Source organism: Lygodium microphyllum, chromosome 4 (assembly GCF_053477565.2).
Source record: "Lygodium microphyllum isolate KBCC chromosome 4, Lygodium_microphyllum_v1.1.10, whole genome shotgun sequence".
Taxonomy (NCBI): domain Eukaryota; kingdom Viridiplantae; phylum Streptophyta; class Polypodiopsida; order Schizaeales; family Lygodiaceae; genus Lygodium; species Lygodium microphyllum.
Window position 1 is genome coordinate 71,230,731 of NC_141138.1, and position 58,397 is coordinate 71,289,127.

General features: G+C 40.9%; 1 protein-coding gene across 5 annotated transcripts; it reads left to right on the forward strand.

Moving 5' to 3' along the window:
* Nucleotides 1-11,549: 11,549 nt before the first annotated feature.
* On the forward strand, nt 11,550-41,927 carry LOC148037164 (GDSL esterase/lipase At4g10955-like). 5 transcript variants are annotated; one of them, XM_087676090.1, is made up of 3 exons: nt 11,550-11,780; nt 12,123-12,536; nt 41,283-41,927. In XM_087676090.1, the coding sequence occupies exons 1-3, from the start codon at nt 11,686-11,688 to the stop codon at nt 41,458-41,460; spliced, it is 687 nt and encodes a 228-aa protein (XP_087532216.1). In that variant the 5' UTR covers nt 11,550-11,685; the 3' UTR covers nt 41,461-41,927. The 5 variants fall into 5 exon arrangements, with proteins under 5 accessions (XP_087532216.1, XP_087532219.1, XP_087532217.1 ...); XM_087676093.1 differs by lacking the exon at nt 41,283-41,927 and adding an exon at nt 25,954-26,135; XM_087676091.1 differs by lacking the exon at nt 41,283-41,927 and adding an exon at nt 23,560-23,705.
* The last annotated feature ends 16,470 nt before the right edge of the window (nt 41,928-58,397 follow it).

Sequence of the window (58,397 nt, forward strand, 5' to 3'; positions counted from 1 at the left end):
ATGAGCACATCCTCAAGTGAGGATAAAACATTACATCTTCATAATCGAGATGCATGGCTACGACGAAAAATTAAATGCATGTGTGATCGTTGTCGAGGGTGTATTTTTCGAGCACGTCGAATTGCAATGTCACACCTCAGCTTGTATGGAGAATGGGACCGAGAAAAATCACCGGTATTCATTGTTTTTTTTTTACCACTAAGATTGCATGTCTATGTTACGGGAATTATATATCAACGTACATGAAACTCCTTTTTGTGGTTGAGCAAGATGCGGTGCCACATCCTCAGATGCTCCCTCCCGGGCATCGAGAGGCTGCAAAACGTCAATGCGAGGAGGCAGAGTCTTCAAGAAGAGTAGAGAATGACGACCATGATAGTAGCCCTCATGAAATGCCCCATCAAGTCGTAGAGGATGAGATTTTGGACAACATGGTACACCATCTATTTTCACAACTGGTTCAGGGAGAAGGTTACTCTATGAAGCTAGATGATCCACTATATGTAGCATCATCTACTCCGTTGTATGAAGGTTGTACGTACTCCATTCTTCATGCGTCCCTCGAGATACTTAAGTTGCAAACAACTTATGGATGGAGTAATGTCAGTTTGGATGCGTTATTGAAGTAGGTATCAATTCAGTTTGGCTTATAAATCATAATATTAATTGTTCTATTTTGAAATCAGACAGAAATATATGTTGGTGGTTTTTTAACTCATTTTTAAAAATATATGTAGGTTATTATCACAAATGCTTCCAAAAGGAAACAAAGTGCCAACTAAGAGAGAGCAAGCAAGACATTACTTGACATCTCTGGAAGGCCTCGATTATGTCAAGATCCATGCATGTGTCAATGATTGTGTCTTATTTCGTGGGATTCATGAGTTCGCACGAGAGTGTCCTGTTTGTGGCGAATCAAGATACGAAGTGGAGATGAAGTCAATGGATGTGCCTCGTAAGGTTTTGCGACATTTTCCGATTGTTCCACGTATAAAACTTATGTTCAAGTGTAATCTACTGGAAAGCTCATGTCATGGTATGCTAGTTATCGTTCAAGTGATGGAAAATGGAGGATCCCTGCAGACACACCGGCATGGCAACATATAGATAATTTGTGGCCCGTTTTCAAAGAAGAGCCAAGAAATTTGAGATTTGGTTTAGGTATGGATGGAATCAATCCATTTGGCATCAAAAGCACATCATACAGTGTATGGCCAGTGGTATTGGTGAACTATAATATTCCTCCATCCATGGCAATTAAAAAGGGACATGTGATGTTGTCTCTTCTGATTCCTGGAAAGCACAAGGTAAAAAACATGGACATTTACTTAGAGCCTTTGATTGAAGAGTTAGAAATGTTATGAGAAGGTATTGAGGTGCAAGATACAAGTGCATCTACATCCTCTAGAGATTTCACATTGAAGGCCATGTTGTTGTGGACCATGCACGACTTTCCAGGATACGGAGATTTTTCAGGTACATGTATATAACTCTATATTTGAAATTCAAGACTTGAATCAATTGCATTTTATTAATTCACTTGTTTTTTCAGGTTTAACCACGTCAAGATATCATGCATGTCCTATTTGCGGTCCCTCTCTAGTTTCCTCTAGGCCGGTACGTTTAAAGAAAGTTATCTACGACAATCATCATCGATTTCTTCCTATTGACCATCCCAAATATGTTCTCCCTACTAATGGAATGACTCCACAATCTCTAACCATTCGAGATTGGAAGGAGAGATGGATTAATGCCGACAGCCACCCTCCACTCGGCATGAGTCGGTAAGAAGTGCATTTCTCTCGATTGACTTTAAAGTATTTAGCATGATGAATTGTTTACATAATATATTGTTTGTTTGTTAGATTCTCTATATTTTTTTGTCTTCCGTACAGGACTGAACTCAAGATCAATCACCTGTTGGACCCCATGCACATATTCAAAAATGTTGTATCTACATTATGGGATCACTTGATAGGGGCTCGTGATTCAGTTAATGTAAGGGAGGATTTACGTAACATTGGTCGCATGAGACGAGCCTGGCCATGCATTGGACCCAGAGGAAAGATTGAGCTACCCCATGCACCTTGGATGTTGTCAAAGAACGATGAAAAAATAGTGAAGGAACAAATATATAGCTTTCGAACACCCACAGGATGTATGAGATGTCTCAAGGGAGCCTTCATAAAGAAAAAGAAAAGAGGTTTGGAGCAAATATCTAGTTTGAAGTCCCACGATTGGCACAAAATGATTCAAGTAAGGGTATCTCTAACCATGAATATAGTAATTAGTGGAGCAACTATGTGTAAACTTTGGGGTATGATGACTTTTTTCTCAACTAATCATTTGATCTATGAATATTGTTTACATTCAGTTCGTACTTCCTACTAGCATATCCCATTGTGTATCCAAAGATGTACGTGATATCATTTACAAGATGGGAGAGCTTGTGAGATGTGTATACATTGTATTTTTTCATTATATATCTTTGAATTTCTACACAAAAATAAACAATTCTCAAATACATCTTGACAGATACGTGAGCTCGAAGGAAATTGATCCAAACACATTGCAAGATGCTCGAGTATTATCTGTTGAGGTGGTTTGTTTGGTGGAGGAAACTTTTCCTCGATCCATTTTGACTACTCAATTACATTTACTCGTACATTTGATTGATGAGATCGCACTTTGTGGGGCAATTCATGTAAGGTGGATGTTTTTTCTTGAGCGCTTCATGAAAACCTTGAAAGATTTTGTGAGGCAAAAAGCACGTCATGAGGGAAGCATGGCTGAGGGTTGGTTAGTGTAATCATCCCTTAGTGTAATCATCCCTTGTTTATATCTCTGAATATCTTGCTGAAGTGGATCCCTCTCAGCCATGACTATGGAAAGATGATGAAGACTTGAGGATGACCTCTATAGTACCTCAAGGAAAAGGAATGAGTAAAGTGCTAACAAAAGAAGAACTTCGTAAGTTAAATAGTTTTTGTGTGCTCAATAGTGATGTAATGAGCAAATGGGTGACACTATATAATGAAGCAAGGGCAAGAAGAAAAAGCGAAAGACAAGAATTTCACACTAGATATGGACGTAATGTCTCATTTCCAGATCATCTAAATGCGCTCCCACGTCATATTGATATAGATTGGTTACATGAGGAAATGGAGAGAATGGAAAAAGAGGAGGAAATTAATATATCTCAAGAAGAGTGGGAATACGCACGAGGTTGCTTATCAAAGGTGAGACATACTATCAATTAATTTGTTTCTATAAGTTTTATTTTATATAAATAATTGACATGTTTGATCTTTTATCTTTTACTACTAGTGCACATTATTCAATGCACTTTGGTGTGAGGGTAAACATCTTCGAACTCAACGTATAGATGAAAAGAGAAATACCTAAGATTGTGGTGTCCTTGCTCACTTTGAGGATGCCAATGGTATCATGGAAGGTTATTGTGGCTTGATCCAAGATATTCTGAAGCTTGACTTCAGACGATTCTTTATATATGTACTGGATGTGAAGTGGTTTAAAGAAGTGGTAACAAATGGTGAGCATTGCACAATCAGACGTCATCCAAGTGGTTTGTAATCATTGACTCTACAAAATTTCACCCAAACAAGAATGACACATTAGTACTACCTCAACAATGCGAGCAGGTATATATGCAAAGGCTAATTTTTTTATATGTATACATGTGATATATATACACAAAATAATAAGTACTTAAGTTTTTTGCTTTTGTTTTTCAAATACAGGTTGTGTATCATCCAATGGTAAACAATAATCGATGGTGGTATGTCATCCCTATATCTAATCGTTCAAAACCAATATATGGTAATATTACCAACATGGAGATAGCAGATGGCAATCCAACAATTAATGATGATGTGCATGATGACACCATAATGGATGATATGTTTGATATAGTACAAGATGAACCTCGCGAGGATGTTCAAGGAAACACAGAAGAATACAATAATGTGATTGTCGATGATATCGATGAAGTTATTGAGCAATATAGCAACACATCTGATAGTGGGATAGACTTATTTGTTTCATTACCTCTTGGTAACATAGACCTAGAAGTAGATAGTTTAGCAAGGGTTGATCTCATTGAAGATGAGATGGATCATTTACTGTAACATACTTAATTTGCTTATTGATTCAATGTGTATTCCTAATTCTATGTTTTTTATCATGCGCACACGTGCATACTCAAGAATCAATAGTCAAATTTAAAGCTAAATTGAATTTTCCATAATAAAAAGGAAGTGTCTTTTATCATCTTCAAGTACGTAGAGAAATTACGATATACATATTGCAGTGCTTGCTACTAATTGTAAGGTTTCTGTCGCTTGCCGCTAATTACTTATATCAGGCTTGTCAACTGGAGGAACTGCCATTCATTAGAGAGCAATGAAAAAGTAATTATTAACTCTATTTTTTTAATTCAATGATTCAATGTGTATTCTTAATTCTATGGTTTTTATCATGTGCACATGTGCATGCTCAAGAATCAATTTCAGGTGGTTAAATAATTATTAACTTTGGTTTTTTAATTATGTGAATTGCTAATTTTAGGTGGTTAAATAATTGTACGTCTGCTGGCGCATCTATATTAGCGTCTATTTGCGCGGATATATAGACGCAAAATTTGTGTCTATTTACACGCACGTTTACACGCACTTATAGACGCGCTCGACTTTGTACGTCTATCCCTCGTTTCTGTTGTAGTGGTTGTGAGTATGGAAGTCTTCTAGGAAATCTACAATGCACAACATCGTGACCAAACCTATCGCAATTAGCACAAGGTCATGACCTGGGGTCTTGACACTCGGCTGGCAAGTGGTTTCCACCACATACACACATTGGACATGTAGGTGCGTTGGTCATCTTAGCATCTCCTCCTATATCTTGACTATTTCCATTTTCATATCAGCCAACTCTTGGTTGGTGTCCGTGGCCTTTTCCTTATCTTAGGTACTTGTGCCTGATCACTCTCTGGATGTTGAAGCTCTCTCTGAACTTCTAGAGTTGGTCTCTTCTTGGTTCGAGTTCTTGGAGCTCCTCTCCTTCAACTAATCGTCTACTCGAATGGTTTCTTTGAGCACCCTAGCTAGCATGTCTTGCTGCAAGCTCGAGTTGCCTGCTAAGGCTCTATAAACATCCTCATTTCGTATTCCATTGATGAATACCATCGACACTGCTCTCTCGGTCGATCAATCACCCATTGGGATTCTTGAAGAGACTCCTCACGTGAGTCACATAGTCGTGGATGTTCTCTTGTTCTTTCTGCTTGACATTCATAAGTATTAGCAGGTTGTCAGAGTATCCAAGCTCGAAAAATATCTTAATGAAGAGATTTTTAAGGCCATTGAAGTTTGCTCACTCTGCGACATCTAGACTTGTGTACCAACCCTTGTCGCCTAAGCAAAGCTTGAATGCTTGAGAGCGTTGAGTCAAGTTGGTGCGACTATTGACCTTGTAGACCTGCTCAAACTACTCTATGAAGCTGTATGGATCATAATGGGGCTGGTACTTATTGAGCTACTTAGCAATTGGTATCTTAGACTGGCTCTTGAAGCCTTGGTTTACCCCTAACCCTACTAGTAATGACATTGCTAATGCTGTAGCACTCTGCTCTACTGTTGTGTTGTCTAGAGATCGCCTCATTATAAGCTCACTTAGCGTCAAGTCTCCTTCTAACACTCTCATGGTCAATTCGATTCCTACCTGCTAGGTTCAACACTCACCGTATCTCTCGCATCTCTGTGTTCTACCTCAGGCTCCTAGTGTGGTGGTCTCGATTGTATTCCACTATGCCTTGTAGTGTTTTGTGGGCTAGCTTCCTTTCCTCCTCTAGGTCAGCTATGATGGCTTTTGCCGTTCTACCATACGGTGCTCATACCGAATGTGAGAATCATAGCTGTTTACCAACTGCTGGATCGCTTCTGGGAAAACTCCTAAGTCGAGTTCCTCATTCTACTTGCGGTCTGAGCTTTCTTATGATATGGTTGCATTCTCATGCTCCACCAAGCTGTCGATAAGGTTAAGCAGGTTGGGTAGATCCACCTCTCTGTCGCGCTGCTCGCTTGGTCCTACGCTGGGCTCCGATTGCCCGTCTATGTCTTAGGACCTTCTCCTATTGGTGGGTTTCTTCAAGTTCTTTTATCTGAGTGAGTTCCTTCATTATTGTATACAATCCTCAAATTACCTCCACTCAGTGTGGGTGTGTGTGTGTATGTGTTCTTTTCCATGCAGTTGTGCTCAATCAGTATTTTGGTTGTTCTTAGGTGTACTTCAAGTGCTGGAAATCAAGGTGAGTGCGAAGAACAAGTGTCTAAGTGGCTTATGCACTCTCCTTTCATCTTAGGCCTGATAGGCTTCTTCAATCAAATTCTCACCATCTTGATAGCTTTTAGGGTTTCTTACTGCGTCATCTTACTTGTTTTAGGTTCATTTCGGGGTCTATGACTCCACTGGCTGCCATTAAGGCGCTGACTCTCTCAACAATCTACTCAAGCTGCGAAGCGGCTGCGTCTTGCGAATTCACCTATTCCTTGCACCAGAATCGAGTTCTCAGTGTCAGGATGGCTCACAAAGGTTTGTGCAGTTGAAATCTAGTTGGGTCTAGTGCAAATTTCCAAAAAATTTACAAAAATCTAACTCGTCCCGATTGTAGGGGCTGAGTGGTGGATTCGAATGGGGCCGAGGACCGAATAGGAACAGTGGTTGAATTTGCGACTTGAACTGCCGAATGGATGTGGCTGAGTGGAAATGACTGAGTTGGTTTGGGCCAAATCAAGTTGGCCGAGTGCCGAATCCAAACTGGGTCGAATGGGATATTCGGACAGGCCGAGGCACGAGGGCCGAGGGTTGAATTTAACGGTGTTGACTGAGTTGTCCATTCGGACGGGCCGAATTGGCCAAATGCAAGAGAGCCGAGGGTCAATTTTGGGACTCGACCCAGAACCATGCCACTCGGACGGGCCGAGTTGCGCGCGATGACGGCAGCGCCGAGGATGATTTTGTTAGATCCAATGATCCAAGCAATCACAAGGCACACAAACTTCTAGATCACAATAAGGAAATAGAAGGAAGGGTTTGATATACCTGATGCATGCAAAGAACTCCCCAATCACAAACTTGAATCGAATCACCAATGGAAGCTCTCTCTCTCTCTCTCTCTCTCTCTCTCTCTGAATGCTAGGGTAAAAAATGAGCTCTTCTATGGTCTCCTAATCATTAAACCCCTTCTCGGGCAAGGACTTACTATCCCCAATCACTCGCTGAAATTAATAATTTCAAACACTCTTTTTTTCCCATTTACCACAATTTGTGCCTTGTTTTTCCCTATTTTATAGCAGTAAACCCTACGCTTTTCCAATCCAATTTCTTAATCCTAACCTACACTAAATGCAACAAGAATCGAAAGCAAATAACTGAAATGATTGCCCATTCTTTTCCAATCATCAAACAACCAAAATACTTTTATTGAAGATTAAAAAACCCAAATTTTCTACCTATCTCAAGCTCTGATTCGGGAATGAATCCCTTACTTCGATGCTTGATATGAGGCATGCAAGTGCTCAAGCTTGAATTCGTTGGTCTCGCCAACAAAACCAAAATGTGGAGGGAGCTCACACTCAACCGTTGAGACCCACATACCACTTATTGTTTCAAGTGTTTCAAGAGAGCTCTAATGGCTATCTATCACCTAGCCGATGTGTTATCGAACCTACAAGTGTAGTGAGCTTACCTTGATGCCAAAATGAGTTGCCTCCTCCCTTGCACACACTGGTAGCTCCACGATCCTAGATGCTAGCTCAAGCATCCTCAAGCCTCCTCCATCGAGCTCCATCCACCATAGCCACGCGCGCGAGAGAAAAGAGAAGAGAAGATAAGAGAAGAGGAGATGGTGAAGAGCTTCACCCTCTTGATCCCTCACTCCCACATACTCACTCCCTCACACTCTCATACTCCCTCTCTCAAGAGCACGCACACAAGCAAGGTGAAGAGAAGAAGAGAAGAAGAGAGGACTCTTGTTAGCCACATACCAAAGAATGAGCTTGCATTCACTTTTTGAACTTTGTATACAAGCCCTAAAATCCCATGGGCACCCATCCCTTTTTACATGACCGACCATTGTGGCAAGGTCCTTTTTCCTATTTCCCTCTTCTTGCCTCATGCCTTAAGCCTACACCCATCTATTCTTTTACAAATGGCACAGGAGGGAGCACCGTGTTCTTTTACAAGAGTTTTTAGAGTTTTTTGAGGCACCTTCCATTTAAAATTGTGCTTTTTGTCTCAGCTTAGCTTTAGGGGCCGCCTCTACGCCTTTGCTCTTTTTCTGTCCTTTTTTCGCTCTTTGCTTTATATTTCTGCCATCTCGAATTGTGCGCCTTTGCTCTTTCTCTGTCCTTTTTCCACTCTTTGCTTCGTATTTCTGCCATCTCCAATTGAGGTTAACATTGACTTAGGGTAATTACTCTAGTGATGAGTGTTAGGTGAAGATTCCTAAGATAGCATCCAATTGCATGGTCTCATCTAATTTTGATCAAGTGATTGAGTGATCATGACATGGTTTGATTGGATAAACCTAGTGCAGTTAAGTGTTTATATCTGGTTAAAGGTACATGGTCAAATTATATTTTGCGTATGTGATTTAGAAAACCTAGCACCTGCTAGTTGGTCAAGAGGTGTGAATTTATTCTACTTATACTGATGTGTATCCCGACACACCTATTGACTATGTAGGGATCATTGTTAGATTGAATAGAAAGGAGGTGTGTTTTATTTCAAAGAAATTCATAGGTAATGATATTTTTAAATAGACCAACACATGTGGTATAGAGGGTTTATATATAGTGAAGCCCCTAAGCAACATCTACAACACACATTTACTTTTATTAGTCCTTACGAATCAACTATATTGCTAGTTTTACATGTAGCATGTGCAAACTCTCCATACCTTTTGATGTACTTAGTTCTCTAAAATGCTATTGCTAAGAAGTTATGTAATTTATTGGCCCTCAATTATGGATCTCCTTGCATGCCCCTTGTAACTCTTAGTAAAGCGATGAACACTCCTTCATCAACCTCGCATTAGTTGATCATAAAGGCATTTTGTTGTTGATATAATTTTTATTATGTATTACCATAGCCTTTGTGTAACACACATACACACACTTGTGTGTGTGTGTAAGAACCATCCCATGCGCATGTCAATCAACTTATTTTAGTAATTAACTAATATTTGATTTATAGTTCACATGTAGATAAAAATAAAAGATGGACCATGTCAAGAGAGAAGTTTGTAGCACACCAATACTTTTATATCATGCTAGCTTTACTTCAATGAGTTTACAAATAGTCTATTTTGAAGGGCACTATCAGTTGATTACAAAGAAGTTCTTAATCAAACAGAAAATAAGGTGAGGATATGTGTTATACAGACTCATCAACTTGACTAAGTTTGCACAAGTCTCGACTTGTATCTGCCATGACTCTATCGCCGAGTTACATAAATTATGTGCTACAAGTTTTAAATGAGTGTAGAGAGCATATTTAGCCTTTTTTTATAATAGGAAATTTGGAAAAAAATCTATAGCATGCTTGATTTCTTACTATATGTTTGATTCTATTTTTCAGCACAACCAATGGGCAGAGAGAGAGAGAGAGAGAGAGAGAGAGAGCAGGTGTGTGTGTATGTGTGTGTGTGTCTGTGTGAGTGAGTGAGTGAGTGATTGAGTGTTTGTGTAGCATCCACTTGCACAAACCATTTGGGCGATAAGCATTAAGTGAATGCAAATACCATCTTTAGTAATTTATTTGTAGAGTGTGAGTTAGACAAACGATTCTAGAACATGGCTTCTTTCTTATTACATGTTTGATTCTATTTCTAAGCACGTGTGTGCGCGCGCACACACACACACACACACACGCACACACACACACATTCAATGAAATAGAATGTTATAAATTTATTGAATTGAATAGTGTATTGTACATAAGAAATTTAAGATTCGGACCAAAGCACATAGTCAAATAGAGCAAAGGATGGTTTATGAAGTTTAGTTGAGTCACTCATGACTTTTCTAAATTGTGCAATGTGGATGATAGCTCGCTTTTCCATGATTATATTTGAGTATGATTTTACACACAACTCAATGTGGCCTATAAACTATGATTTGTATGATGCATAAATAGCCTTAGACTTCATACTCATGAAAGTCCTATGCAAGTTTGTCTACTACCTATTATAGACAAAGTGGGATACCTTTGGAGTTTACTACACTTTTAAAGTCTAGCAAGTAAAGGTAGCCACAAGGGACTATTGAGATTGTAAGTGATATATCCAAATGGGGTGGTCTATGGATCCTACACTTCACAACTTTGCTAATTGTGACAAGGGCTCATTTTAAGAGAGCAACGATTTTTGAAAAAGTTTAAAGCATGTTGTGGACAGGAACCATGAGCCACATCCCAGATGTATATTAGTTGGTGTATTTGCATAAATTCCTTTTTGTCCAAGTTAAAGTCACTGGGGTAAGAGCCCCACCACACACAAGTACATATACTTGAAGTGGTGAGATTGTTAACAAACAAGTTGACGGGCCACTTGATTTAGAATACTTGACTGTATTTAAGGATTCAATGTGTTAAAGGAGGAGAGAGAAGATTTGTTTGTAGGGAGAGAATGGCCACATTGCCCATGTAAACATTGCTTTTGGTGGTGAATCTAGTAGCCACCATTTTTTATGGTACTTGGTTTACCATATGAAGTTCATTTTTGCCAATGATGAGGTTAGGTATAATCAAGATTTTCTTGCCACACGAGCTATTTTTTGAGCTTTGTTAACTCTCCAGGTTGATTGACATGTGCCTGTTCTAGCTCTAAGGGGGCCAACTAATGAGAAAAAGATGTTTTGTATTTATTTATCTTTTTTTTTGGGGGGAGGGTGTTTCTAATTGTACATTCGTTACTTTTGTGATTTGAATATATGATCATATGAAGGACATCGAGAGGAATTGACTGAGTCTAAGTCTATATATTGAATTTTTAATTATTAGAATCTCTTACTCAATTTAAAATATGTAATTTCTTTTCTTTTACTTTTTTTTGGGGGGGTAGGGGTAAACCTCATATTATAAACAAAAGTGCATAATTCCAAAGATCTTTCATCTTGAACTCACTATGTAGAGCCTCCTTTGTTTTAGAAATCTTCTCTTCACGATCCCTAGAAAGAGGAGATGATCCATGGACCACCTACACCTACTCCAATGAGCTAGTAATGTTACACTCTTTAGTAGATCAATGAGTAACAGCTAATCAAAATTCTCAGCATCTTCCCTTCTTTTATTACCCTTACAAGTTTCACGATTGACCCTTGTCCCCTACTGCCTCTTCACAAGCCTGGTTACTTTACTGCGTGGACATAGTGACAGCTAATGTGAAGACAAACATTGTGACAGGCTACGGCCGTCGTTACGACCAGCTCGATAGATAAGTCACAAAAAGAAAGCATTGGTTCAGTTGAAGGTTGACGCGAGCGCGTTCATCACCCTCTGCAGTGAGTCTGCACAAAACGCCTCTATTCTCTCTCTCTCTCTCTCTCTCTCTCTCTCTCTCTCTGTGTGTATGTACACCATCCTTTGGCACTGAAGCATTTCAGAGAAATGCCGCAGGGGGATTCGAGCACCGGAAAGAATCAACAACTGTTCGAGCAGCTTGCGTTGGGGGCCTACGACTATCGCTCTCCTGGGCCGATATGGTGAGCACTAGATCTAAGCATCAGCAATAATGCTCTATTTACTCTCTCTCTCTCTCTCTCTCTCTCTCTCTCTCTCTCTCTCTCAAACACAGGCCGCGAAGGAGGCCAGTACTCTGACTGTGACTAGCAGATCTTTGTGAATTGTAGAGCTCAGGACACGCGCTAGTTATCTAATTACTCTCTCTCTCTCTCTGTAGCTTAATTCTTATGACTGCGTAGTTGATCTCAGATCTTGATTATCTGCTCTCTCTCTCTCTCTCTCTCTCTCTCTCTCTCTCTCTCTCTCTGTGTGTGTGTGTGTCTCTCTGGGGCTTGAATATCCATGGCTGCTTTCCTTTGCAGGACCGAGCCAACGCACAGGAGGGCAATAATGGCGTCGCTGGTGAAGGGGGTGTACAGAATGGAGAATGACAGGCTGGCAGGTCTGTGGGAATACAAGCAGATTAATGAGCTGGAAGATGGATATGGAGGGGAATCAGGGGGACGGTGGTGGTCGTGCAGGCGGGCGGAGGACCTGGACACGATGAAGAGGAAGACGCTGGTGTGGTGGGAGACGTTCCATTACGAGATGGTGAGGCCTATCGCGGAGCAGGACGGGAAGCTGTTCGGGGCGGTGTACTGGAGCCACCTGCATCCCAACCGCAGCCACATGGGAGCTCCACAGTTGGTGGTGGCCTTCCGCGGCACCCTCGTCTGCAGAGAAGACTTCATCGCCGACGTCCACATTCTCTTCCACCATTTGAGAGCCAACAGCAGGTACTTGCTTAGTAGAGGACGGGCTAGGATATATAACTTGGGGTTTGGCCTTGTCGTCTCTGGCGGGTAATCGGGAGGGGCCAGTAAGATTTATTGGCAGCAGTTAGAAAATTTTTAAGGAAAATATTAAAAACCAAACAACAAAATATTGAACCCTGGTCATCAAGGATTGAATCCCAGACGTGTTGTATATACCACACATATCGATCATTACAACAAAACACAATTGCATGCTTTAAATTGCTTTTTAGATATTTTTATTTACAATTATATAAAAACTTAAAACTTAGCCCCCCTATTTCCGCTGAGTGATGCATTTGCACTCATTCACTCACTCAACACAGCACAGAAAGGTAACACGATATATGACATTAATGTATACTCTTGTGTTATTCAATCAAAGAAACGGTACATCATAGGCACATCCTAGGACTACACCCTCGTGATGCCGCACATAAGAGGATTCACCACCGGGTATAGGGAATCACACATAGAGTGGAAACCAAGCAGGGCTTAGAGTCACTACTACTCCCCTCTATACGTATTTCTGGTAGCAACACTATGATATAACTACAAAGCCCTTACACTCACCGCTAGTTACTGTATTGATGTCCTTAGCAATCTAAGGGTAGAGGTTATTTGACTCATTCGAGGTCTTAACTTAGCTTCTGCTAACAAGGTGGCTAATGTCTATTGGTCTAGGATTGTGAGACATTCATAGGGTCTTAATGGACAAGGTTTATGCCTCCTGCTACCCATTATGGGACTGATGTCTTATGTGGATGCTTTTGGCTTCGGCTACGTTAGCCTCGTAGATGTTCGGGCTTGAATCAACTTGCATTTGAGAATTTTGTGGAGCAATTTACATTTGGTTGGCTTATCACTTATGCAGCTTGGATGCTATTTGGACCTTAATGCCCGGATTATGGATCTTGGATTTACTTGGATACAGATACATGTTTTGAGGAGTGCTTGCTCCATTCTCTTGGCAGTTGGTTATTGAGATTTCATTGCTCATTGATGCTTGGTTCTTTGCGGGTTACTCCTTGATCACTAGACTTCATGACACTGCATGGGTTTAGCAGTTATGGCTTTGTTGCTCCTGTGTTGCCTAGCTTCTATGCTAGTTGGGTTGCTTTTGCCCATACAAGTCAGAGAGCAATTGCTCTTGATGCTTACCCGGCTATGCACTTTGTCTACTTTCATGTACTTTATAGAGCCACTTATTTGGATGTTGTTGTAGAGATACTTGGACTTCTCTTGGAGCTTGACCATTGCAGGGTCTTATGCCACTTACTAGTCTTACATTGACTTGGATGCTACTATGTGGTTTGATGTAATACAGAGTCATGTTTGCCATTATGGTTATGGGCTGATTTCATGGCTGAATACCATATGGTCTTATGATAAATTTCTTATGCTTTACTGTACTATGGCTGGTTATGTCATGCAGTTGGCTACGACTCTTCTTCATGTGGGAGCTTTTGCATCCTTGGTTGATACCTTTATGTCCTCTCATCTGTTGAGGTTTCATGAGCCTTTGTAGCATGCTTCTACCACTAATGTACTTGCAGTTGATCGTCTTTATGAGTAGGTTCCCTCCATTGGGACAACCCTCGACTACTTGAGCTCTGTGGATGCTATGGATAGCCCTATTCATGATGACTTTGATTCCTTGTCGTCTTCTATAGGTTCTTCTACTTCAAATGTTGTTTGCTTCCCATTGTGGTAAGCTTGGGCATGTTCAAAGAAAATGCTTTAGATGGATTAGAGAGTAGTAGAGATAGAGACAGACTCAACATGAGCGGAGAGTCAGAGATACAGCAGATGTAGTAGGTGTTACCACTCTTACTAGTAGTGAGGTACATGCAGTTACCCATGATGATGCAGTTGAGCATTCACTCCTGTCATCTTGTTTCCCTATAGCCTACTTGCTCAGTGATCATGGTGCGCAGATCGGTCGCAGATAGCTCACATAGTGAATCCCTGAAGGTCCCCAAGAACAATGAACTCTACCTTTTTGCACAAAAAACCATGTAAAAGCATGCACGTCAAGAGGTAAGAGACAAATTGGGTTCAATCTCCCCCATACCTTGTGTGAGTGCTTCACAAGGCATGTATTTTATGTATATTTCAATCTTCATGCTCAATAATAGCCCAATTTACAAAAATATGACAAGCTTTTAGCTTTTGAGTTTGCTTTCTACAAAAATAGGAAAATAAAGCTAATGGACGGTGCCCATAGAGTCTGGCACGCCCAATCTCAATGTCCAAATAGAAATAACATATCCGTGCGCATAAGCGTATACAAAATAATAATCAATAATCAATGTCTCTATAGACATAACAAAATATAGGCGTGGCGCCTATCAAAATATAGTCCAAAGGTCGAATACCCGCTAGACTCCAATGCTTTCCTCCGCCACTGCTGCTATCTCTACACATCAACTGAAGCATTCACAATCGTTAGTAAAATAATACAATTAAACCGACAAAAGTGAATACCTAGCAGTCTTCAGCTACAAAAATAAATCAACTGGTTAGAAATAAATCCTAACCTTAATTTATTACGAGTGCGCACTCTAAACTCATAAACGTTTATTAATTTAATATGCATTTTGCGGAATCACCCGCTATGGAATCACCCACGTACGCACTAAATTAATGAAACGCCCGAAAAGGACAGGCGTCCCCATCAACTTCTCGCACAAAGAATCCTCTTTGTGTATGAGCCCCGGTCATCTAAGTTTACGGAATCCACCGTAAAACCTCACGGAATCCACCGTGGCACGAAATCCACCGTGGAATATGCCTCCTGGCATCATACCCCCGGGGTGGGATAGCAATTGACCTCAATTGCTATTAGCTCAATGTGGAGCTAATAGAGTGGGGAAAGCATTTAAGTCTCTAGCGTGCATCCATTGTGCTTCCTCTACAGGATGGTTCTTAAATTTTACTAGATCTCTAGAATACCTTCGGCCAGTTCTAGTGGTCATGTAGTCAGTGTCTATGATGGCTTCTGGTTCAAGTATTTCAGTTTCTTCCTCTAATAAAGGTGGGTTTTCATAAACAGGGTGGATAGGAAATTGGCCTCTAAATGGTCTCAATAAACTAATATGAAATGTATTATGAATTTTCCAATGAGATGGCAATTCTAACTTGAAGGCATTGTCATTAATCTTATGAATAATTCTAAATGGTCCATAGAATCTAGGAGCTAATTTGACAACTGGATGTCTATCTACACTTTGCAGTCTACGCTTTTCTATTCTAAGCCAAACATAATCATCAACTTTGAAATTCATGGCTTGTCTTTTCTTGTTGGCTTGTTTGGTATATGATTGTTGGGCTTTAGCAATCATATCCTTAACCTCATCAAAAATACTGTTATGCATAATAGCAATATCATCAGCACTCTGAATTCTATTAGACAAAGATGCAACAGGTGTAGATAATCTATATCCATAAATGACTTCAAAAGGTGCTTTCTTTGTAGATGTGTGCGGTGTATTGTTATATGCAAACTGTAATAAATGTAAATGAGTATCCCATGTCTGAGGTTTAGAGATAGTATATGCACGTAAAAGATCTAGAATGGTGCTATTTGTGGCTTCTATTTGTCCATTTGTTTCTGGATGAAATGCAAATGAGAAATCAATCTTTGTGCCTAGATTTGCAAACAGTGTAATCCAAAAATTATTACAAAATCTAGAATCACGATCTGAAATAATCACTTTTGGCAATCCATGGTTAGTAAAAACAGTTTTCAAAAATAACTGTGCTGCTTGTGATGCTGTTAAAGTTTTCTTACATGCAATGAAATATGCTTGCTTACTAAATCTATCTACAATTGTCAAAATCATGTCGTGGTTAGATTTAGTATTTGGTAAACCAGTAATGAAATCCATAGAATATGTTCCCAAGGTTTAGATGGAATAGACAAAGGCATTAGTAATCCATACTGTTTACCATGATGTCTCTTTATTCTTTGACAAATCAAACATTCAGAAACGAAATTAGATACATCTGCATCCATATGCGACCAATAAAAATCTTCAGTTAACATGCGTAATGTAGATATGATACCTCTATGACCTTGATATGGGGGACAATGAATTTCATTCAAAACAAAAGATCAGAATGGAATAGTAACACACAGTCTCTTTTCAAAAAACATAAATCCATCATTATATGATAATGAATCAACAGGAATGAAATTATTTTGAACTAATTTTTGCCAATCAGAATGAAAAGTAATATCCTGGTGATATGTGTCTTTCATAGCAATCAAAGAATCAAAAGATATGATAGAAATATTATGAATTGCAGGTCTTCTACTCAATGCATCAGCAACTACATTTTCTTTTCCAGGTTGGTATTGAATGATAGGATGAAAACTTTGAATGAAGGAAGCCCATTTGACGTGACGGTCAGAAATTTGGGGTTGGCTAAGTAGATGTCTAATGCTTTGCTGGTCGGTCTTTATCATGAATTCTGAACCCATTAAATAATGCTTCCACTGTTTTAATGCTTGTACAACTGCTAAGAGTTCCTTGTCATAAGTGGAATATTTGAGCTCAGAGGGTTTCAGCTTAGAACTAGAATATGCTATTGGATGGTTGTCTTGCATTAGTACGGCTCCTATTCCTGATCCGCTAGCATCGGTCACAACTAGAAAGAATGGTCTGTTAAAGTCAGGTAATTGTAGTACAGGGGCATTGGTTAATGCACGTTTCAGTAAATCAAAGGATTTCTGTTGATTTTCAGTCCATTGATAAACAATTCCTTTCTTAAGAAGTTTGGTCAATGGTAAAGCAAGTAATGAAAAATTACGTACAAACTTCCTATAGAAACTAGCAAGACCAAGGAATGAGCGTAATTCATGTACATTTTTAGGAACAGGCCAATGCAATATTGCATCAATTTTCTTAGGATCAACTTTAATTCCTTCTTTTGATACAATATGACCCAAATATTCTATTTCTGTCTTAAAGAATTCACTCTTTTCAGGATTTGCAAACAATTGATTTTCTTTCAGTAATTGAAAAACTAATGATAAATGCTCATAATGCTCTTTTTCACTTTGACTGAACACCAAAATATCATCAAAGAAAACAATCACACAATATTGATATTTTAGAAAGATACGGTTCATCATTCTACTGAAAGTAGCAGGTGCATTAGTTAATCCGAATGGCATGACTAAGAATTCATAATGGCCAAACTGTGTTCTGAATGCAGTCTTAAATATGTCGGATCTATCTAGCCTCACCTGATGATATCCAGACTTAAGGTCAATTTTACTAAATATAGAAGATCCTTGCAGTTTGTCCATAAGGTCATCAACTCTAGGTATAGGATACCTATTCTTTACAGTGATCTTATTTAATGCTCGGTAGTCAATACACATATGATAGGTATTATTCTTTTTCTTGACTAAGAGTACAGGTGTACCGAATGGGGAACTCCTAGGTCGAATTAAGCCTCTATTTAGTAATTCTTCAACTTGACTCTGGATTTCTTTTTGCTCTATTTGATTGTGCCTATATGGTGCTTTGCAAGGTGGTTGTGTGCCAGGTATTAGATCAATCTTATGGTCTTCTCGACGTGATGGTGGTAAACCTGGTGGTAGGTCTTCTGCAAAACAGTCCTTAAAATATGCAAGAAATTCCTTATGCCTAGGATGCATATGATTTTCCTTTGCGTGCAATTCATTCACCCAAATGAGATGTGATTTAGTATTCTTGCGTAGTGCACGTTTTGCTTGAGTATGCGAAAGTAGTGGAAAAATATGAGATGCATGCATACCATATAATGTAATAGATTTTCCTTGAAAATTAATATTCATTGTGTGTGTGGAATAATCTATATTTGGATTATGCTGGTGTCTCCATGGCATTCCTAAAATAATGTCGCTTGACTGTAGTGGGACAACTAAGAAATTTCTTCTTTCAATATATGGACCAATTTGAATTTCTAAATCTTGTACTTCTTGTGTGCCATTGTATCTAGTGCCTAAGAATGCAGCTTTTATGCGATAATGCGTAGGTACAGTATGTAATTTCAATTCCTTTACCAATTTTGCTGAAATAAAGTCATGGGTACTACCATCATCATGCAAGATAGTTCTTTCCTTTCCATGCACCATACATTTCATAGTCAACAATGAATGTGAAGTAGGCATACCTGGTAAAGTGTCGGAAGTTTACATGATTGCTCGAAGAGAGCAGATGCGAGTGGGCTCTACTTCAACTTTAATAACTCCATTGATGGAGCTTGTTTCACCTTCAAAATCCCCTATTCCTTTGACTAATCAATCAACTCTTTCTTCTTATGTTCCTTCTAAAAATGATGTAATGGATGAACTCATTAAAAGCATGCATGACCTTCAGCTGAATCTTACAGAAATTAGTTCCAAGGTGGAGAAGCTGGATGTCAAAGTTGAAGAACGAGGATAATCATCAACTTAAAGACCCATGAGAGAAGGCTTTAAGAGGCATTGTATTTGGTGTGACAGCCAACAACATGACAAGAAGTAGTGTTGTGCCTTCTGTGAGGCTAAAGTAGTGAAGCTCCTTTTTTGGAAGACGAAAAAATTCATGTAGCTAAAATTGGTTTTCCACTGGAGCCAAATTTTGGCAATGGTGGAATGAAGAAAAGATTAGAAGATTTAACTGTAATGAATGCCTACACAGCAATTGATGCAGCTACCTATGGGCTAAAATTTGAGCCAACTAAATTAAGTTTGAAAGCATGTAAAGCTAATGTGCAATCTAAAGTATGGATTCAGACACTAGATCAAATGGAACGTGGTAAAACAGCCAAAGGATATTTGGCTAACATCAATCAGTGCATTGGAGGAATAACTGGTTGGAAAAAACCAGTAGATTTTTTTTCCGCCTTTGTACATTTGGCTGACATCAATCATAAAGAAGTCTTAATTGAAGAAAAGAGAAGAATAGAAGATGAACTAGGGCCTTCCTCTTCTAGCCCTCCAAAACGGGTAACTAGAAGAACACTTGAACAACCAAAGCTTGCTAAAAATATAACCCCAGATCAAGATATGGAAGATGTGCCATAAACAAAGAAGACCAAAGGAAAGAAGAAAGGTAAGCAACCAGGCTACAAATTGCAGTTTGACATAGAATCTACAACTGATGTCAAACGAGTCCTAGAAGAACGAATTCTAGAGAGCAAAATTGAATTCACCTTAGGCGAAATTCTTGGAATTTCCAAACGTGAATTCCATGATGTAATTATTAATATAATCAAAAGGAAAAGACAATATGCTGGTGATGAAGCTAAAGAAACAGTGCATGCTTTTTTGCAAGTTCTTCAAGTTTTTGTGCAGGATGAAGAGAAGCAAACTTTACAAGGAATTCATCTTGAAGCAGTTAAAGAATTAATTGCAGTAATTGAAGTTGAAGATAAATAAAGCATGAATGTAAAAATTAAAGAAGTGAAGTTGAAAATGTAATGGTCAGCTGGTCCAAACTAATTGGGCAGCTCACCTCTAAAAAAGAAGGCCGTCTACAGCACATGCATGAGGAGGAAGAGGCTCGGTTTATTCCAAGCAGTCACTACTCCCGTATACATTGGGGAAGAGCAACAACAGAGACAATTATCAAAATTGGAGAAAAAGAAACACCACGTATTGCACTCTTAGACCATGGCTCGGAGATAAACGTCATGGCAAGGAGTCTCTATGAAAGTGGTGGATGGCCCATAGATGTTGATCTAGGATTGCGAATGAGAGCTGCAAACAACTCTTCTAGAGAGTTATATACTGCATGTCCTAATGTGTAGGTAACTATTGGAGACATAAAAGACAATTTTCACTTTTTTGTTCAAGACTCTTGTAGTTATCCTATCATTTTTGGGCAACCTTATATTTTTGAAGCCCACGTGGAAACAAAATCGCTCGATGATGGTTCTTCCTATGCTCGAATCCAAAGCAAAGATAATGAACGAGCTGTCCAATTTCTTACTATGTGTATTAACCATCATTGAAACAGAGATCGACTGCGTGATTATCATGTGCCTTCTAATGCCCGATAATTCAAGGGTTTTCAGGCTGCACTGCTATAAAAGGAGGCTATGGTAGTGCATCATGTAAAAAGATTGAACCTCCTTATGCTACAGAAACTGTGTCTCTAGCAAATCTGTATGTATGTACAGCCAATAGTAGGGGTTGTTATAAGTCTCTTCCAGCCATGACTAAAGCTGAAAGAAAATACTTATGTCATGTAAAAAGGGAGCTAAAAAATTATGACATGATGGTTGAAAATGAAGATATTTTGGGCATTTTTTTTGTACTAATTACTATTGACACATTGGTTGAAATATATGCAGCTGCTCATATAGAAAATTAGGTTGAAAATCAATCCATAGAAGTATGTACATTGGATTTCTATCAAACAATTCAAGAATTTGTTGAGCAGGAAGACATTGGTTTACTCAACAAGGTTGAAGTGCAAGTGGAAACAAAGTACAAGATGGTGGATAAGAAAGTCAAGCGTGTGGCAGTCCCACTACCTTCTGAAAGTGAAGGGTTGGCTGATAGGGCAGCAAATCAGCCAAGTCATCATGATCCTTTCAACATTGGTCACAAGTTCACATCTGAAAGTATAAAAGAGCTCAAAATAGGTATTGCAGGTAGAGCAATTTATTCTATGGGTGACCTATATTCAGGATATGACCAATTTCAGCTTTCATTAGAAAGCTGAGACATTATCACAATGAAGACACCTCTTGGATTGGTCTGCATGTGCACTCTACTACAAGGTGCAACAAACTCTGTAGCCCATATGATGAATGCCATGCACAAAGTCTTAAGGGACTTTATTCTGCAACTTACTCTTCCATTTCTTGATGATGTACCTATCAAGGGATGTGAAGTTAATGAAAAGAATGAGGAGCTTGACAAAGATGGTTGCAGGATATTTGTAGTTAACCATATTCATGATTATGACATGATTTTGACAAGGCTAAAAGAGGTACATCTTACCCTTTCTAGAGCTAAGTCAATTTTTGGAGTAGAAGAGGTCCTTGTGGTTGGTCATCTATGTGGCCCCTATGGACACAAACCTTCGTCAATCAAGATAGATGCCATCAACAAAATGCAAGAAAAATGCACAAATGCTTCAGAATAAGAATATTTCTTGGGGCATGCGTATTCTATCTTATATGGATACCACATTTTGCTCATGTAGTCAAAAATCTTGATCAATTATAAAGAAAAGGCCAAAGATTTTCTTGGGGTAATGAGCATACTCTCACTATGCATAAATTAAAGAAGCTGTTAACTTCAGCCCCCACTCTCAAAAGGACTGATTATTCAAATGGTCAACCCATCATCCTTACTATGGATATAAGTCCCATTGGGATAGGATGGGTTGTTGGCCAAGAGGATCTTAAAGGTAACATGTATGCAATTCGTTTTGGAGCAAAAGTTCTCAATGAACATCAAAGAAGGTATGTACAAGTAAAAGGGGAATTGTGGGGAGTTGTAACAGCATAAAAGTGTGATTGTGAATACTTTATAGGTGCTTCCGTAGTGGTAGAATCTGATTGTCTTCCACTCTTGGGCATGATTTCCAACTACTCTACACCCGATATTGCTATGCTAAGATGTATTGCATATATTAAATCTCTCAACCCCGAATTAAAGCATATTGCAGGATAGGTGAATTGGTGCACAGATCGGTCGCTGTATGCTCACGTAGTGAATCCCGGAAGGTCCCCAAGAACAATGAACTCTACTTTTTGCACAAGTTACAAGGTAAAAAGCATGAACGACAAGAGCAAGAGACCAATTGGGTTCAATCTCCCCCCATGCCTTGTGTGAGCGCTTCACAAAGCATGTATTTTATGTATATTTCTTCTTCATGCTCAATAATAGCCCAATTTACAAAAATATATCAAGCTTTTAGCTTTTGAGTTTACTTTTACAAAAATAGGAATAAAGCTAATGGACGGTGCCCAAAGAGTCTGGCACGCCCAATACAATGTCCAAATAAAAATAACATATCCGTCCGCATAGGGGCATACAAAATAATAATAAATAATCAATGCCTCAATAGACATGACAAAATATAGGCGTGGCGCCTATCAAAATATAATCCATAGATCAAATACTCGCTAGACTCCAATGCTTTCCTCCGCCACTGCTGCTATCTCTACACATCAACTGAAGCATTCACAATCGTTAGTAAAATAATACAATTAAACCGACAAAAGTGAATACCTAGCAGTCTTCAGCTACATAAATAAATCAACTGGTTAGAAATAAATCCTAACCTTAATTTATTACGAGTGCGCACTCTAAACTCATAAACGTTTATTAATTTAATATGCATTTTGCGGAATCACCCGCTATGGAATCACCCATGTACACACTAAATTAATGAAACGCCGGAAAAGGACAAGCGTCCCCATCAACTTCTCGCACAAAGAATCCACTTTGTGTATGAGCCCCGGTCATCAAAGTTTACGGAATCCACCGTAAAACCTCACGGAATCTACCATGGCACGGAATCCACCGTGGAATATGCCTCCTGGCATCATACCCTCGGAGTGGGATAGCAATTGACCTCAATTGCTATTAGCTCAATGTGGAGCTAACAGAGTGGGGAAAGCATTTAAGTCTCTAGCGTGCATCCATTGTGCTTCTTCTACTGGATGGTTCTTAAATTTAACTAGATATCTAGAATACCTTCATCCAGTTCTAGTGGTCATAAAGTTAGTGTCTATGATAGCTTCGGGTTCAAGTATTTCAGTCTCTTCCTCTAATAAAGGTGGGTTTTCATAAACAGGGTGTACAGGTAAATGGCCTCTAAATGGTCTCAATAAACTAATGTGAAATGTATTGTGAATTTTCCAATGAGATGGTAATTCTAACTTGAATGCATTATCATTAATTTTATGAATGATCCTAAATGGTCCATAGAATCTGGGAGCTAATTTGACAACTGGATGTCTATCTACACTTTACAGTCTAAGTTTTTCTATTCTTGGTGCGCAGATCGGACGCAGGTAGCTCATGTAGTGAATTCCCAAAGGTCCCCAAGAACAAAGTACTCTACTTTTTAGCACAAAAACCAATGTAAAAGCAAGCACGACATGAGACAAGAGACAAATTGGGTTGAATCTCCCCCATGCCTTGTGTGAGCGCTTCACAAAGCATGTATTTAATATATATTTCAAATCTTTTTGCTAAAAAATAGCCCAATTACAAAAATATGACAAGCTTTTAGCTTTTGAGTTTGCTTTCTACCAAAAATAAGAAAATAAAGCTAATGGACGGTGCCCATAGTGTCTGGCACGCCCGATCTCAATGTCCAAATAAAAATAACATATCCAGGCGCATAAGCGCATACAAAATAATAATAAATAATCGATGTCTCTATAGAAATAATCAAAATATAGGCGTGGCGCCTATCAAAATATAGTCCAAAAACCCGCTAGACTCCAATGCTTTCCTCCGCCACTGCTGCTATCTCTACACATCAACTGAAGCATTCACAATCGTTAGTAAAATAACACAATTAAACCGACAAAAGTGAATACCTAGCAGTCTTCAGCTACATAAATAAATCAACTGGTTAGAAATAAATCCTAACCTTAATTTATTACGAGTGCGCACTCTAAACTCATAAACGTTTATTAATTTAATATGCATTTTGCGAAATCACCCGCTATGGAATCACCCATGTACACACTAAATTAATGAAACGCCCGAAAAGGACAGGCGTCCCCATCAACTTCTCGCACAAAGAATCCTCTTTGCGTATGAGCCCCGGTCATCTAAGTTTACGGAATCCACCGTAAAACCTCACGGAATCCACCGTGGAATATGCCTCCTGGCATCATACCCCCGAGGTGGGATAGCAATTGACCTCAATTGCTATTAGCTCAATGTGGAGCTAACAGAGTGGGGAAAGCATTTAGGTCTCTAGCGTGCATCCATTGTGCTTCCTCTACAGGATGGTTCTTAAATTTCACGAGATATCTAGAATACCTTCGGCCAGTTCTAGTGGTCATGTAGTCAGTGTCTATAATGGCTTCTGGTTCAAGGATTTCAGTCTCTTCTTCTAGTAAAGGTGGGTTTTCATAGATAGGGTGGATAGGTAATTGTCCTCTAAATGGTCTCAATAAACTAATATGAAAGGTATTATGAATTTTCCAATGAGATGGCAGTTCTAACTTGAATGCATTGTCATTAATCTTATGAATGATTCTAAATGGTCCGTAGAATCTAGGGGCTAATTTGACAACTGGATGTCTATCTACACTTTGCAGTCTATGCTTTTCTATTCTAAGCCAAACATAATCATCAACTTTGAAATTCATGGCTTGTCTTTTCTTGTTGGCTTGTTTGGTATATGATTGTTGGGCTTTAGCAATCATATCCTTGACTTCATCAAAAATAGTGTTATGCATAACAGCAATATCATCGGCACTTTGTATTCTATTAGACAAAGATGCAACAGGTGTAGATAATCTATGTCCATAAATAACTTCAAAAGGTGCTTTCTTTGTAGATGTGTGCGGTGTATTGTTATATGCAAATTGTAATAAATGTAAATGAGTATCCCATGTCTGAGGTTTAGAGATAGTGTATGCACGTAAAAGATCTAGAATAGTGCTATTTGTGGCTTCTGTTTGTCCATTTGTTTCTGGATGAAATGCAGATGAAAAATCAATCTTTGTGCCTAGATTTGCAAACAGTGTAATCCAGAAATTATTACAAAATCTAGAATCTCTATCTGAAATAATCACTTTGGCAATCCATGGTTAGTAAAAATAGTTTTCAAAAATAACTGTGCTGCTTGTAATGCTGTTAAAGTTTTCTTACATGCAATGAAATATGCTTGCTTACTAAATCTATCTACAATTGTCCAAATCATGTCATGGTTAGATTTAGTATTTGGTAAGCCAGTAATGAAATCCATAGATATATGTTCCCAAGGTTTAGATGGAATAGATAAAGGCATTAATAGTCCATACTGTTTACCATGATGTCTTTTTATTCTTTGACAAATCAGACATTCAGAAACAAAATTAGACACATCTGCATCCATATGCGGCCAATAAAAATCTTCAGTTAACATGCGTAATGTAGAAATGATTCCTCTATGACCTTGATATGGGGGACAATGAATTTCATTCAAAACAAAAGATCGGAATGGAATAGTAACACACAGTCTCTTTTCAAAGAACATAAATCCATCATTATATGACAATGAATCAACAGGAATGAAATTATTTTGAACTAATTTTTGCCAATCAGAATGAAAAGTAATATCCTGGTGATATGTGTCTTTCATAGCAATCAAAGAATCAAAAGATATGATAGAAATGTTATGAAGTGCAGGTCTTCTACTCAATGCATCAGCAACTACATTTTCTTTTCCAGGTTGGTATTGAATGAGAGGATGGAAACTTTGAATGAATGAAGCCCATTTGATATGACAGTCAGAAATTTGGGGTTGGCTAAGTAGATGTCTAATGCTTTGCTGGTCAGTCTTTATCATGAATTCTGAACCCATTAAATAATGCTTCCATTGTTTCAATGCTTGTACAACTGCTAAGAGTTCCTTGTCATAAGTGGAATATTTAAGCTCAGAGGGTTTCAGCTTAGAACTAGAATATGCTATTGGATGGTTGTCTTGCATTAGCACGGCTCCTATTCCTGATCCGCTAGCATCGGTCACAACTAAAAAGAATGGTCTATTAAAGTCAGGCAATTGTAGGACAGGGGCATTGGTCAATGCACGTTTAAGTAAATCAAAGGATTTCTGCTGGTTTTCAGTCCATTGATAAACAATACCTTTCTTAAGAAGTTTGGTCAGTGGTAAAGTAAGTAATGAGAAATTACGTACAAACTTCCTATAGAAACTAGCAAGACCAAGGAATGAGCGTAATTCATGTACATTTTTAGGAATAGGCCAATGCAATATTGCGTCAATTTTCTTAGGATCAACTTTTATTCCTTCTTTTGATACAATATGACCTAGATATTCTATTTTTGTCTTAAAGAATTCACTCTTGTCAGGATTTGCAAACAATTGATTTTCTTTCAGTAATTGAAAAACTAATGATAAATGCTCATAATGCTCTTTTTCACTTTGACTGAATACTAAAATATCATCAAAGAAAACAATCACACAGTATTGATATTTTAGAAAAATACGGTTCATCATTCTACTGAAAGTGGCAGGTGCATTAGTTAATCCGAATGGCATAACTAAGAATTCGTAATGGCCAAACTGTGTCCTGAATGCAGTCTTAAATATGTCGGATCTATCTAGCCTCACCTGATGATATCCAGATTTAAGGTCAATTTTACTAAATATAGAAGATCCTTGCAGTTTGTCCATAAGGTCATCAACTCTAGGTATAGGATACCTATTCTTTATAGTGATCTTGTTTAATGCTCGGTAGTCAATACACATCCGATAAGTATTATTCTTTTTCTTGACTAGGAGCACAGGTGCACCGAATGGAGAACTGCTAGGTCGAATTAAACCTCTATTTAGTAATTCTTCTACTTGAGTCTGGATCTCTTTTTGCTCTATTTGATTGTGCCTATATGGGGCTTTGCAAGGTGGTTGTGTGCCAGGTATTAGGTCAATCTTATGGTCTTCTGGACGTGATGGAGGTAAACCTGGTGGTAGGTCTTCTGCAAAACAATCCTTAAAATATGCAAGAAATTCCTTATGCCTAGGGTGCATATGATTTTCCTTTGCGTGCAATTCATTCACCCAAATGAGATATGATTTAGTATTCTTGCGTAGTGCACGTTTTGCTTGAGTATGTGAAAGCAGTGGAAACATATGAGATGCATGTATACCAAATAATGTAATAGATTTTCCTTGAAAATTTATATTCATTGTGTGTGTGGAATAATCTATATTGGGATTATGTTGGTGTCTCCATGGCATTCCTAGAATAATGTCGCTAGACTGTAATGGGACAACTAAGAAATTTCTTCTTTCAATATATGGACCAATTTGAATTTCTAAATCTTGAACTTCTTGTGTGCCATTGTACCTAGTGCCTAAAAATGCAGCTTTTATGCGATAATGCGTAGGTACTGTATGCAGTTTCAATTCCTTTACCAATTTTGCTGAAATAAAATCATGCGTACTACCGTCATCATGCAATATAATTCTTTCTTTTCCATGTACCATACATTTCATAGTCAATAATGAATGTAAAGTAGGCATACCTGGTAAAGTGTCGGAAGTAGTAGTAGGATCATCTTCTTCTTCAGTGAAATCCGGCATATCCTCATGCTCGTCCTCGTCCATAGCTCCAAGGTAGTTGATATGTGCTGATGGCTTCTTTGAATGACAATTTGCTGCGAGATGGCCTGGCTGGTGACACTTGTAGCATACGATGGGCTTGGCTTTGGTCACATTATTTGCAATGGCTGGGAGTCTGGGTATATTTGGATTTGCTTGTTGGATAGGCTTAGGATTTGGATTGACAGTGGATGGTAATGTAGGTGGTTTAGGCCAATTCTTGCGGAAAGATGGTGATGAAAAACGACCTGGATTAAACCTTCTGAAATTTGAATTGAATTGTTTAGATCCATAATTACCGTTTGCTTGGAATGGCTGTGGTCGTCGATCCCTTCCACGTAACTTATCTTCAGTGTCGTGAGCTAAGGAGATGGCATCTTCAAGGGTAGCAGGCTTGAACATATTCACCTCAGCGTAGTAATGTCCAAGAAGTCCAGACATGTACTTCCGCTTATGGGTCGTCTCCGGTACGTCTTCAAGCATGCGTAGCTGTAAGAGTGCATTCCAAAAACGCTCTGTATATTGTGGTATAGGCTCACGGTCGCGTTGTTGAAGTAAATCCCATTGCTTGATAGCCTTCTCATGAAATTGCGGTGGAAGGAAATTTTGCATGAACTTCTTCTTGAAATCTTCCCATGTAGCAGGACATTCTATACTCTTGCGGACTACAGTCCACCAAAGTGATGCTCTATCTATCAGATGATTAGTAACACACTTGATTTTATCTTTCTCAGGATAAGTTTCCTCGTGGAAATAGTCATCAAACTGGCTAATGAATGATAAAACAGTCTTTCCTTCTCTTATGCCATTGAAAGTGCGAAACTTGAAACTTCATTTACTTATCTTGGATTCCTTGCGAATGGTTTGTGCTTCAAGAGTGGCGTCGATGGTACGGCGAATCAAATCTTCAGCTTGAGGTTCTTCTTTGTCAGTGGACGCTCCTTGTAGCTTTGTCAATTGCGCTTGCAAGGCTTGCCTAGCTCTTCGCTCTTCGTCCAATTGTAACATGATAAGATCCAGCTTTTGTTCCATGGTAGGCTCGGGTAGATCGTCTTCAGCCATAGTATCATCCATATGTGGGGTAGTCATCCTGTAAAACTCAACAAACCTTTCTCACTCAAAATCAGTTAGCGGGATGAGCGTAGCTCAAATTTGGGGTTACAAGGCTATGTATTTTTGGGTATTTTCTTCTTCAATTTTTCAGAAATTCTGAAATATTTCTGTCTCCGTTTGCTGAAAGTACTTCAACGAACTTGTAGATAGGTAAAACAGCTTGCTGCGAACAACTTTCTAGTTCTGAGTTTTTGCAAACGAACAAGTCTTCTAGGAGTTTCGAGCATTAGTCAGTTCTGATTTAGTCTGACTTGCAGAGTTGCAGACTTAGCACACTTGCAGGGTTGTTGACTTGCTGAGCTTAGCCGATTTGCAGAACTTGCAGGACTTGATTCCAAGTGACTTACGGAACTTGTCTTCTGGAGTGCGTGACCGAGAGTTTGCAGACTTGTCTGCCCAGTAGAACTTGCAGAGTATAGTATGGCTTAAGCTTAATTAGTTAAGCTTAAGCTAATAAGCTTAAGTAAGTCCGCCGTTTTTGATCGTGAGGGGGGGGGGGGGCGTTTTTGACAGCGCGGATATTTCGGGACCCTCCTCTTGGCGACGATTTGACGATTTGAAGCTAATAAGCTTCTTTAATACCCTTAAGCTTTGTAATTAAGCTTTTTAATGAAGAAGATTAGAGCTGTCTCACTGTTTTATCACGACCTGATGAAGAGAATTGATGAGTGGTCCTCCGCCGACAGAGAGTGGTCCTTCGCGATCTGACAGTGGAAATAGGGGTTCTTGATCGCCAGAAGTCTGCCTGTATCGACGGTTCGCGACGAGATTGACTGTAGAGGCCGTTTGTTCCTAGAGCTCCGCCTTCGCCCGAGATTGGTAGCGATTGGAAGCCCTTGATCTCTGCTCCGCTCTGATACCACTGGTGCGCAGATCGGACGCAGGTAGCTCACGTAGTGATTTCCCAAAGGTCCCCAAGAACAAAGTACTCTACTTTTTAGCACAAAAACCAATGTAAAAGCAAGCACGACATGAGACAAGAGACAAATTGGGTTGAATCTCCCCCATGCCTTGTGTGAGCGCTTCACAAAGCATGTATTTAATATATATTTCAAATATTTTTGCTCAAAAATAGCCCAATTACAAAAATATGACAAGCTTTTAGCTTTTGAGTTTGCTTTCTACCAAAAATAAGAAAATAAAGCTAATGGACGGTGCCCATAGTGTCTGGCATGCCCGATCTCAATGTCCAAATAAAAATAACATATCCAGGCGCATAAGCGCATACAAAATAATAATAAATAATCGATGTCTCTATAGAAATAATCAAAATATAGGCGTGGCGCCTATCAAAATATAGTCGAAAAACCCGCTAGACTCCAATGCTTTCCTCTGCCACTGCTGCTATCTCTACACATCAACTGAAGCATTCACAATCATTAGTAAAATAACACAATTAAACCGACAAAAGTGAATACCTAGCAGTCTTCAGCTATATAAATAAATCAACTGGTTAGAAATAAATCCTAACCTTAATTTATTACGAGTGCGCACTCTAAACTCATAAACGTTTATTAATTTAATATGCATTTTGCGGAATCACCCGCTATGGAATCACCCATGTACACACTAAATTAATGAAACGCCCGAAAAGGACAGGCATCCCCATCAACTTCTTGCACAAAGAATCCTCTTTGCGTATGAGCCCCGGTCATCTAAGTTTACGGAATCCACCGTAAAACCTCACGGAATCCACCGTGGAATATGCCTCCTGGCATCAATTCTCAGCCAAACATAATCATCAACTTTGAAACTCATTGCTTGTCTTTTCTTGTTGGCTTGTTTGATATATGATTGCTGGGCTTTAGCAATCATATCTTTAAATTCATCAAATATATTGTTATGCATACTAGCAATATCATCAGCACTTTGAATTCTATTTGACAAAGAAGCAACAGGTGTAGATAATCTATATCCATAAATCACTTCAAACGGTGCTTTCTTTGTAGATGTGTGCGGTGTATTGCTATATGCAAACTATAATAAATGCAAATGAGTGTCCCATGTCTGAGGTTTAGAGATAGTATATGCACGTAAAATATCTAGAATGGTGTTGTTTGTGGCTTCTGTTTGTCCATTAGTTTCTGGATGAAATCCAGATGAAAAATCAATCTTTGTGCCTAGGTTGGCAAACAGAGTAATCCAAAAGTTGTTACAAAATCTAGAATCACGATCTGAAATAATAACTTTTGGCAATCCATGGTTAGTAAAAACAATTTTCAAAAACAATTGTGCTGCTTGTGATGCTGTTAAAGTTTTCTTACATGGAATGAAATATGCTTGTTTACTAAATCTATCTACAACTGTCCAAATCATATCATGGTTAGATTTAGTATTTGGTAAATGTAACGTGTCCGCTAGTATCATCCAGGACACCTCTTAACAGTCCATCGGAAAGGATGTCTAGGAAACTCCACCCGACACTCCCATGGAATGTTACAAGTTTTGCGATCTAGGTCTTCCCGCGTTTGCCACGTAGCGGAAGTATCCTGGCCGTTCCCACTTAGGATCGAGCAGAATTAGGGTTTTCCTGATTTGGTCATTAGCTAACAGCAACTAGCGTCAGACCCGAGCGAACTACTTTACGCAGAACGTCAGGTCCGAAGTGGATTCACGCTGCACTTGGTCCAAGGAGAATGGGAAACGAGAGGGATGCAAGGCTCAACCTCTCTGCCATAAGGCATAGTCCCATTCCGTTCCCCTAAAACATCATAAATCGGGTAAGACGTAACTCTAGGTCATCGCTCTCGTTATTCTTTTTTATGATGACGATCATCCCGCTGTTTTTCGAGATTTTTGAGAAAAGTTCCCGGCTAACCGGGACCACCCAACCGTAGGACGGACCCATGGCCCATCCTCCGCACTTTCCTCGGTTTTTTTTAGTTATGTAATTATCTAACACATTAATTTGACATATAACAATCAGCTTCATTAATTAACCCTGTTAAGCACTGGTTCCTTCACGTAATCTTATTACGTGACATAAAAAAACAATATCAAGCAAGTTCTTTTAACATTTCATCATTTTATCTTTGAAATACAAGGAGTTCCGCCCGTAGGCTTGTCCATAATCTGCCCGAAGGCTATCCAGTGATTCCCAGGGATCACTATACTAAGCTTCCGCCCGTAAACTAGTATGCGGGCTTCGAGATCCAATCCTGAGTCACGTTAGCCTCTTGTGCAGGACCCGGAAGGCGAGGGATTTACGGCCAGAGCCCCCCTGGCACCCAAGCGTCCTCCTACTCCAAGTAGAGCTCAACGGAAAGACCTCTCGCGGCGGCGGGTTCGGTCCACGTTCCCGGCGCGGTCAACAACCCCCTTGGTTAGGGTCAAGCAGGCAGTCGGGGGTAACTGAAGCTGCCTCTCCCTTCAGGCCTTCAACCTGAAGCATTAGATATCATTTCATCCTTTAGTTCTTTGAGCAAACAATGCAAACAGTGCTTTCTAAACTGTTACAAGCACAATCAATTCCAGTGGTCGTTTATTTGACCAACTGTTGAGTGAACCCTTCTCTCCGAATGCATCCAGCATTCGATCCGGGATCAATTGCGACTTGGCAAGATCCCCAAGGTTTTGTTTGTTCGCCCTTTTGTCCTTGGGTTAGGGCCATACCCTGTTAACCCAACTTAACCAATACCTTAGGTTTTATTAACAGTAAATCCTGGCGACCATGTCGCTTTAATCTATTGATTGATCATTTGCTTCCAAGCAAATACCTAACTTCCCTTTACTTGGCAATTTTTCCCCAAGAAAGGTGATGTAACAGGATGACTACTCATCCTCTTGCAAGTTAAACTTGCGCAAGAACTTGCCAACCTCATTCCAAGAAATGGCAAAACTCTCTTGTGAACAAACCACAAGTCTATGCGACGTTGCAACTTATTGCACAAGTGTCGCATATATTCCATGGGATCATTTCATCCATTGAACGGCGTTTTCTAGTCACAGAATTATCTCCAGACGAGAAGCAGGGTTTAGGGTGTCTTCTTACCCAACCCATTCCTAATTACACTAGACCGACAACGTTTGGTCCTAGGGGTTCCAACTCAATTCGAGTTTCATCATTTGAACGAGTAATCCTTAGGGTAGAAACCCTAGATCGTTTCTTGCAAGCCCGTCCAATTGTCCCTACATTCCGTGAATGTGGGTAGGACCTTTGTGTATGAGGGTTTCGACTTGGCAACAAGTGCGAAACTAGGTCAAGTCCTTAACGTGCTAAACCCTAGTTAGCACTTGGAGTATTTATTGTATCGATTGAACCATCCTATGCGAATACTTTGCGGTTTAAGTGATTTAGGTATTCGAGTTTACTTGTCTTGCGATAAGGACGAACCATTCCTAGAGATGTTTACTTGATGTAAAAGGGAAAAACTAGTTGCATTTTGTCACAATTTAAGGCTGCATTTCTAGGTACGAGATATAATGGAACACAAGAGGTGCATAATTTAAAAATTAAAATTGGTGATTATATTGAATGAAGAAATTTCTTAGTTGTACCTTTGCAGTCTAGTGACATTATCTTAGGAATGCCTTGGCATCATCAATACAATCTTGATATAGATTATTCTACGCATTCAATTAAAATTTATTTTCAAGTAAAACAATTCACACTGCATGGTTTGCACGCTTCCAATAATTTTCCATTGCTTACACATACTCAGGCTAAACATGCATTACGTAAAAGTAGCAAATCCTATTTAATATGGGTGAATGAAATTCAAGATAAAGGAAAACAGATGCATCCTAGGCATACACGTAAGCACACGATTCATTGCTTCTACGTATGACTAGATTCACAATCCCTAACTTTTCTTGTTAAGGCCAAAAGACATGTTAAATTTCGGCATAACTTCCATTGATCCTACTAGGACTTGCATTCACGAATCATGCTCACAATTCTTTTTCTAAGCTTTTTAAGATTTCATGCTTAATGAACCGTGCAACCTTTCCCTAACTACATCTCTTGATGAATGAAATTCTTACGTATGATGAATGTGCAACATGCAATCCTTTCCTAACTACACGTAGTTAAATGAGATTCATGCCAATTGAAGCTAGAGTTAACCTATTTAATGCAGCCCTTAGAATTATTTCCATGCTTTGCTATTTCCTACGGGTGATAACGACTTCCTTAATGAATCATTACCAAGAAGATTTATCTAAAAATGTGACATGCCATTAATCTTTCCATGCCTAGTAAAAGGTGTACCTCAATAATTTCAACCTTGTAATGAGGCAACAGTTGTCCTAGGTTCCTCACTTTTAAATGCACAAAAGGAAACGTACTGGTAAGGTCCTAAAAATGCATAGACACCTTATGTTCTTTTCATTCATTCCATTGAACGTACCAATGACCAATTTTCATATCTTGAGCTAATTCTAGTAAATGTTCAAATAGCCAATTCATTTTCCAATTGCATTTAACTTGACTAGTTGAATTTGAACATGCATGAGTGCTTCCTAATCCATGAAGTTATCGTGACTAATTCAATACTTTTGTGTGGAATCCAAATAGATAAAACCTGGACTTGTGGACTCCGGGAAATATCCACGTAAATACTAGGAGAAGATCCTCCCGCACGCGCGGCTTGCGACTTCTTGGGGGCCATCATGACATAATTACGGACTTTCGGGTTGCCTTTGCCCTTACGCGATCGGTAAATTTGCTCGCCTTGGTACGCAGCCTCAAGATCTTGCCCTTCTCCCTCGTACGCAGGAGATACCTTCACGGAACTTCGGATCTTTAAAAGGCCGGGCTTGTGAGACTTGGGCCTACGGGATTTGGGTGTATGGGATTTGGAGCTTTGCAAGGGGATTTGCGGAAAAGGGCTTTTGCGAATGAAGCTGCGGGAAATAAGCCTATGGAAAATGGGCTTTAAGGGAGGCCTTTTAACCCCCCGAAATAAACCCCGTGTGCACAAGGTCTTAGGCCTTGTTTTTTTTTTTATAAGCTTCCCAAGCTTTAGGAAGCTTCTACTTCCCCAGGAGAACGCGGATCAGCAAAATGATTGGGGGGGGCAATCTGATGACAGCGATGGTGGCTTCAACCCGTGAAGTGGCAGCGGATTCGTAGGCAGTAGTGGTGATCCTCCGACTTGCAGCAGCCTCCCCCTTTGGCAATGGCGCAACAGCCTCTCCGCCTCGCAGCCTTTTCTCTCTCTCTCCACGCCCTTAGCACAATGTCAACTGCTTCCTCCTTTCTCACTCCACGCAGCTGGTAGCTCTCTGCTTCCTCCTTCACGACTGCCTAGCGTCTCCACTCATCCTCTCCCTCTCACAGTAGTAGCAGCGTCTTCTCTTGCTCCACGGCCAACCTCAGTAGTCTGACCGTTGTCCTCTCTCCTCTTCAACACTCCCCTTCTCAGCTGGTGTCGATGTGGGCCTTCCCCAACGCACGGCAGCTCAAGCACCTTGTCCCCTCCCTCTCGACGGCCAACATCAACCCTCATACTCCACGACAGTGACCAACGGCAGCGTCAGAGTTCTCGACTCTTTCCTTTTTCCCCCCTTCCAAAGCTCCCATAGCCATGATTTTTATAGGGAGAGGAAGAGGTAGCTCCCTCCCCCACGTGGCATCGAGCATGCTTCGTTCGTCTCATGGCATCTAGCAAGCAGCTTGGTGGCCATTACTATTCCCTTCTCCTCCAACACAATAGTCGGCTGGAGGAGAGAGGGATAATCAATAAAAAATTTTGTCATTATCCTAACCTTTTAGCCTCCTAAGAGGAGATTCGCATGTAGAATGCGTGGTTTAGATTCGTGAATGTTACATTCTCTCCCTCTTGGAGGAATCGAGATGTCCTCATCTCGAGATGAACTGGGGATATTGATGGTTGAGAGTGCTTTTATCCACCCAAGTGGCATCCTCCTCGGGATAATCTTTCCACGGGACGAGGCATTCTCTCTAGGTTCTAGATTTCAGTTATCTCTCCCTAACATCTAGGATCCTATCAGGCCTTAGTTCAAGGACTCCTTGACTAGGCATTACAACTTGTTGGTCATCAAGTAAATAGTTAGGATTAGGTATATACTTCTTCAATAGACTAATATGGAATGCATTATGAACCCTTAGGTTCTCAGGGAGTTGCAGTATATACACATTAGGTCTTAAGCACTTGAGGATTTTGTATGGTCCACAATACCTTGGGATTAGCTTCTTGCAATCTCCTAAGGATAGAGAACTCTTCTTTGGGCATACGTGAATGAAGACCATGTCTCCTTCCTCAAATATTCTATCTTGACACTTCAAATCCGCGTATGCCTTCTGTCTATCCTTTGCAGCTTGGATGTCCCGAGAAAGGTGTTGAGAATCTGCCAATCACACCCTATGTATGCCCCTTTGTATGGAACAACTAGGCTAGGAAGATGCAGTTCATTCTAGGAAGAGAGACAGATCCCATAGGCACAGTGATGAAATGTGCTACCAAGCAATCCTATATAATGATGTACTTGACTATCACTTTCATATGATGATAATGCAATAGTACTTGTCTCTTTGTGTGTCGTCTCTGTATCATTGTCAGTCCTACACAAGATTGTGTTTATGAGTTCAAGTCTCAATCTTGAAACCTAATTCACTTGTGTAACAATCTTGTCTTCTTTGTCTATGTCATCATGAGGTTTATCTCTACCTTCCAACCTCCATAGCTTTTGCCATGCTCTAGATCCCGCATTTCTAACATGGTATCAGAGCGCAGCTGAGCATGGCTTAGCATGTTTCAGGTCCTCTCTCTGCTCCCTCAGTCTCTCATAATCTCTATCCAACTCAGCTCAAGTGTTTGACTTAATCTCCAACTCCATTTTCACTCTCTATCCCTTGGCAGCCATAGCAAACCTGCAACCTACCTCTGTTGGAGGAGCTGGATCTCCCCTTACAGGGCATATCTTCACTTGCTTCCTTCTGGGAAAGTGTTCCCCTACTTCCAGAGCTTCTTCTTGACACATCAATAACTGACATTGGGCTCCTATAGCTTTAGCATTGTCATTCTTCTGTGGTTCTGTCCTGTGGCCACCATAGCCAGCCTGGACATACCTATGATAGAGGGCTGAGATCTCCCTCTACGGACCTTATCTCCTCACGCTTTCTTCTGAGAATATCTTCTACAGTTCTAGGCGCAACTTCCCAGCATGAAAAACGTCAACATTGTGCGCAGTACGGCGTGCCATTGCTGATCTCCCCAATCTGGCGCAGTTTTTCGCAGCTGCCTAAACGACCTGCTGTAGCTCAACATAGGGGCAGCCATTGAAGGGGATTTTATGGGGCTTTAGTAGGCCATATAGTGGGCCAACTCCAGCTAAGAGGGTTCTTAAAAATTTTACTCCTACGTGCTGCTACAGTGAAAAGAACAGTCGGATCTAGGAACCCTAAACTCAGGCAGCCATAGCTTTGAGCTTCAAGCTCAGAAATTCATCAGTTACTCTCTCCTCAGGACTCAAACAAAACTCTTGCCACTCAAATCTGACTAAACACTGAAGATTCTAACAAGGATTACTCATCAAATCACATCAAGGAAGGGATTTGTGCTTGGAAGATTTGAAAGAGTTGAAGAAATCAAGCAGCTTAAGCAACAACCACATCAAGCTCCTCTTCCAACTCATACTTCTCACTCAACTAAAGGTTTTGCTACACTTATCTACTCCAAAACTCAGTCTTCAGTAAGAAATCAAAACATCAAAATCAACAAGAAGAAGGTTCAAGAAGATCCAGCATCAACATCAGGCTCATCAAGAACAGTATCTATTGATACTTATCAAGTGTTATTTGACACTATTCTTCTTGTATCCTTTGATACACTTGAGTACAACACTCTTACTGATTTATATCAGAATTGAAGCTGATTCTTGGTCACATCAATGAAAATCACGAAAATTTCTATGTGGATACACTTCATGAAGAGTAACATGACTTGTGTTGCTTATCTACATGACATAGAAGATGTTCTTACTCTACTTGCAGAAGGAAATGGAGCTACCTACACCAAAGAGAAATCAATGAATCCATTTGAAGATTCTGAAGACATGTCTACCACTTTGCTTGAGGGGGACAACTGGAAGAGCAAACTCAAAAATGCTACAAGCAAAGTCAATAAAGGAACAGACCAAGAAGATCATGAAGAAGAGAAGAAAGATAAGAAGATTTTTCATGATGCTGACAAAGAAATAGCATATGCTGAAAAAGACCACAAGGGCCTATCGGTCCTTGTCTCTCATTTTCTGTTTTAAAAAGCATTGTACCTGCCTTAATGTTCCTTTCATAAGCTTTGTAAACTCCTCATGTAAGCCTTGTACTACAGCCTCTGTACACTTTGTGAGGCCCCTGTTACAGCCTCTAGATGTCCACCATGTTTATGGTACCCACACTTAGCTTTTCTGCGACAACCTCTGGTGTTTTGCCATGTCTGTGGTATGCCCACACTTTGCAGGTGGTTCTCATTACAGCCTCTACACACTTTGTACTTTCAGGTTGTGATTGAGGAGGGGTGTTGAGAATCTGCCAATCACACCCTATGTATGCCCCTTTGTATGGAAGAACTAGGCTAGGAAGATGCAGTTCATTCTAGGAAGAGAGACAGATCCCATAGGCACAGTGATGAAATGTGCTACCAAGCAATCCTATATAATGATGTACTTGACTATCACTTTCATATGATGATAATGCAATAGTACTTGCCTCTTTGTGTCAAGTCTCTGTATCATTGTCAGTCCTACACAAGATTGTGTTTATGAGTTCAAGTCTCAATCTTGAAACCTAATTCACTTGTGTAACAATCTTGTCTTCTTTGTCTATGTCATCATGAGGTTTATCTCTACCTTCCAACCTCCATAGCTTTTGCCATGCTCTAGATCCCGCATTTCTAACAAAAGGGAAATCATGAGCTTCGCACAATATCTTCTGCTTAAGTGACTGGCTTGCCGGTATACATGCTCTCATTCTATAGTAGACATGTCCATTATTGACAGAGAATTCATGACCTTTAGCCTGTAGCTTTTGTTCCTGGTCCTTGATAGAGATTTCCCTTAGCATCTTTTGATAGGCTGGATCATGGCATGCTTCTTCTCTAGCTAGCTCAAGTATTGGGTTGTTTGGCATGGACACCTTTGTAGCTAGAGATCTAGCTATTGATGGATTTTGCAAGATTAAGGAATACCTTGCAATTGAGTGCATCGGCAACTACATTCTCCTTTCCCGGTCGGTATTTGATTTCAAGGTCATACTCCTCCAGCACTTCAATCCACTGACATTGCCTCATGTTGAGCTTGTTCTAGGTAAAGTTCCACTTGAGACTTTTATGATCAGTCACTAGTGTAAACTTGTTACCCAGCAGGTAGTGTCTCCAAAGCTTGACAACTAAAAGTTCAAGATCATGGGTAGCATAATTCTTCTCATGGCTCTTCAGTTTCTTGAAGATTATGCTATAGGATGACTTTCCTACATGAGCACACATCCTAAAGCAAGCATGCTAGTATCAGTTACTACCTCAAACTCCTTACAGTGGTCTAGAAGTTTTAGGATTGGTGCTGATACCAAACTTTGCTTCAACCTATCAAAGCTAGTTTGTTTGGTAGTTGACCATGCAATGGACGTTTGCTTCTTCAGTAAGTCTGTCAAAGATGCTGCAATCAAAGCATAGTTTTTAATGAAGACCCTATACCATCTTGTCAATCCAAGAAAGCTGCGTATTTCTTTGACAGTTGTTGGTATTTGGCCGTCCTAGAACATTTCTAACTTAGGCCGGCTCCACTGAGATTCCTTCTGCTGATATGATGAATCCCAGATAACCAATCTGATGTTTGAGGAATGCACATTTCGTCATCTTAGCATACAGCTTGTGTGACCTCCTTGTCTCAAGGAAAATCCGAAGTTGGGGTTCATGATCTCCTTCCTGTTTGGAATAGACTAGAGTGTCATAACCTATTGAAGGTGGCCGACGCATTCGTAAGCCCTAATGACATAACTAGAACTCAAAGTGTCCATATCTAGTGTTGAAGGTCGTCTTTGGGATATCTTCTTCCTTGATTCTTATCTGATAGTAACCAGACCTAAGATAATCTTGGAGAAGATCTTGGCACCCTGAAGACTATCAAGAAGCTCATCTATTGTAGGAATATGATATTTGTTCTTGATTGTTGATTGATTCAACCCACTGTAATCAATACATAATCGAAGTGTTCCATCTTTCTTTTTCTGGAACAGTACTGGTGCTTCCCATGGTGAACTGCTAGGACGGATGTAGCCCAGATCTAGCAGTTGCTTGAGTTGTTCCTTCAGCTCAATTACTTCCGATATAGACATTCTATAGGGTCTCTTCGCAATTGGCGCAGCTCCTATTACTAGCTTGATCTCATGATCGACTTCTCTTTGAAGCGGGAGTTCTGTTAACTCTTCAGGAACTACGTCGGCGTATTCCTTTATCCAAGTGACCAAATCACTTTACTTCTTTATTAATATTCACAGTCAAGACAATCGTTGATTTTTTTTAAAAAAAGTTTTATTCCATTCATATCAGCATAGCCCTTTCGAGGTACAATTATTTCTTGGGGCGATGGAACAAGTTAATACATTAATTCGAGGAGAATAGGATGTTGTTGCATTCAGCTACAGGAACTGAGTAGTAGTACGGATTGGGGTCATCGATTTTCAGGAATCGATAGTTCATTGGAAGATTAGGGTATCTTTTCCTTTGATATCCATTCTTCTCATGACGTCCCAAAACCTTGATTCGGTCGGCAGGGATTCTTTGAATCACTTCCCGGTACACATACTTATTCTGGTTAACCCTTCAACCTTCGACCTGTAGGGTCGCGTTTGCGTGAGCCTCAATAAACACGAACAGCTTCACGATCTTCAAATCCTCCATCCACTTGATTCTCTTCAAGTTAATTTGAAGGTACGCAGGTCGATGGGTAGCTATGTAATAGATCCCTGAAACACCCATCCATCTCCGTTCCACATACACAGGCGATGGATTGTAAATGCGGTCTAGGATGTTCATCATCTCAACCCTTTGATGATAATCCGTGGAATGCATCGCGGTCATAAACATGACTCGGAACACTAAGAACCTATTCCATGCTTCATAATTCTGCAAGACAGCATTGAAAGTAAGAAAATGTTTGGGACAGTAACATTTGCTTTACTTCTTTTTATTAAAATTTGAGAGCGGAATTTAGGAGACGGGAAGTGCTTAAAAATAACTAAAAATTATGAATATCAAGGGAAAAATATTCAATGTCAAAGGTGGCAGCTCGATCTAGGACGATTTTAAGCGCCAAAGTACTTTAAAGGCGCCCGAGCGACACTTGTTGATTTTTCATAATTTTTTAGACAGTCGTGCGGGTTGACACGAGGTATTGGCCAATGCGAGATGCTAAGCCGGACGCCCAGGATTTTTCAGAGCTCGATTCCGAGTCCAGATGGGGAAATGGCCAAGAAACCGGTCAAGATACGAAGAGGTGGACAAAGTTTGGCCAAAGTGGGCATGACCCTTGGGAGCCCAAATTAAAATGTAGCATGAAACTTTTGAAGGGGGAGATGAGGAAAAATCGTGGAGAGAGAGAGGAGGACATCACGACTGTAGGCGCCGAAAATTGCGCCCCATTGTTGATCAATGGGGATGGCAGCCTGCAAACAACCCCTGCAACCGATCATGGGGCTTCATTCCCTCCTGTCTGTGGATCCTATCGCCGCCCTTCGCTCTTGCAATGATGCCCTCTTTGAAGATCTCTGATTTCAGTCTTTCTCTCTCCTCCCTCTCTCTCTTCTAAAGGCAAGTTCATGTGGGGAGAAGAAGGAAGAAGAAAGAATGGTGGAGGCTTGTCCGGCATGGATCGGATTGCTCCACGGGCTGGAAATGGTGATTGGTGATTGTGCTGGACATGAAGTGCTACTGATTTCCAGATTTGCAGCCATGGACATGAAACCCGAAACACGCAAATAAGCGGTAATTTAAAATTTTCAAAGGAAATTTGAGCTTTTATGGCTTTTGATGGATGAAATGTTGTTCATGTGGGATAAAAATTGTTCATGTCACTGTTTTCTATGAGTTCTTGCTGGTCATAATCGAAAAATCAGAAAAATATGCATTTTATGGTTCAAAATAATATGCTAAAACAGGTAAAACATGAAAAAACAAGGGAAAATGAGGGTTTTTGGCATAAAAATGGGGAAGTAAATAGGAACATCAACTAAACTTTCATTTTTCTGCAAGAAGGAACTAAGGGCCACAGCCCATAACATGTTTTGAATTTTTAGTAATTAAATAATGCATAAAAATGAGGGAAAATACAAGAAAATGGTGAAAAAATCCTAAAAAATAGGGGAAAAATACATTTTGGGTTCCGAAAAATAAGGATAAATAAGAGCAATGTTTGTGAATGTTTGTGGGGACTGAAGTATGAGGATTTGCCTCAGTTCAACCCCACTTTCTTGTGCTAGTGTGGTTTTTCCCGCTTTTTATACATAAAATGGTGTCAAAATACCCTATAAATCCATCCAACGATGCACTATTTAAACGGGGAAGGGTAGAGGAGTTGAAATATGTTTAAATGCCGTGTGAGATGATTGGAAAGTTGCTGATTTTTATGCATACCATTTAGGACGGATGATAATTAAAATTAAGAGCTTAGTAGCACGAGGATCACCTCGGTGCTAAGCCCATGCAACGAAGCACGAACGGTAGTTGGAAACCATTAAAAGAATGTTTTTGCACTTGTGCACAATACTGTTTGCTAAATGTTTGAGCACTAGGCATCCATCAAATGCACAGAGCATGAAAAGAATTTAAAAGTATCAGTGATTAGCTCCTGGACATGCATTGCAATTGGTTTGTGAGGACATGACCTACGTTGAGAGGCAGTGAGGTACCCATGCTGTAGGCTAGTCGTGGGGCCAGGGGAAAGAGAAGTAAGGACAATGGTACACTCCTGGACACGATTAAATGGTACCTTGAGCGAGGTTTGTGCGAAATATCTAAATCTTGAGCGACGCACTGAGGGGCCAATCCCCAAGGTGTAGGAGAGTCGCAGAGGGTTGACGGCATTCAGCCGTAGGAGGAACCCCATGTGTATGTGATTCGAGCTTTTTGGCTATGTGAAAGGGACTCCCTCTGAGGAGTAATATTGGGTTAGGATCAGTTGGACTATAACGTATTACAAACGCAATGTTTAGGAAGGCAGAAATTTTGATAGACGCTCCTGGCCGCGAGGCCGAGGGGTTGTCTTGTCCGTAGTGACGAGGCCCGGCTAGTGCATGAGCCAGTGCCGGCCCGTTTTTAGATCCATCAGTGGTGCGTCTGTCGGGAGTCGCTTAAAAGTGGCGGTTCTCGAATCCTGGTTGTTTAGGGACCAACTAGCAGTTTATGCCAAAGGATACTGAGATTGATCCATTTTTTATTGATAAGCATCGTTTAGCAGAAATCCAAAAGCAAGAAAGAGACGAAAGAGCTAGGCGACATGCTGAAATTTTTAGGAGATATTCCCCTAAGCGTAGCGGTGCTGAACCCTTACGAGGGAGTGGATCTGGTGGTCTTGGGGCCACAAGCAGTAAGTTAGGAGGAGGTGGAAGCTCTAGTGCTCCCCTTCCTTCCATAATCCAATCTATATCAAGTGCGGGAGGCGTAACCCCACCGTCCCCTATTCCTAGTGCAAATCCAATTCTCGTCATGGCGTAGCCTATTGCAATTCCAACAGGAACGACGGATTTGCCGGCTCTAGGTTACCCGCTACCCATTTTTAATGGGTTAGTTGAGGAAGATGCGGAACTCCACATTAGGGAGTTTCAAAAGCTGATGTTTAACTGTCACATCCAAGAAGAAGGACATTTAATGATGTTCTTCAATATGACTCTCAAAGGAAGAGCCGCTATATGGTATCATGGTTTAGAAGCTGGAACCATATTGAACATTGATGCATTTTATGGAGCTTTTCGAAGGGAGTTTGCCCCTGAAAGGGGTGGGCAATATTGGTTGCATGTACTCAATGTGACCCGCCAAGAACCACACGAGGATATTCGTGCTTATGCGAAGAAGATAAAAGAGGTTTTCCGTAAGTTGGACACCTCTATTCCTATCCCCGCAGCCGCCCAATTGCAATATTTCCTTCATGGTTTGGACTTTAATATCCAATTGCAGTTGAGTAGTGTCCCCTTGGGGGATATAGATACTGCCATTACACGAGCACAAGAGGTAGAATCCCGACTACAAGCAGCCTATGCTTCTCGAGGCAATTCGAATATGGGTTTAGTATTGGGAAATAATGTGGCAATGGCCAATGGCAGTAATGGCCAAGGGATATCGATGGCTAACCCTAATGGGAGAGGGAACATGATGTAGAATGTCCCTTTATTACCAGCTCCCCCTAGCATGTCGATGCCTACGGGCAGTCAAATGACTCCAAATGGTGGAGGCCAGGCGGTCAACTCTAATGCTATGCCTGTAGCTCAACAACCTGTGCCTAATCGAATTGTTAGGCCGATGGAACGACATGGTAATGACCAAGGTTATGAGTCGAGTGCTTCCAATGTTCTTGGCGGGGTTAAGGACATGATGAAGCATTATACCGATATGATTACGGAGCAGTATCGGCAAATAGCTGTTGATGTAAACTTCCTTAAAAAACAACAAAATTTGATAGGAAGTAGATACCTAGAGGAGGGTGCACCGTTGAGGTTTAGTTGCAAATGGTGTGGTGGGCAACACTATCCAAGAAATTGCCCAAATGTTAAGTGCGACATCTGTGGGAAATCTGGCCATTTAGTAGCTACCTGCTGGAGTAAGATCAGTTCCCTCCAGAGAGGAAGTCGGCAACCAGGGCCTGTTAATCATCGTGCCCAAGGAAATGATTCCTAGCGAGAGGACGGGCCTAAACAAATACTTCAACGACCAAAGACTACAGGGGAGGAGCTACCAAGTGGTAGTGGGGTCAGTTTGATTGAGGCTGTACGCATGAACGATGTTGAAACCTCTAATCTGCGAGTTGTTCTTATAAGAGGTCAAAAGGGTAGAGAGGCTGACAAGGATAAGCCTGTCGATGGAAACCCTAAACAAGGCGACAAAGGAATGCAAGTTTTGGATCCTGCCATGGAAGGGGGACCTTTGAAGCCCGTAGAAAGTAAAGCCGATAAGGAACCACCAAAGAAGAAGGTGAAAGTTAAGAAAGAGGCAATAAAGCCAATTCAGCGACCTAAAGAGCGGATGGTTTGGCGTGAAAAGCGAGCTCTATCGAACTATCATGAATTCGATTTGGCGAGCTCTCTTTGCGAAGTCAAGCCGGATGTGAATCTTTTACAGCTTATTAAGCTTTCTCCAGGAGTACGTAAGGAATTTAGAAAGATCCTACGTACCGGGTATATCGTAGAACCTTTGGGAATTGCGCGAGTTGGTGATGACTGGTTTGAGCATGCTGAGAAGCATTGCCCAAGGGTTGCAGCCTATGTCGATGGGATATTAGTAGATTATGCCATTGTCGACACGGGTTCATCTGTTAACATTATGAGTTCTGAACTGATGGAAAGGTTGGGTCTTGCGATCCAGAAAGATACCTCCACAATTCTCAGAATGGCAGATGATAGTTTGAGACAGCCAGAAGGCTGCATTACTAAGGTCCATGTTACTGTTGCAAATGTAGAATGCATGTTGGACTTTAGGGTGATTCGTTTTGCAGGGTGGCCAAGTTACCAAGTATTACTCGGACGTCCTTGGATCTTGCAAGCGGACTGCCAAGTAGATATACCCGCTGGTCGACTGATATTCGACAGAGGTGCCCATCGTGTGGTGGTTGATGCTTATCTTGAGTCCCCGCAGAGTGAGAGAGCTCCTCTATCTTCTACAGAATTGGAGACACTAGAAGATTTATCTGCTAGTGAGACATCATCGAGTGATGAGTCCAAAGAGGGATCCACCACAGAGGACATCTATCAGATCACTTTGAATTAGCCAATAGAGGGCCAAGATCGTATAAGAGATGCAGATGTTATCGAGCTAGACCTTGGTACGCCTGATGATTCGCGGCCTATCAAATTAGGTTCTATGCTCAGTACAGCAGAAAGGGAGGACTATGTGGCCTTGATCCAGGAATTCCGTGATATCTTTGCCTGGAGTTATGATGAGTTGAGAGGCATCCCTCCTAGTCTTGTTGTTCATACAATTCCGTTGAAGGAGGGTAGTCGTCCTGTACAGCAGAAAGTAAGGCGTATGCCTTTTGAACTGAGGGACGGGCTGTTTGAAGAGTTACAGAAGCTTCGAAAAGCGGGTTTGATTTTTCCTGTGCAACACACGGAATGGTGTTCGCGAGTTGTGATTAGGAAGAAGAATAATAATCAAATCCGATTATGTGTAGACTTTAGGGAGCTGAATAAGCAGATAGTTAAGGACTACTACCCGTTGCCATTTATTGACCAGATTTTGGATCAATTAGCGGGTAGGGAGATATATTCGTTTATGGATTGCTTTGCAGGATACAACCAAATGGCAATTGCAAAAGAGGATAAGTTGAAAATAACTTTTATTACTGTATTTGGTACTTTTGCGTACCATGTGATGGCCTTTGGTTTATGCAATGCGCCTGGTTCGTGGCAACGAACAGCAGATAAGACATTCGGTGACATATCCCCTGAAGAGTTGAAGGTGTTTATTGACGACTTAGGGGCTGCCACCGTGAGAGAAAGACAGTTGATCATTCTAAGAAAATGCTTTGAGCGCTATAGACAATTCTGCATCGCCTTAAACCCACGGAAGTGTGTTTTTGGAGTACCTTATGGGCTATTGTTGGGTCATGTGGTCAGTTCGGTAGGAATTGCGACAGACCCCGAGAAGGTCAAAGTTATAGTTGCCATGGGTCCACCACGCACTCCGAAGGAAGTTCATAGCTTTCTGTCTTCGGTTGGTTACTACCGTAGATTCATCAACGCCTTAGCAGAAAGAACATTGCCGCTTACAAATTTATTGTTCTTTAGCTGTTCGTTTGTATGGGGTGACCCTTGTAAGGTAGCATTCGAGGATGTGAAACAAGAGCTAGCAAGAGCGCTCGTTTTAAAAGCACCTAAAAGAGGTGAGGTGTTCTATATATTTTTAGTAGCCACTATGTATAGTATCAGCTGCTGTTTAGCCCAAATTTGGGAAGAGAAGTGGTACTACCTGATTGCTTTTGCTAGTCGGAAGCTGGGGGTATCCGAAATCAATTATACCTACATGGAGAAGTTGTGTCTAGAAATGGTCTTTGGGACCAAGAAATTCAGGCATTACATTCTCTATGAGAAAGTCGTGCTTTATACGAAGGCGGAGGGGCTTCGATTATTGATGAATAAGCTACAGCCGCCTGATCGTCTAGCAAAGTGGTTAATCACTTTGCAGGAATTTGATTATGAAATCAGGAGTAAGCCACCAAGGTTGCAAGGCATCGTGGAATGTCTAGTGGACTTTGGGGAGTCGAAAGAATCTGTGGCAGAAGGTAGTGACATGGAGTTGTTATTTAAAATAGATACGGCATCTATTCCCTCCTGGTATGCTGCAATAACGCATTATTTATCAACAGAAGAGGCGGGATCCGAATTATCTAAGGCTGAGAAAAGGAAAATTAAGCAGCAAGCATTAAAGTTTTCTTTGATTGCAGGTACATTATATCGGCAAGGGGTTGATGACATCTATCGCCGATGTGTGATGCCTGCTGAGGTGCCATTCATTTTGGAAGAGTGCCATGATTCTGCTTGCGGTGGCCATTTTGCTGGACAGCTTACAGCACAAAAGGCTTTAAGAGCAGGTTATTGGTGGCCTGCCATCTTCCAGGATGCGTTTGCGTATGTTAAGAGATGCGATATTTGCCAACGACATGATAGTCGAGAGAATAGGAAACGACCACTCACCCCTATTATGGCGATACTTCCATTCGAGAAGTGGGAAATAGACTTTGTGGGTCCTATTACTTCGTCGTCGACTATACAAAAGAGGTATATCATTGTAGCAACTGACTACTTCACAAAGTGGTCAGAAGCACGTGCAACAAGGAAAGATGATGCCAAAGAAACTGCCAGTTTCCTTTTAGAGCAGATAATATGCCGGTTTGGTCCGCCGAAAGAATTAGTGTCGGACCGCGGAACCCATTTCCTGAATAAGGTGATCAAAGGTTTGACAGAGCTGTGGCAAATCAAGCATAACAAGACAACCCCATATAATCCGCAAGCTAATGGGCAAGTTGAAAGCACCAACAAGCAGCTTGTGGGCATCCTGTCCAAAATTGTATCGGAAAAGAAACGGGACTGGGATAACAAGTTATACATGGCAGTGTGGGCCTACAATACGACTTTCAAACGAGCCACTAGCCATACCCCGTTCAAGTTAGTATATGGGGAGGAGTGTATCTTGCCTTTAGAGATTGAGCTGCCGACTATTCGGTTTGCCATCAATCATTCTTTGAGCGATGAAGACACACTTTTTGAGTGCTTGACGACACTGGCACATTTAGATGAGCTTAAGTTGCAGAGCTTATTGCACCAAGAAGTGGCGAAGCGCCGAATGAAGTAGCTACACGACCTCAAAGCCAAGAAATACACCTTCAAGAAAGGACAGCTTATTCTGTATTATGACGCACAACATGAATTATTTCCAGGCAAGCTAGAGCCCAAATGGGATGGGCCCTATAGGATCGTTAGAATAGGAAAGAATAAATCCACAGTTTTGTTAGCTGACCTTGACGGGATAGAATTTAAAAATAAGGTTAATCTTAATAAGATTAAACCTTATTACTTCTGATTGCACTAATGCTATGACTGCCTTGCAGGTCTAGGCGAGATCGATCAAACATCTGCAAGGAAATCGTGATAGAGGTTGATGGGTCGTCTGATCCCTTATTTAGAACACCCATATTTAGAACAGAGGTATCATCAGGGAAAGCTCATTTGGTGGAGCAAAGGATACAAGGTGATTGAGCAAGAAGGCGGGACATTTATTTGGGAGATCAAGGTCTTCTGCCATCATTGCCTACAGATTTTGAGGAGCATCCCTGTTGAATTCAATGACGATGGAGGGATGGAGCCTACAGTCCACCCATTGAATATGCTGAATTTCGATTACCATAATTACGAGTAGAGTTCAGGATGGCGGGGTATGTAAACCCTTTATGGACGTACACCTTGTATTTTGATGGGGCGTCCAGGGGTCCATGCAAAAAAGGAAGTGTAGGAGTTGTCATTCGAGACCCCCGACAACGCATTGTCATGAAATTAGCTGCTTATCTCGAGGTGAATTTTACCAATAATATGGCAGAATACAAAGCCCTGATTATGGGTTTGAATATTGCAAAGAAGGGTGGTATCCGCCAGTTATTGGTGAAAGGGGACTCTCAGTTGGTTTTAAATCAACTCAATGGGACGTACATGGTACGGAACCCCTTTGTATGTACTATCATACTGCCATAGCCCTGCTAGACGAATTCGATAGAGTGTCTTTCAACTGATTCCACGGAATTGGAATCAGTTTGCTGATTCTTTGGCTAATTTTGCGTATGAGGAAGACCTCTTCTTTAATTGTGGCCCTTGTCCCGATATATCTATTGATGGTGAGACAGGACCCGGTCGTTTGTGGGGTATGCTTTCTGAACATGCCCTCTTTGGCAGACGATGGTTGATTTGGGTGATGCAGAGGGTAAGCGAGACTCATCTGCCTTTATTATCTGGGACCCACAGACTGGTTAGACGACATGTGATGCGAACACCTCTTGCGATATACGCAGGAGGGTTAGGTCATAATTTAATGCACTTAGTATAGGGCTACAAGCCATGTTCCCCTGGGAATGGTATGCTTTGATGTCTATCATGGTTGTTTCCTGGAGGATGTTATGCGTAGTATTGTTTTATTTCATTAGGCCAAGAGGGCCGATTCAGTTTTGTAGCAAAGTCAAGTTTCATTTCATTAGGCCAAGAGGGCCATTTCCCTGTCTAGTGCGGGTGCGTTTAATTGGGTTTTTGTTTTAAGTTCTATGCTAGACAGGTTTGAAGGCAAGCTTCGAGGGAGCCTTTGTCACGGCATCGATGGGAGCTTCTTGTGGCCACTCCAGGTGATACCTCTCCTTTACGAGTACCTTTCTTTCCTGTTATATGTATATTTGTACTTGTCGAGGGGATACATTTTTGTTGGGGACCGGCAACCCAGGTATGAAGTCCCAGGTTTAGGTTGAGTATGTTTGAGGAGGTCGGAGTAGTCATTGCCTCCTGCAACGACATTGTTAGACATTGAAAGACCTGTTTTAGAAGGAAGTCCTAGTGGCCCTGTTCTGCTAGCCTGCTAGGCAGAACAGGGCCACTAGGACTTCCTTCTAAAACAGGTCTTTCAAATGTCTAACAATGTCGTTGCAGGAGGCAATGACCTACTCCCGAGCCTCCTCAAACATACTCAACCGCGAAGGTGTGTAAAAAGGGGTTCTAACCCCTATCAAAGAAAAGAAAAGAAATAAAAATATATAAGCAGTTGATCATTGCCTTGCGAAGGCCTGGTAGGATCCTGGGGACGAATGAGACCCGGGGTCGATACCTTGTCTTCCTAGGGGTGGCTTCTTGCTGGAAAAATAATACCAAAACAAGGAAGGTTGGAGCGAAAATAAAAGTGAGCGTTAGAAAAGGATTAAGTGTCGCCTTGCGAGGGCTTGGTAGGTTCTTGGGTGCCGAGACAAGTCCTGAGACTGATGCCCTGTTCTCCTTGGGTCACTACGCTCAGCTCCCTCCTTTTTACATGCCCAAGTATATTGATTAAATAAAAACCCTAAAAGAAGACATGTACTGAAGGAAAATACTCTTTGATCAGGCTATAGGAGTCCTCGCCTTGTAGGAGCTCCTAGTGGTGTTGTCTTTAGTTGGTAAGTAGTGCAGACTACCACTTAGGGCAACCTCTTTGATAGGTTTTTTAGTTTGGCTGTGTTGGAGCAGCTGGTTCGTGACTCACTTTGGATCTTCTATTAGATGATGCTAGGCCTATTCCTTATGGAGGTCATGCCTTGGTTCTGTCCAGGGGTAGGGGGAGCATTGTGCTGAGTTTTATTATATATTTATTTTGTATCAGTTTGATGCTTCTTTGGTTGTTTATGTGCAGATATGTTCGTGGATTCGACGGGCTGAGTCGCCCTATCCCGTGGTCACCAATGAGAGTGGAATTTAGGAGAAGGGAAGTGCTTAAAAATAGCTAAAAATTATGAATATCAAGGGAAAAATATTCAATGTCAAAGGCGGCGGCTCGATCTAGGACGATTTAAAGCGCCAAAGTACTTTAAAGGCGCCCGAGCGACACTTGTTGATTTTTCATAATTTTTCAGACAGTCGTGCAGGTTGACACGAGGTACTGGCCAATGCGGGATGCTAAGCCGGACGCCCAGGATTTTTCAGAGCTCGATTCCGAGTCCAGACGGGAAAATGGCCAAGAAACCGGTCAAGATACGAAGAGGTGGACAAAGTTTGGCCAAAGTGGGCATGACCCTTGGGAGCCCAAATTAAAATGTAGCATGAAACTTTTGAAGGGGGAGATGAGGAAAAATCATGGAGAGAGAGAGGAGGACATCACGACTGTAGGCGCCGAAAATTGCGCCCCATTGTTGATCAATGGGGATGGCAGCCTGCAAACAACCCCTGCAACCGATCATGGGGCTTCATTCCCTCCTGTCTGTGGATCCTATCAGTGCCCTTCGCTCGCGCAATGATGCCCTCTTTGAAGATCTCTGATTTTAGTCTTTCTCTCTCCTCCCTCTCTCTCTTCTAAAGGCAAGTTCATGTGGGGAGAAGAAGGAAGAAGAAAGAATGGTGGAGGCTTGTCCGGCATGGATCGGATTGCTCCACGGGCTGGAAATGGTGATTGGTGATTGTGCTGGACATGAAGTGCTGCTGATTTCCAGATTTGCAGCCATGGACATGAAACCCGAAACACGCAAATAAGCGGTAATTTAAAATTTTCAAAGGAAATTTGAGCTTTTATGGCTTTTGATGGATGAAATGTTGTTCATGTGGGATAAAAATTGTTCATGTCACTGTTTTCTATGATTTCTTGCTGGTCATAATCAAAAAATCAGAAAAATATGCATTTTATGGTTCAAAATAATATGCTAAAACACGTAAAACATGAAAAACAAGGAAAAATGAGGGTTTTTGGCATAAAAATGGGGAAGTAAATAGGAACATCAACTAAACTTTCATTTTTCTGCAAGAAGGAACTAAGGGCCACAGCCCATAACATGTTTTGAATTTTCAGTAATTAAATAATGCATAAAAATGAGGGAAAATACAAGAAAATGGTGAAAAAATCCTAAAAAATAGGGGAAAAATACACTTTGGGTTCCGAAAAATAAGGATAAATAAGAGCAATGTTTGTGAATGTTTGTGGGGACTGAAGTATGAGGACTTGCCTCAGTTCAACCCCACTTTCTTGTGCTAGTGTGGTTTTTCCCGCTTTTTATACATAAAATGGTGTCAAAATACCCTATAAATCCATCCAACGATGCACCATTTAAACGGGGAAGGGTAGAGGAGTTGAAATATGTCTAAATGCCATGTGAGATGATGAGAAAGTTGCTGATTTTTATGCATACCATTTAGAACGGATGATAATTAAAATTAAGAGCTTAGTAGCACGAGGATCACCTCGGTGCTAAGCCCATGCAACGAAGCACGAACGGTAGTTGAAAACCATTAAAAGAATGTTTTTGCACTTGTGCACAATACTGTTTGCTAAATGTTTGAGCACTAGGCATCCATCAAATGCACAGAGCATGAAAAGAATTTAAAAGTATCAGTGATTAGCTCCTGGACATGCATTGCAATTGGTTTGTGAGGACATGACCTACGTTGAGAGGCAGTGAGGTACCCATGTTGTAGGCTAGTCGTGGGGCCAGGGGAAAGAGAAGTAAGGACAATGGTACACTCCTGGACACGATTAAATGGTACCTTGAGCGACGTTTGTGCGAAATGTCTAAATCTTGAGCGATGCACTGAGGGGCCAATCCCCAAGGTGTAGGAGAGTCGCAGAGGGTTGACGGCATTCAGCCGTAGGAGGAACCCCATGTGTATGTGATTCAAGCCTTTTGGCTATGTGAAAGGGACTCCCTCTGAGGAGTAATATTGGGTTAGGATCAGTTGGACTATAATGTATTACAAACACAATGTTTAGGAAGGCAGAAATTTTGATAGACGCTCTTGGCCGCGAGGCCGAGGGGTTGTCTTGTGCATAGTGACGAGGCCCGGCTAGTGCATGAGCCAGTGCCGGCCCGTTTTTAGGTCCATGAAAATTTCTTAAAAACAAGTCCTTTGTTGGTTGGCTCTGATACCAACTGTAAGGTGTCCGCTAGTATCATCCGGGACACGTCTTAATAGTCCATCGGAAAGGATGTCTAGAAAACTCCACCCGACACTCCCATGGAATGTTACGGGTTTTGTGATCTAGGTCTTCCCGCGTCTGCCATGTAGCGGAAGTATCCTGGCCGTTCCCACTTAGGATCGAGCGGAATTATGGTTTTCCTGATTTGGTCATAAGCTAACAGCAACTAGCGTCAGACCCGAGCGAACTACTTTACGCAGAACGTCAGGTCCGAAGCGGATTCACGCTGCACTTGGTTCAAGGAGAATGGGAAACGAGAGGGATGCAAGGCTCAACCTCTCTGCCATAAGGCATAGTCCCATTCCGTTCCCCTAAAACAGCGTAAATCGGGTAAGACGTAACTCTAGGTCATCGCTCTCGTTATTCGTTTTGATGATGACGATCATCCCGCTGTTCTTCGAGATTTTTGAGAAAAGTTCCCGGCTAATCGGGACCACCCAACCGTAGGACGGACCCATGGCCCATCCTCCGCACTTTCCTCGGTTTTTTTTAGTTATGTAATTATCTAACACATTAATTTGACATATAACAATCAGCTTCATTAATTAACCCTGTTAAGCACTTGTTCCTTCACGTAATCTTATCACGTGACATAGAAAAACAATATCAAGCAAGTTCTTTTAACATTTCATCATTTTATCTTTGAAATACAAGGAGTTCCGCCCGTAGGCTTGTCCATAATCTGCCCGAAGGCTATCCAGTGATTCCCAGGGATCACTATACCAAGCTTCCACCCGTAAACTAGTATGCGGGCTTCGAGATCCAATCCCGAGTCACGTTAGCCTCTTGTGCAGGACCCGGAAGGCGAGGGATTTACAGCCAGAGCCCCCCTGGCACCCAAGCGTCCTCCTGCTCCAAGTAGAGCTCAACGGAAAGACCTCTTGCGGCGGCGGGTTCGGTCCACGTTCCCAGCGCGGTCAACAACCCCCTTGGTTAGGGTCAGGCAGGCAGTCGGGGGTAACTGAAGCTGCCTCTCCCTTCAGGCCTTCAACCTGAAGCATTAGATATCATTTCATCCTTTAGTTCTTTGAGCAAACAATGCAAACAATGCTTTCTAAACTGTTACAAGCACAATCAATTCCAGTGGTCGTTTATTTGACCAACTGTTAAGGAGTGAATCCTTCTCTCCGAATGCATCCAGCATTCGATCCGGGATCAATTGCCACTTGGCAAGATCCCCAAGGTTTTATTTGTTCACCCTTTTGTCCTTGGGTTAGGGCCATACCCTGTTAACCCAACTTAACCAATACCTTAGGTTTTATTAACAGTAAATCCTGGCGACCATGTCGCTTTAATTTATTGATTGATCATTTTCTTCCAAGCAAATACCTAACTTCCCTTTACTTGGCAATTTTTCCCCAAGAAAGGTGATGTAACAGGATGACTACTCATCCTCTTGCAAGTTAAACTTGCGCAAGAACTTGCCAACCTCATTCCAAGAAATGGCAAAACTCTCTTGTGAACAAACCACAAGTCTATGCGACGTTGCAACTTATTGCACAAGTGTCGCATATATTCCATGGGATCATTTCATCCATTGAATGGCATTTTCTGGTCACAGAATTATCTCCAGACGAGAAGCAGGGTTTAGGGTGTCTTCTTACCCAACCCATTCCTAATTACACTAGACCAACATCTAAAAATATGACATGCCATTAATCTTTCCATGCCTAGTAAAAGGTGTACCTCAATAATTTCAACCTTGTAATGAGGCAACAGTTGTCCTAGGCTCCTCACTTTTGAATGCACAAAAGGAAACTTACTGGTAAGGTCCTAAAAATACATAAACACCTTATGTTCTTTTCATTCATTCCATTGAACGTACCAATGACCAATTTTCATATCTTGAGCCAATTCTAGTAAATGTTCAAATAGCCAATTCATTTTCCAATTGCATTTAACTTGACTAGTTGAATTTGAACATGCATGAGTGCTTCCTAATCCATGAAGTTATCGTGACTAATTCAATACTTTTGTGTGGAATCCAAATAGATAAAACCTGGACTTGTGGACTCCGGGAAATATCCACGTAAATACTAGGAGAAGATCCTCCCGCACGCGCGGCTTGCGACTTCTTGGGGGCCATCATGACATAATTACAGACTTTCGAGTTGCCTTTGCCCTTACGCGATCGGTGAATTTGCTCGCCTTGGTACGCAGCCTCAAGATCTTGCCCTTCTCCCTTGTACGCAGGAGATACCTTCACGGAACTTCGGATCTTTAAAAGGCCGGGCTTGTGAGACTTGGGCCTATGGGATTTGGGTGTATGGGATTTGGAGCTTTGCAAGGGGATTTGCGGAAAAGGGCTCTTGTGAATGAAGCTGCGGGAAATAAGCCTATGGAAAATGGGCTTTAAGGGAGGCCTTTTAACCCCCCGAAATAAACCCCGTGTGCACAAGGTCTTAGGCCTTGTTTTTTTTTTAATAAGCTTCCCAAGCTTTAGGAAGCTTCTACTTCCCCAGGAGAACGCGGATCAGCGAAATGATTTGGGGGGGGGGCAATCTGATGACAGCGATGGTGGCTTCAACCCGTGAAGTGGCGGCGGATTCGTAGGCAGTAGTGGTGATCCTCCGACTTGCAGCAGCCTCCCCCTTTGGCAATGGCGCAACAGCCTCTCCGCCTCGCAGCCTTTTCTCTCTCTCTCCACGCCCTTAGCACAACGTCAACTGCTTCCTCCTTTCTCACTCCACGCAGCTGGCAGCTCTCTGCTTCCTCCTTCACGACTGCCTAGCGTCTCCACTCATCCTCTCCCTCTCACGGTAGCAGCAGCGTCTTCTCTTGCTCCACGGCCAACCTCAGTAGTCTGACCGTTGTCCTCTCTCCTGTTCAACACTCCCCTTCTCAGCTGGTGTCGATGTGGGCCTTCCCCAATGCACGGCAGCTTAAGCACCTTGTCCCCTCCCTCTCGACGGCCAGCATCAACCCTCATACTCCACGACAGCGACCAACGGCAACATCAGAGTTCTCGACTCTTTCCTTTTTTCCCCCTTCCAAAGCTCCCATAGCCATGATTTTTATAGGGAGAGGGAGAGGTAGCTCCCTCCCCCACGTGGCATCGGGCATGCTTCGTTCGTCTCATGGCATCCAGCAAGCAGCTTGGTGGCCATTACTATTCCCTTCTTCTCCAGCACAATAGTCGGCTAGAGGAGAGAGGGATAATCAATAAAAAATTTTGTCATTATCCTAACCTTTTAGCCTCCTAAGAGGAGATTCGCATGCAGAATGCGTGGTTTAGATTCGTGAATGTTACAGTAAACCAGTAATGAAATCCATAGAAATTTGTTCCCAAGGTTTAGATGGAATAGAAAAAGGCATAAGTAATCCATACTGTTTACCATGATGTCTCTTAACTCTTTGACAAATCAAACATTCAGAAACAAAGTTAAATACATCAACATCCATATGCGGCCAATAAAAATCTTCAGTTAACATACGTAAAGTAGATATGATACCTCTATGACCTTGATATGGGGGACAATGAATTTCATTCAAAACAAAATATTGGAATGGAATGGTAACACACAATCTCTTTTCATAAAACATAAATCCATCATTATATGACAATGAATCAATAGGAATCAAATTATTTTGAACTAATTTATTCCAAGAAAAGTAATATCCTGGTGATATGTATCTTTCATAGCAATCAAAGAATCAAAAGATATGACATAAATATTATGAATGGCAGGTCTTCTACTCAATGCATCAGCCACTACATTTTCTTTTCCAGGTTGGTATTGAATGATAGGATGAAAACTTTGAATAAAGGAAGCCCATTTGATATGACAGTCAGAGATTTGGGGTTGGCTAAGTAAATGTCTAATAATTTGTTGATCGGTCTTAATCATAAATTCTGAACCCATTAAGTAGTGTTTCCACTGTCTTAATGCTTGTACAACTGCTAATAGTTCTTTGTCATATGTGGAATATTTCAGCTCAGAGGGTTTCAACTTATAACTAGAATAGGCTATAGGATGATTGTCTTGCATAAGTACGGCTCCTATTCCTGATCCACTAGCATCGGTCACTACTAGAAAGAATGGTCTATTAAAGTCAGGCAACTGTAGAACAGGGGCATTGGTTAATGCATGTTTCAGTAAGTCAAAGGATTTCTGTTGGTTTTCGGTCCATTGATAAACAATTCCTTTCTTCAGAAGTTTGGTTAATGGTAAAGCAAGTAATGAAAAATTACGTACAAACTTCCTATAGAAACTAGCAAGACTAAGGAATGAGCGTAACTCATGCACATTTTTAGGTATAGGCCAATTCAATATTGCATCAATTTTCTTAGGATCAACTTTAATTCCATCAGATGATACAATATGACCTAAATACTCAATTTTTGTTTTAAAGAATTCACTATTTTCAGGATTTGCATACAGTTGATTTTCTTTCAATAACTGAAAAACCAATCACAAATGCTCATAATGTTCTTTCTCATTTTGACTAAACACCAAAATATCATCAAAGAAAACAATTACACAATACTGATATTTCAAAAAGATACGGTTCATCATTCTACTAAAGGTAGCAGGTGCATTAGTCAATCCAAATGGCATGACTAAAAATTCGTAATGACCAAACTGTGTTCTGAATGCAGTCTTGAATATGTAAGACTTATCTAGTCTCACCTGATGATAACCAGACTTAAGGTCAATTTTACTAAATATAGTAGATCCTTGCAGTTTGTCCATAAGATCATCAACTCTAGGAATAGGGTACCTATTCTTTACAGTGATCTTATTTAAAGCTCGATAGTCAATGCACATACGATAGGTATTATTCTTTTTCTTGACTAACAATACAGGTGCACCGAATGGAGAACTGCTAGGTCGAATCAATCCTCTATTTAGTAATTCCTCAACTTGACTCTGGATTTCTTTTTGCTCTATCTGGTTATGCCTATATGGTGCTTTGCAAGGTGGTTGTGTGCCAGGGATCAAATCTATCTTATGGTCTTCTGGACGTGAAGGAGGTAAACCTGGTGGTAGGTCTTCTGCAAAACAGTCCTTAAAATATGCAAGAAATTCTTTATGCCTAGGGTGCATATGATTATCTTTTACTTGCAATTCATTCATCCAAATGAGATAGGATTTACT

Bases quoted from the DNA above. Each gene is read 5' to 3' on its own strand.
- LOC148037164 (XM_087676090.1), top strand. From the start codon at position 11,686: ATGCCGCAGGGGGATTCGAGCACCGGAAAGAATCAACAACTGTTCGAG. The intron at 11,781-12,122 runs GTGAGCACTAGA...TTTCCTTTGCAG, and splicing joins CGCTCTCCTGGGCCGATATG to GACCGAGCCAACGCACAGGA. The intron at 12,537-41,282 runs GTACTTGCTTAG...ATAATTTTTTAG, and splicing joins CATTTGAGAGCCAACAGCAG to ACAGTCGTGCGGGTTGACAC.